The sequence below is a fragment of the Vicia villosa genome, unplaced genomic scaffold, assembly GCF_029867415.1.
Source record: "Vicia villosa cultivar HV-30 ecotype Madison, WI unplaced genomic scaffold, Vvil1.0 ctg.000434F_1_1, whole genome shotgun sequence".
NCBI classification, from domain to species: Eukaryota; Viridiplantae; Streptophyta; class Magnoliopsida; order Fabales; family Fabaceae; genus Vicia; species Vicia villosa.
Window position 1 is genome coordinate 76,179 of NW_026705206.1, and position 72,089 is coordinate 148,267.

The following is a 72,089-nucleotide window of genomic DNA, read 5'->3' on the forward strand; positions in this document are numbered from 1 at the left end:
AACAACAACAACAATTATCAACAACCACAATATAACAACGATTAGTAACAATTATCAACAACAGCATAACAACAACAGCAACGCACAACAATACAACACTGGCCATAAGCCTACAACTTTATTTTGCCAATAATCAAAGGCAATTCAACAAAATTCAACGTCACTTGAAATTTCACATTTTTCAGCAAGTATACAACACACTGAATCAACCAAAATATACGACAAACGTTTTGTACTTACACGGACAATTCAACTATACCGGCCAATCAATTATCGGTTACGAATTCTACTATTTCTACTTAGTACTAATATGTATTATTAAGTCACTGCTAATTAATTAAATCTAATACCTATATTGCTATTTAAAATTGATCATGTAAACCTGCTACTAATAGTTTCGCTAATCTTCTGCTAGACTGCTATGGTTACTCTTTTGTTACTGTTTGCTACTGTTGCTAAATATAATCACTAACCAATTTTTATTTTCAATTAATTGACCATCATGTTTATCAGTACTAATCAGCATAGTTACTAATTAACAGTAGGATTCCTTTAGGATTATTCTAATCCACATATTCCAACATTAAGTGAATAAAATAATACAAAATAATTGGTGGCCCCCACCTATTGGAGCTTGCGCCCCTACCTCCCCTCAGTATGGGAGCAGGCGCTCCCTCTTTCCTTACCAACATGGGCCGGACGCCTCCCCTGGCACAAGGTGGCAGTCGCTGTTAGAACAAGATTTGTTCTGATCAATATTCTTGTTTTGATGATAACAATGTATATGAATTTTGTATAAGACAATGTGGTACTCTAATCCTTTGCATTTTCCATTTCAGGAAATATGTAAAGAGTATGCACAATTCAGCGCTAAGAAGCACTGACTCAGAAGGTTCAGGATTGCAACATCAGAACATGCTCTCGCAAGACATCAGAAGATGGTCAAGCAGAATCATAACATGGTCTATGAAGCATCAGAAGAACATGAGATCAGAAGCAGAAGCACTGAAGTTCTTATGGTATCACGCTCAAGCTCTTCAAAGTCAGAAGACAAGAAGATGCTCTGCACCAAGCTGATTGACTCTGATTATTCAAATGTTGTATTCAAAAATCTGAGATCATAAGTTGGTACTAGATGACAGGCTATTAAGTCTAATTTCTGACTGACAAAAGGAACGTTAGAAGCTACAAAAGGCAAAGTCAGTAAAAGCAGGAAAAGCATGGCTCGAGGTAGTTGACAAAACAGTGAAAACATTAAATGCAAAGCTGTACTATTCACGCAATGCATTAAAAGCAATTCAATGGTCATCTTCTCAAACGCCTATAAATATGAAGTTCTGATCAGAAGAAGATACGAACAACTCTTGCAAAAATACTGAAACGGTGCAGAATTCAAATCTCACGAACTTCATCTTCAACCTCACAAACTATTGTAATATTTAGTGAGTGTTAAGCTTAGAACTTAAGAGAAATATCACAGTTATGATTATAGCTTTCTAAGAAGCAAATTCATACTCTTGTAAACATTAATTTTACATTGATTGTAAAAGGTTCCTAGAGTGATCAGTGAGATCAGTAGACTCTAGAAGACTTAGAAGTTTCTAAGTGGTGATTTCCTAGAGTGATCAAGTTGTGATCAGTATACTCTAGAAGACTTAGAGTGTTTCTAAGTGGATAACCATTGTAATCAAGATTGATTAGTGGATTAAATCCTCGGTTGAGGTAAATCACTCTAAGGGGGTGGACTGTAGTAGTTTCGTTAACAACGAACCAGGATAAAAATATTGTGTTCATTGTTTTTATCTTAAGAGTTTTTAAAGTCACACTTATTCAACCCCCCCCCCTTTCTAAGTGTTTTTCTATCCTTCAATTGGCATCAAAGCGCCGGTTCTAGGTGCAAGCACTTAACCGTGTTAGAAAGAGATTCAGGGAGAAAAACACTAAGTCAATATGGTTGATCCATCAACAACTACACCTGTTTCAAATGATCAAAACAATAATGGAAATGGAAATGGATATTCTAGACCACCATTATTTGATCGTGAAAACTTTGAATACTGGAAAGATAGATTGGAAAGTTACTTTCTTGGTCTAGATGGTGACTTATGGGATTTACTTGTGGATGGTTACAAACATCCTGTAAATGCTAGTGGAGCAAAGATGTCAAGACAAGAAATGAGTGAAGATCAAAAGAAACAATTCAAAAATAATCACAAGTCAAGGATAATTCTACTGAATGTTATTTCTCATGCTGAATATGAGAAGATATCAAACAGAGAAACTGCCCATGACATCTTTGAATCTTTGAAGATGACTCACGAAGGAAATGCGCAAGTCAAGGAGACAAAAGCTCTTGCTTTAATCCAGAAGTATGAAGCCTTCAAGATGGAGGATGATGAAAACACTGAAACAATGTTCTCAAGATTTCAAACTCTAACTGCTGGATTAAGAGTGCTTGACAAGGGATATACAAAGTCTGATCACGTCAAGAAGATCATCAGAAGCTTGCCCAGAAGATGGGGCCCAATGGTGACTGCATTCAAGATAGCAAAGAATCTGAATGAAGTCTCTTTGGAAGAGCTGATCAGCGCCTTGAGGAGTCATGAAATAGAGCTGGATGCTAATGAACCTCAAAAGAAAGGTAAGTCTATTGCTTTAAAATATTTGAATGAAAAATGCACTAACTCTTTTCAGGCGGAAGAAGAAGATTCTAAAGAGTCAGAATCAGAAGAAGAAGAAGAAGAAGAAGAAGAAGAAGAAGATGATGATGATGAAATGTCCATGATCTCCAAAAGGGTAAACCAACTCTGGAAGAGTAAACAAAGGAAGTTCAAGAACTTCAGAAGTTCTAAAAAGCTTGAAAGAGGAGAATCTTCTGGACTTAGAAAATCTGACAAAAAGAAGGTCATGTGCTTTGAGTGCAAGGAGCCAGGACATTACAAGAGTGAGTGTCCAAAGCTTCAGAGGGAAAATCCCAAGAAGAAGTTTCAGAAGAAGAAAGGTCTTATAGAAACTTGGGACGATTCAGATTCATCAGAATCGGACTCTGAAGATGAGCAGGCAAACATTACGCTCATGGCCACTGTTGATGATGGATCAGAATCTACATCAGAATCAGACTCAGACTCTGAAGAGGTGTTTTCTGAACTGTCTATAGATGAGCTAGTTTCCAGTTTAACTGAAATTTTGGAAATCAAGGCTAAGCTTAGTATCAAATACAAAAAGTTGAGAAAGCTCTTTGCATCTGAAACTTAGAAGCTTGAATTAGAAAATTCTGAACTCAAAGAAAAAGTTTTAAATCTATCCAAAGATGTTGAGTCATCTTCTAGTTCAGAAAAGTCTATTCCAAGCATGAACAATATTATTAAGGAATATGACTTGAGTTTCAGGAAATTTCTATCTAGAGGTATTGGAAGAAGTCAACTTGCCTCTATGATATATGCAATTAGTGGAAACAAGAGAGTTGGCATAGGCTATGAGGGTGAAACCCCATACAAACTTGAACCTGTATATGATATGAAAATCACATACAAACCCTTGTATGATCAGTTCAAGTATGGCCACTCCCATGATATTAGGCTCACATCACATGCCAAAAGCTTTCACATTACACACACTAAGAAGCATGTGACACAAAATAGAAAAAATCATGTTGCTCAAACTAAGGAATATCATGTTGTACCTCCTGTTAATTATCATGCAAAACCCAAGTTCAATCAGAACTTGAGGAGAACTAACAAAAAAGGACCCAAGAAAATGTGGGTACCTAAGGAGAAGATAAATTTTGTTGCAGATATTCTTGGCAGCAAAGAAGACAAAGCAAAACATGTCATGGTACCTGGACTCAGGGTGCTTGCGGCACATGACGGGAAAAGGTCTATGTTACAAGACCTGGTGCTTAAATCTGTTGGAGAAGTTAAGTTTAGAGGGAACCAGAAGGGCAAGATCATTGGCTCTGGAACCATAAGTATTGGTAACTCTCCTTCCATAACTAATGTACTTCTTGTAGATGGATTAGCTCATAACTTATTATCCATAAGTCAATTAAGTGACAATGGTTATGACATAATCTTCAATTAAAAGTCTTGCAAAGCTATAAGTCAGAAGGATGGCTCAATCTTATTTACAGGCAAGAGAAAGAACAACATTTACAAGATTGATCTTCAAGATCTTAAGAATCGGAAGGTAACTTGTCTTATGTCTGTTAGTGAAGAGCAGTGGGTCTGGCACAGAAGATTAGGCCATGCTAGTTTGAGAAAGATTTCTTAGATTAACAAACTTAATCTGGTCAGAGGACTCCCTAATCTGAAATATAAATCAGATGCTCTTTGCGAAGCATGTCAGAAAGGGAAGTTTTCCAAACCTGCATTCAAGTCTAAGAATGTTGTTTCTTCCTCTAGGCCGCTAGAACTTCTGCACATTGATCTGTTTGGCCCAGTCAAAACAGCATCTGTCAGAGGGAAGAAATATGGATTAGTCATTGTAGATGATTATAGCAGATGGACATGGGTAAAGTTCTTGAAACACAAGGATGAGTCTCATACAGTGTTCTTTGACTTCTGCACTCAGATCCAATTTGAGAAAGAGTGTAAAATCATAAAGGTCAGAATTGATCATGGTGGCGAATTTGAGAACAGATTCTTTGAGATTTATTTCAAAGAAAATGGTATTGCCCATGATTTCTCTTGCCCTAGAACTCCACAGAAAATGGAGTTGTGGAGCGAAAGAATAGGACTCTATAAGAAATGGCCAGAACCATGATCAATGAAACCAATATGGCTAAGCATTTCTAGGCAGAAGCAATAAATACTTCATGTTATATTCAGAATAGAATCTCTATAAGACCTATTCTTAATAAGACTCCTTATGAATTATGGAAGAACAGAAAGCCCAACATTTCTTATTTCCATCAATTTGGATGTGTATGTTATATTCTAAACACTAAAGATCATCTACATAAGTTTGATTCTAAGGCACAGAAGTGCTTCCTTCTTGGATATTCTGAACGCTCAAAAGGCTACAGAGTATACAATACTAAAACATTGATTGTTGAAGAATCAATCAATATCAGATTTGATGATAAGCTTGGTCTTGAAAAGCCAAACCAGTTTGAGAATTTTGCAGATATTGAAATCTCTAACTCAGAAGCTGAAGAACCCAGAAGCAAAGTATCAGAAGATCAAGTTGCTGCTTCATTAGAGAATCTCAGAATTTCTGAAGAGTCAACTATCAGAAGATCCTCTAGACTTAACTCTGCTCACTCAGAAGATGTTATCATTGGGAAGAAAGAAGATCCTATCAGAACAAGAGCATTCCTTAAGAACAATGCAGAATGTCAATTTGGTCTAGTATCTCTTATTGAGCCAACTTCTGCTGATCAAGCTCTGGAGGATGCTGACTGGATAATTTCCATGCAAGAAGAACTCAACCAGTTTACAAGGAATGATGTATGGGATCTTGTTCCAAGACCAAAAGGATTCGACATCATTAGAACCAAGTGGGTCTTCAGAAACAAGCTAAGCGAAAAAGGAGAAGTTGTAAGAAACAAAACTAGACTGTTTGCTCAAGGCTATAGTCAGCAAGAAGGTATTGACTATATTGAAACCTTTGCACCAGTGGACATGTTAGAATTTATTCGCTTATTAATTTCTTTTGCCACTCAACATAACATCACTCTATATCAGATAGATGTTAAGAGTGCCTTCTTAAATGGTTATATAGATGAGGAAGTCTATGTTCACCAACCTCCTGGTTTTGAAGACTCTAAGTCTCCAGAACATGTTTTCAAATTAAAGAAATCATTATATGGCCTGAAGCAAGCTCCTAGAGCTTGGTATGAAAGATTAAGTTCTTTCCTTCTGGATAATGGTTTCACTAGAGGAAAAGTGGATACTACTCTCTTTTGTAAAACCTTTAAAAAGGATATTTTAATTTTCCAAATTTATGTTGATGATATTATCTTTGGAACCTCTAATGCTACACTTGGAAAGGAGTTTGCTAAGTCTATGCAGGCTGAGTTTGAAATGAGCATGATGGGAGAACTCAAGTACTTCCCTGGGATCCAGATCAATCAAACTTCTGAAGGAACTTATGTTCATTAGACCAAGTATGTGAAAGAACTTCTGAAAAAGTTTAATCTTTCAGAAAGCAAAGAAGCGAAAACTCCTATGCATCCAACGTGTGTTCTAGGTAAGGATGAGGTAAGTAAGAAGGTAGATCAGAAGCTCTACAGAGGTATGATTGGATCTCTTCTATATCTTACTGCTTCTAGACCTGATATTTTATTCAATGTTTGTCTGTGTGCAAGATTCCAATCAGATCCTAGAGAATCTCACTTAACAGCTGTTAAGAGAATTCTGAGGTATCTGAAAGGTACTACTAATGTTGGTTTAGTCTACAGAAGATCTGAAGAATACAACTTAGTAGGATTTTGTGATGTTGATTACGCTGGAGATAGAGTTGAAAGGAAAAGTACTTCTGGAAGTTGTCAATTTCTTGGAAGTCACCTGATCTCCTGGTACAGCAAGAAGCAAGCTACAATTGCCCTCTCTACAACAGAAGCAGAATATGTTGTTGCTGCTGGATGTAGTACACAGATTCTCTAGATGAAGAGTTAGCTAGAAGATTATCAGATATATGAGAGTAACATTCCTATCTTCTGTGATAATACTTCTGCTATCTGTTTATCTAAGAATCCTATCTTACATTCCAAAGCTAAACATATTGAGATTAAACATCATTTCATTAGGGACTATGTTCAGAAGGGTGTTCTATCTTTAAACTTTGTTGATACAGACCGTCAATGGGCTGATATCTTTACAAAACCCCTTGCTGAAGATAGGTTTAAGTTCATTCTGAAGAATATCAGTATGGATTTATGCCCAGAATGAAAGGATGAGAAGTTCTGATATATGGATTAGATTTGAAATGATCAGTTTTATTTTGTTATAAGAAGTTCTAAATGTTAATCAGTTAGATATCCTGATTCTGTTATTGCTAACGTTTCATATGTCTAAGTTGATTCAGAATCTCTTTTAAAGCAAAACAGCTGTCACCAGCTATTCCAGAAGATGAACACGTGTTCACTCTAATTGGACAAGCATGCATGCAGTTGATGAGACGCCGCCCTAGGTAAATGTGCAAATCATTTCAAATATCACATTTTATCCTAACGTCACTCATCATTAAATGTTTACTGATTCAATCTCTGTAATCTTGTTCATTCAGAATCATATTGTATTTCATTTCAAATTCCTTCCTATATAAACTCATCTCCATAACATTTCATCTCTTTCCATTCTCTCCCTCTCTTTGTTCGTTGTCCATAATTGTTCATCTCTCTCGTTTTGCATAAACCCTAATCTCAGTGTGTATCCATGGCTTCATCTTCGAATGTACAACGCAAGGCATCATCGTCACATCAAGTTCAACAAAGGAAACCTGCAAATCTTCCTTTGAATTCTTGTTCGATTCATTATGATGAACTGGAGGTTCTCTGCGAAACAATGGTGGATTTTGAAAATCTTATGTCACATGATTTCAAAACCAAAAATGCAATGCTAGTACCGGAATGGTGAAACTTCTTTGAAAGGTTGATTGGACCAGTTTATCCTTTATTGGTTAAGGAATTTCGGACACATACTACGGTTACTACAACGGCCATCAACTCCTTCGTGCTAGGGCATGAAGTTGTTGTGATTGAGAAGCTGATAAGGAAACTGTATGGTCTTGATGGTATAGATGGAATCACTGGTGCTCTTCATGGAAGAACTAATTGGGATAATGTTGATCGAGAGTTGTTTTCTTCTGGTATTGCCTCTCCCTTCACTACTGCCTTGAAGCCTTCCTACAGAGTATGGGCTGAGATCATTCTGGGATCTCTCTATCATAGAAAACCATCAAACTCTGCTACCTATGTCAATCAGGATCAAAAGTATATATTATTCTGCATTAAAAAAGCCATGAGAGTCAATCTACCACACATTCTTTTTCAACATCTGAAGATAAATATTGAAGAATCAAGAGATGAAGAATGTCAGAAGAATCCCAAACTCAAGAAGAATACTATCCCTCTTGGAAGGATAATTTCAGATATTCTGATTGAGAGTGGCTTGATAGATGTTCTGAGAACAGCTCGCTCATCTCAGAACTTGACTGTTATCCAAGGGGTTATTCTGAATGCTCAGACTCTAAAAAGGATGCAGCTGATTGAAAAGGTGACCACTCCTTCAAAAATGTTTCCATATATTTTGACAAGAAAAACTCCTGTTGTGAGTTTCTCTCACATGTTCAAAGAGGAGCTAGACAAATCTGTTAAATGCTATCTGAAGTCATGTGTTAAAGCTCAAACTTCAGTTGATCCTACTTGGATTCAGGAAGAACTCTTCCATCTCTAGATGAGTTAAGAAAGAAGGAAAAGAAGAAGAAAGAAAAGAAACTGAAGAGAAAGGTCACAAAAGAAGGACCTGACGCTAAGCAAGCAAAGAAGCAGAAGAAACCTACAGAGTCTCTCAAAGTAAAAAGAACTGATGAACAGCTTGAGAAGCTCATTCATAAAATTTATCATGCAGGTTCTTCTGACCATCCCCCTCAGAAAAAGCCTCCTCCTTCTGTAATTTCATCTTCTTCCACAACCACAAACAGAAACTAACCACTTCTTTCTACACCAGTTCTAAACCCTCAACCACTAAATGCTACCTTTCCCCAACTTCCTTCTGCAAATATTCTCTCAACCACCTCCACCACAGATTCTTCATCCTCCTTAACCTCTTCTATCACCCCTGCTTTGTTCTCAAGAGAATTTAAACCCTATAGCCTTCTTTACCCTGACTATCATTTCACTTTCAATCCTCCTGAACCCTCTGTTGATACTTGTTATGACTTTTTGATGTATAAGGTCAGAACAGGGTTGGATACTCTGAAAGCTACTCATGACTCCAAGATGGATCATGTTGCTACTGGCAAGTTGTGGAAAATCTTTGAGAAGGATATTCAGACTGATTTTCTGAACATCCAAAAGAGATGCTTGGCTGATGCATCTGGATCTTCTGGTTATTTTTTGGAGTTAGATGATGGTAGGTACTATCATCCCATCATAAGTTGGAAATTTCTTGAAGAGAAGGAATTTTCTGATGAGCTTGAAGAGGTGCATCCTCTTGCTATGGTTGTTTGGAAGCTTCAACTCCACGTTCTGACTGGAGATTTTCAGTTCATATTCAACTGGTTAAGGGAGAATCCCTCTGCTAAAGCACCAAGTATGGTATATCCAGAAGTTGAATATCCATCAGAACCTATTGCTCCTACACCTCCTCAGAACTTGGCTGACATTCTTCTGGCTCTTGAAAATCCAGATTCTAATATCCCTTCTCCTGTATATGTTGAAGTTGCTTCTGGAGCAGAAGCTGATTCTGAAACTCAAGACGCTGAGAATCATCCTGCTATGCAATCTCCTATTAAGGAAAATCAAGCTGATGTTCTCATGGTTGATGTTGCTGTTGAGAATCCTCTTATGGACAATAGCTTTGATGCTTCTTCTGCTGGACCTTCTGTGCTTGTAAACACCATGAAGGCTCTTCAACAGAATCAAGCTAATCTTGCTTCTCGTCTGGACAAGCATGAGGATACTCACAATGAGTTCAGATCTTTTATGAAGACACAGACAAAAAGCACTGATGAGATTAAAAACCTTCTGCCAAGTTAGCTTCTAAGCTAGGCTAGTCGTAGTGTGTCTTGGTCTTAGATGTTTTCTTGTTTTATGCATCTGTTTCTTGCATCTGCTTTTATCCCTCTTGTACTTCTGATATTTTGTTCATTAATGAAATCATTATCTTCTTCACTTTATGTGTCTTTTACCATCTGAATCTTTTAATGCTTTTTGATGTTATGACAAAAAGGGGGAGAAACATGATAATTGATTTGATTTATTATATCACTTGCTGGGATTAAGTCTGAACATTCCTAACATTATTTGCTAGTTCTATGTCTTTGAGATTTTTTGCAGGATTGAAGATATTCTGAAAAGGCTCAACATGAGAAGCAAATACATGATGAAAAGCAATTCTATAAAGAAGCATGTTCTTGGAAAATTGAAGCAAGCTTAGTGCTGTGAAGCTTCAAGATCAGAAGCAAGAAGAATGTTCTGATATTCTCGTGGCAGAATATGCTCTGATACATTTTCTTCTCTTAAATGCTCTGATACATGCTATTTATTAAGAATGCTCTGATACATTCATGATCTGATATTTTTGTCTAGTATGTTCTGAAACATTTCAGGATGTAAAGATGCTCTGATGATGCTCTGATACATTCAAGAATGTTCTGATTCAATCAAGCATGCTATGACAACAAAGAAGAAATTCAAAGCTCTGAAGTTGTACTATGGAAGCAAGAAGTAGATGCTCTGAATATTCTGAAGTTCTAGGCGAAGTGAAAGTCTCTGCTGAAACGAAAAATACTCAGGGAAGTTTTTTTATAAATTCTTCTAGTATTTATTTCAGGGGGAGAATGTTAATCTCAGGGGGAGACATATTCACACACTCTGATTATATGCTTTATGCTATATCTGTGTAATTGTCTTTTGTCATCTGATATTCTGATAGCAAATTCATAACAATTATATATGTTTTTGTCATCATCAAAAAGGGGGATATTGTTAGAACAAGATTTGTTCTGATCAATATTCTTGTTTTGATGATAACAATGTATATGAATTTTGTATAAGACAATGTGGTACTCTAATCCTTTGCATTTTCCATTTCAGGAAATATATAAAGAGTATGCACAATTCAGCGCTAAGAAGCACTGACTCAGAAGGTTCAGGATTGCAACATCAGAACATGCTCTCGCAAGAACATGGTCTATGAAGCATCAGAAGAACATGAGATCAGAAGCAGAAGCACTGAAGTTCTTATGGTATCACGCTTAAGCTCTTCAAAGTCAGAAGACAAGAAGATGCTCTGCACCAAGCTGAATGACTATGATTATTCAAACATTGTATTCACAAATCTGAGATCAGAAGTTGGTACTAGATGACAGGATATTAAGTCTAATCTCTGACTGACAAAAGGAACGTTAGAAGCTACAAAAGGCAAAGTCAGTAAAAGCAGGAAAAGCATGGCTTGAGGTAGTTGACAAAATAGTGAAAACATTAAATGCAAAGTTATACTATTCACGCAATGCATTAAATGCAATTCAACGGTCATCTTCTCAAACGCCTATAAATATGAAGTTCTGATCAGAAGCAGATACGAACAACTCTTGCAAAAATACTGAAACGCTGCAGAATTCAAATCTCACGAACTTCATCTTCAACCTCACAAACTATTGTAATATTTAGTGAGTGTTAAGCTTAGAACTTAAGAGAAATATCATAGTTGTGATTATAGCTTTCTAAGAAACAAATTCATACTCTTGTAAACATTAATTTTACATTGATTGTAAAAGGTTCCTAGAGTGATCAGTGAGATCAGTAGACTTTAGAAGACTTAGAAGTTTCTAAGTGGTGATTTCCTAGAGTGATCAAGTTGTGATCAGTATACTCTAGAAGACTTAGAGTGTTTCTAAGTGGATAACCATTGTAATCAAGATTGATTAGTGGATTAAATCCTCAGTTGAGGTAAATCACTCTAAGGGGGTGGACTGTAGTAGTTTCGTTAACAACGAAACAGGATAAAAATATTGTGTTCATTGTTTTTATCTTAAGAGTTTTTAAAGTCACACTTATTCAAACCCCCCCCCCCTTTCTAAGTGTTTTTCTATCCTTCAGTCGCCACCTTCCTTCACACACACACAGGGGCAGTCGCTCCTTCACAGTTCTTTTGTTTTCTTTCTTTTTCTTCTCAGTACTTCTTCGAGTCACCTTTTTCCTTCAAAATTACTCCTCAAGCTAACTCCCAGCAACAAGCAACAGAGCAACTACAATCTATTAAATTCATGATAGTCCAACAATTTTTAGAAACACAACAATTTCACAACACAATGGTAAACAAATGGGAACTCAGAGGTTCAGTACAAATTGGAAACATAATCAAACACACAACAATTTCACCAGTTTCAGATTATTCACCACCTCAACAGATACAATATTCAACAACTAATTCATCGACAATAATTAATTTTCAAGATCAACCACCACAATCAAACACAACCAGAAGCAATTTTAAAAACCCAATCCCACATACTATCCATCATATACCCTATTATAGAATTAGAACTCCACTCTTACCTTGGATTGGAGACCGCTCTATTCTACCGGTTGAACCTAGCTATTGCCTTAGCTTCCAACCTTTGCCTCTTCTCGCTTTTCCTCCTCTGCAACTTTCCACGGTCAAACTCTGGAAACCCTTTCTCTCTTCTCTTCTCCAAAACCCTTATTCCTCTTTTACTGATAATACCATATGGGCTTAATTTTCACACCTCACCTTTTCTACCACCAACCATTAAATAAGCCCATAATAATTCTTTCAACTATTCTCATAAATAATGGTCAATATTAATCAACCAATTAAATCAACTAACAACATGACAACTTAAATCAACATTTTCCAACAATTCACAACTTCGACAATTAATTCGAAAATATTTAATTAAATAATTAATTAAATACAGGGCATTACACCATAGGCCAGGTTCTAGCCTCTTAAGTTTATTGTAGGCCAGACTCAGACCTTCTAAAGCCTAGCCTAGCCTATTTCCACCCCTAACTGTGAATGAGAATAGAAATAAATAGAGGGGCAACTAAAGTCTGAAGTTTGAATCCAAAAGGTTTTTGGTGTATTTCCAAGGCGTTTTTGGTGTATTTCCAAGACAATATGCGTGCAAAAGTAAAAAATCAATACGTTGGAATATCAACTGAAAATGCTGCTACACGCTGCTTTAGGATTATTTTTGCGTATTGGGTAAACCATGTTCTTGCATTGGTAACAATGAAAAATTTTGAATTTATTTACACTATGAATTAGCCTGTCATTAATAATTATTATAGTAGATTTATTTTTTAATTAAGTAAATCTTTAATACGAAATGACATTTAGGAGTATATATTTGGGGTGTTAAATAAAATTAATTAGGGTAAGTAAATACTTTTGGTAGTAATTACTTTATTATATTAATTAATTAATAATAGTAATAATAATAATAATAATCTTATTAAATTATTTATAAATTTTATTAAAAATTATGAATAATTATCATATAGATTACGTCTAGAAATAATAATAGTATTGTAAATGTTAGGAAATAATAGGAAAAAAATTGAAGAATTTATTGGAATGACATGTCAACAATATTTAATTTCAAATTAATGAGCTTTAAGGAAAGCTTTCAATAGTCTATCTTATCTATAAAACTAGCGTGATACCCGTGCGTCCGCACGGGTACCCGTTGTGGCCGTGTTATTTTGTTCAATATATATATTATTCTAGAGGTAAATGTCATAAAACCAGATGTGTAAAATATAGAAATTTCTTTTTAATAGGTTGGGGCAAAGTTTGGGATATTTTCATGAATAAAAATTATTTTCCCGTTAATATTCAATATTTCGATCATTAACTTCATGTTCCCGTAAATATTTAATATGTTTATCAGTAATTCATGTTCTCGTTAATATTGAATATTTTATTCAGTAACTTCATGTTCATTCCCGTTAATGTTCCAAACTTGTTTCCGTTAATATTCAATATTTTTATCAGTAACTTCATGTTCCCGTTAATATTCTTTATTTTGATCAGTAACTCCGTGTTCCCGTTAATATTCATTATTTTGATCAATAACTTCGTGTTCCCGTTAATATTCCAAATTTGTTGCCGTTAATATTGAAAAAATTTATCAGTAACTTCATATTCCGTTTATATTTAAAACAATTATCACTAACTTCGTGTTCTTGTTAATATTCAATATTTTGTCAATAACTCCGTGTTCCCGTCAATATTTATTATGTTCTTGCTTATTTTGTTCAATATTATATTTTTTTAAAAGAAATTGTTGTAATTATTATTATGATACAATTTGTTCAGCAAAGATACATAATAAAATTAAAAATGAAATTGATAAAGAATAGAATAATGAAGTGTTATTTTATTAATATGCAATAAAAATTGGAAAGATCAATAAAGAATATACAATATCGATTGTCCAATGCAATATAAACTTAGTCACATTTACTTTCAACGTATTAACATTGCTTCCCATTAATATTTAATATTTTAATTGATAACTCCATGTTCCTGTTAATGTTCAATAGTTTGATCAATAACTTCATGTTTCCTTTAATATACAATATTTTTATCGATAACTTCATGTTTCTGCTAATATTTATATTTTGATCACTAACTTCATATTCCTGTTAATATTCAATATTTTTATCAGTAACTTCATGTTCTCGTTATTAGTAAATTCATGTTTTCGTTATTATTCAATATTTTGATCAGTAACTTCATGTTTCCGTTATTATTCTCATTATTTTTATAAGTAACGTTATGTTGTCCTTAATATTCAATGATTAATGATAATAAAATAATTAAAAATATTTCATATTATCATATAATTTTGATATTATTTAATTCATACATTATTTATGTATTTATTATAGATCACAATACTATACTTTATAATCATATCAAAAACTAAACGAAACAAAACAATACTATACTTTATACTCGTCACTAAACAACACTAATAAAAAAACATAAGGTAAGTTGTGTATGAGTTGAATAGTATTGTAGAGAAATAACTATTTACTAAAAATAAATATTTACTATAATTGTTTAAAATTAATTGAGTAATTTAATATTTTTGAAAATTGAAGATAATATTAATTCAATTTGTATATTTAGAAGATTAAAAATATATTTAATTCTATAATTTAATGTTATTAATTGATAAATGTTTCCTTAAAAAATTATGTCAATTATTTAATATGATTGATTAGAATTAATTATGTAAAACAACAATTGATTAAAATTAATATGATTGACTTTTCCTTTCCTCAAAATGAAATATTTATTAAAAATTATGAAGTATAACTTGATGACTTTTATACTTGATTTTCATTGCCAAAAAATTAAGTGGGGGTAAAAAGTAGGTGTTATGTCTAAAAAAGGGCGGGGAGAATCAAATAAATAAGTATTGATGATTCTTAATATATCATATTTATATAGTTTAAATAATATAATATAAATACATATTAAGAAATATAAAATAAAAATTAGAGTAATATTTATGATAATTAATTTAAATAATTGTAACTAATTTTTTTATAACTAATATGTTAATTTTTTATTTTATAACTAATATGGTTATTTTAAAAAAAAAATTAGAGTATATATAAATAAGCATTATATAGAAGTTGAAATGTTAGCTGAATAACAAAACACGTGCCTATAAGTTTTTTTTTGTATATAAATAATATCTGGATCACTATTTTTATAAAAACATTTGTTCCCCGTTTATAAAAATAACATTGTCTATATTTAGTTTGTTATATAAAATCATTTTTTATATAATGTTTTATAATTTATTTTTAATTGAATGTAACATTTAATATTTTTAAAATAGAAAAATGAAATATATCGTAAATATTAGAAAATATTAAAAAATAAAAAATTTATTAGCATGTAAAAATAAAAAAAAATAAAAAAGGAAACAAATCAAATGCATATTATATTATTGTTTCGTCGATTTTGTTGTCTAATAACACTATTACATTAACAAAATGCTAAATATAGACAAATTAATAGACCTATATGGATAATTATATTAAAAATAAATTATTTTTTAGTATAAAAATAAATCTTATAACTATTAAATAATACACATAAAAATTAAAATTTTATAATTAGTTGTTCATCAAAATATAACACATCATAGCAAGTTATTTGCAATCTTATCTCCATCCACTCGTAAAAATATGTTGTGTCTCCCCTTCATTGGTCCGTACAAGATTTCATTGTATCTTTGCTCTATCGGATATCCTCACCATGACAATTTTAATATTTTTATCGTATTTAGATAAGTAGTACATATTTATTAAATCATAATTCAATGACTTAGATTTCAATAGTAACATTTTTTTCATATTTAGATCAATAATAAACATTACATTCTATTTTTCTCTTATTTTAATCATTATTATATTTTTTTATTATATTTTTTCCTTAAGTTATTGTAATATATATTTACTTAATTTATAAATATTTATCCATTTTAGACTTTAATGTAGCAATAATAATTATTTTACAAATAGAATTCTCAACTGAACAGAAACAAAAAATTATATTTTATGTCTATCTTCTTTATAATTTAAATGACTTGAATAATAACATAAAAGCAATACCTCTTTTTCCGTTTATTTTTCTTATTTTCACTTTTCTTATTTTTGATTTGGATTTTGTAGAGAATATTTTTTATTTTATTTATTTAAATTCCAATATAATTTATTTAGGTTAAAAATTTTATAAATAAATATTTTGAAATTAATTAAATATATAGTTTCTTAATGATCAAATCGTGATTATGCTCTCTTTTTGATCTTTAACATATATAGAAAATAAAACAAATCAAAAAAACAAATCAAAATTCATTAGATATAATGGATTAAATTTTATTTATTCTTTTACTCTTAGTTTTTTTCTTCTTCTTTAAATTCTATTAAAAAAATATATCAACAAAAACTGAGACCCATAATCACCGCAATTCAAGAAGAACGGGAAGTACCGTTCAACAGTAAAGTTGAAAAGACGGATTTATAATTTCAGAAGAACCGTTCAACAGTAAAGTTGGAAAGATGAGACTTATAATTCCAGAATAACTGGAAGAACTGTTCAAAAGTAAAGTTGAAAAGACCAGATTTATAAAAGTGGAATCATTTCTAAGATAGAAAACCAACGGAACCGTTCAACAATAAGATCAAAACAACATAAAAAAATGAAAATGAAAGCTCATTAAAACCAAAACAGTAACAAACAAACCACCTGAAACACATACAATCATCACATTTATCACTGTATAATTTATCTATTCTCTTTTCAACCTATTACAAAAATTAATTGCACTCTCATTACAAAAATTAGTTGCACTCTGATTACAAAAATTGTACTTACATTTGTATTAACTTCTACTTCTTACGTACTCGTACTCTACAATTGTACTTACAAAAATGGCAGAAATCAAATAAAACTAATGATTTGAAAACACGGATGGCAGTTTTTCCCTTGTTCAGATGAGTTTTGATGAAAACCCTATCAAAGTACATAAATGTAAAAAATCAAACCAATATGTCCGTTGGTTTGTTCTGATGTTGCTTGATCTCATTTCACCCTCGTATCTAAATAACATAAGACCAAAATAATAGAATATAAGAAAAAAAACTCATCAAATCATCTCAAAATGCTCCCTCTTGTTCGAAACAACATTCCATTTGTGGTGCACTCGAACAGAAACTTTCCAAAGTTCTTTGCTATCGTTGATGTCATAGATTTTCGCCAATGGTCTCGCCATATCTTACGGCCAGTTAGCACAAGCAGCAAAGTAAAAATGGTCTGATACTACAGAAAAGTGGAAGCCACAAATGCTATAAATAACACAATCATTATGTATAATGTAGCAGTTACAAACTCTTCATTACATAACTGATGCAGAAGGTGAATGGACAGAAGAAGATAAAGTCCTCATTATGTTAATTATGTAACACATAATTATGCAGAATGGAAGATGCATGGACAGAACCACACAAATGCTAATTATGTTACACATTCATAGTGGAAGATGGAAGAACATAACTTCATAAATGAACAGTACACGTGGCGCATCCATAAGCAACATTTCCTACTCTCAGAATAAGTCACTTGGCAGCATGAGAGGAACTCTTCAAAAAGATAGAGTTTTCTTATATTATAGATTAGAAAAAGTTACAAAGTAAAATCAGAAGGGTAAACGAGTTTTTTCTAAATACTTTACATTTTATATATTTATAATATATAATAGATTTTAAAGATTAATAAATTAATATGACTATCCATGTCACTTGAATAGCCAAATTTAAAATTAAAAAAATCAAGATTTTATTATTTTGTTGGTACATTGCATCAAAAGCAAATACCGTCCATAGCCAGTACATAGACTTTATGAAACTATAAAATGATTCATGAACTAAAATTAACTAAAATTATTTGTAAAGGTTCCGGTATTTTTGAATTTAATTAGGTACCACTATTCTCAACTAATCAAACATAATAATTCAATGTCACATCATTTTTTTTAATCAAAGACGTGGTGTGTAGTGGCTGGAATTTCGATGAGCAAGCTGAAGTGGAAAGGAAAATATTTTCGTGTGCAGAGAATCTTGAGAAGTGGAGTACAAATATAAGGCATAACAAAAAGGGTGATTTAGAAAGGCATCTAATTACTATGGATATGTACAGAGGAGGCCAAGACACTTACTCCACGGATCGGTACCTGGCAGCGTTCCATGAGTATAATAAAGCATTGTTAAGTGAAGATCTGTATTGGAGACAGAGAGCTAAGATGCATTGGTTAAAAGATGGTGATATGAATACGAGATTCTTTCATCTTTCGGCGACTGCTCGAAAGAACGCTAGGAAAATTATAAGCTTAACCAATGATGGAGGCAGCGTTGTAAAGGATCAGCAGGGGCTAGGTGATGTTGCCAAGAAATATTTTGAGGATATATTCACGTGTAGCACCAGTAGTGAGTATGATCCTGTATTGCAAGGGATTTCGTAGAGGGTTTCGGTGGAAGATAACAGCAGACAGATTTCTCCCATTTCCAAAGCTGAACTGTATGCAGCTTTAATGGACATGCATCCTGATAAATCACCGGGGCCTGACGGTTTCAATCCGGGTTTTTACCAGCACTTTTGGGAGGTATGTGGAGATGATATTTTTAGGCAGCATCGGAGTGGCTAGAAAGAGGCTACTTTCCTGATTCTATCAATGACACGAATATATGTTTGATCCCGAAGTGTGGACAACCAATTAGAATGCAAGATTATCGTCCCATATCACTCTGTAACGTTATTTACAAAGTGGTTTCTAAAGCGTTGGCAAATAGAATGAAGCCTCTCTTGGAAAAGTGTGTATCGGAGGAGCAATCAACTTTTATGGAGGGCCATTCTATATTGCATAATGCCATGATTGCAACCGAAATTATCTACACCCTTAAGAGAAAGACGAAAGGAAGGAGAGCTCATATGTCCCTTAAGATAGATATAAGTAAAGCGTATGACATGGTGGACTGGGGTTTTCTTAGAGGTGTGATGTTGAAGATGGGTTTTGATGAGATATGGACACATTGGATCATGATGTGTGTTACTTCGGTTCACTATTTTGTACTGGTCAACTCGGACATAGTAGGACCTATTATGCCAGGAAGAGGACTCAGGCAAGGAGACCCACTGTCGCCTTACCTTTTTATTCTTATTTTTGAAGGACTTTCGACCCTCATTAAGGGGACCGTTGCTAAGGGGGATATCCATGGAAGCCAAATATGCAGAGGGGCACCTAGTGTGTCGCATCTGCTTTTTGCTGACGACTGTTTTTTGTTTTGCAGGGCCAATGTAGCGGAGATAACACAACTTACGGAGGTTCTTAAAACTTATGCTAAAGCAACTGGTCAGGAGATCAATTTGAATAAATCGGAGGTCTTCTTTAGCCGCAATCTCAGTCTGCCAGCACAGGAGGATCTATCCAAGGTTATGGGAGTTCGACATGTGTTAGGTATGGGGAAGTATTTGGGTTTACCCTATATGATTGGAAGGAGTAAAAAGGCTACTTTTGCGTTCATAAAATATTGAATTTGGGAAAGAATTAATTCTTGGAAAGGACGATCCTTGTCTAAAGCGGGGAAAGAAGTCATGATCAAATCGGTTCTCCAAGCTATACTGTCGTATGTGATGAGCATCTACATTCTTCCTGAAGCGGTGATTAGTGATATTGAGAAGAGGTTGAATGCGTTCTGGTGGTGTGGGGGTTCTAATCGGAATGGTATTCGATGGATGGCATGGGATAAGTTAGCTTGCTCAAAGAGGGAGGGAGGTCTCGGTTTCAGAGATTTTAGAGCCTTTAACATGGCTATGGTTGCTAAACAGGGTTGGTTTATCATGAATAATTCGCAAGCGTTAGTGTCAAGGTTCTCTAAAGCAAGGTACTTCCCTAAAACTACCTTCTTTGATGCTAATCTTGGTTATAATCCTAGCTTTGTTTGGAGAAGTATTTGGAAAGCAAGGGAGGTTCTAACTATTGGTTGCAGGTGGAGTATAGGTGATGGTAGTCATATAAAAGTGATGAATGAACCTTGGATTCGAGGAAGATCAGAAGGTTGTATGCAGGGGCCGCAACAGTAAGGTATTTATAATTTGGTTGTTAAAGACTTGCTGCTTCCTACCATTAAATAGTGGAATATGAGAGTGATTCGTGATTTGTTTGATTATGTAGGGGCGGAGGAAATCCTTATGGTTCCGCTATTGGAGGATGTTATTGAAGATAGATTGGTTTGGAAAGAAGAGCAGGATGGCCAGTATAGTGTTCGTTCAGGTTGCCGAGTGTGGAAGAGTAGAAAGAAGTACTATCATCCGGAGCGTCATAAGGATAATTGGCAAGGTTTGTGGTCTATTCTTGCACCACCCCGTGTGAAACATCTTATTTGGAAAATTTGTTCAGGATGTTTGCCTTCCCAAGTTCGTCTTATTCAACACCATGTTCCTTGCCCATCTACTTGCCGGTTTTGTGATGTTGCTGAAGAGGATGAATGGCACGTCTTCATTGGGTGTCTTGAAACTAATTCTTGTTGGAGGACAGCAGGTTTGTTCGATACTGTTGCACCCTTTATCACTAGTTCTAATAACATTAAATCGATTCTTTTGAATGTGTGTAGCGAGGTGGATAGGAAGGTGGCAGGTCGTATTGCGGTTATGATTGAAACCTTATGGCATAATAGAAATAATTTTATTTGGAATAATGAGAAGGAGGAGGCGTCTAGACTTGGTTGGTTAGCTTTCCACAGGTGGCAGGATTGGTATATGGCACAAAATAGTCCTGATAGCGAGGCTGCCCCCGCCCTTTGGGTTGGCTTAAGTGTAATGTAGATGCGGGGTACAATAGTAGTCATCGAACCACAAATAGAGGTTGGTGTGTCCGAGATAATTTGGGGAATTTTATCCAGGCCGGAGTTGCTTGGGATGTTGGTTACTTATCTGTTGATGAAGCAGAGGCGTTGGCGCTGAAAGAAGCTATCCATGGAACCTAAACACATCATCTTGATCATGTCGTTTTCGAGAGCGATTCGCAAAAAGTGGTGCAGGCTATCCATTCCAATATTATCGGTGGCTCATAGTTTAATTTTATTATTCGATCTATTCAACTTTTATTACTTAATTTCCCAAACTTTGAGGTAGAGTTTGTTAAGCGTCAAGCGAATATGGTTGCTCATTGTTTAACAAAGGCGGTCAATTCCTGGTCTCAACATAGTTACGTTAATTGTATACCTCCTTGTATTGAATCCATTTTATTGAATGAAAGAAGTTAGTTTTGCTTTGGTCAAAAAAAAAATTCAGATTTTAAGATAATTTAAACTAAAGATACTGATATCCAATTTATATTCATGAATACCAAAGAATTTTCAAAATTATTTATAATTGAACTTTTCAATTTTTTAATTTGTGAAAAATATTTAATTAGTTTCCTTAATAAACGAGTTTTTGAACTCTTAAATTATTTATAATTAGATTATTTCTTAACTTTTGATTATTTGAATTAGACTTATGGGTAGAGGTGGCAAAACAGGTCCGACCGATCTGTTGGGTATACCCGTTTTGCCCGCACTTTAGTGCGGGGCAGACTAAGGTTTTAGACCCTCACCCTTTAATGTGATCGCTCCGTTCCATTTTTTATGTGGGCTTTTGCGGACACGTAAATTTACATAAATTTTGACATTTTTAGGCTTAAAAGGTGTAGTGCCTGCGGGCTTAACCCGCTACACCCTCACTTTTTTGCGGTACAGGATATGATTTTAGGCCCGCACCCTTAACTATGTCCGCTCCGTTTTTTTCGGGCTTTTGTGGGGCGGGCCTAAATGGGGCGGACATGCCCGTTTGCCACTCCTACCTTAGGGTGCGTTTGATTTGTAACAGAAAAACATATGACAGCACAAAACAGTACAAAAAAAAAGTTCGCATTATATTGTGTTTGATAATTTATGTACTGGACAACTTTTTTTAATCTATTTTATTTGATAAGTTTATATATTTAATACAATAATATAATTTTTTATATGATATTTATTATTGATTTATAAAATATGATATTTTAATAGTTTTTTTGATAATTTGTGTTTGAGACAAAAAGTTGTTTCATGATTTGTTAAAAGACAAAAATCCATATTTTTGTCCAGTCTCTTGAGACATGTTTTGTCCAGTCCTCTGATTAATTTATCCATCAAAAATTGTCATATCAAGTCTCTCATTTTTCAGCAAATCAAACAATTAATTTGAGTCCCTAATTTAAGTGACTAAGACCACCTCCAGCGGTGGATTTTCGCTTTGGTTTGCCAGCGTGGACATTTGCTTTTCCACTGTAGCCATTCAAAACCATTGCCAGCGTGGTCATCATGCTATAATAATGCAACGGTTCTTTTAATATTATAATGTCATAATATTAAAAAGAGCCGTTCAACAACGGCTATTTTTTTTTTAAGTTATTTTTTTTTTATAAATTTAGTTTTTTGAAAAAAATTACTAACACAAATTTTACCAACACTTTTATTTTCTCTTCAATTTCAAATTTCTCTCTCACAATTTCATCATTTTAACTCAAAATTTCATTTTTTTTACTTCAAATTACAATTGTTTAGGTCAAATGGATCCTAATCATTTTCATTATCAACAAGCTATGTTCAATTTCATGCAAAATTATCAAAATCCTAATCCTCAAAATTCTCAAATTCCACCGATGTCACCATTTTCTACTCAAGTTCCACCATTTTCTACTCACGTTCCATCATTTATTACTCAAGTTTCACCATTTCCTACTCAAGTTCCACCATTTTCTACTCAAGTTCCACCATTTTCTACTCAAGTTGGCATTGAAAAAGAAGAAAGGGTTGTTGTTAAAAAAAAATCTCGAGAGCACTTTACAAGGGATGAGGATATACTACTTATCCAACCATGGCTCAATGTTTCAAAGGATCCAATTGTGGGAGTTGATCAAAAGGCTGAGAGTTTTTGGGTAAGAGTCGCTGTCAATTATAACGAGTGTCGTGGGCAATCGCGGGAAAAGTTAAAGGGATAATTAAAGTGTCGATGGCATCGAATAAATAGCTTGGTTCAAAAATTTGTTGGGTGTTACAAACAAGCTGTTAATGGAAAGAAAAGTGGGACATCGGAGAACGATATCATGGCCTCTGCAAATGCATTTTTTGCTCAGGATCAAGGTACAACATTCAATCTTGAGTACGCATGGCGATTGTTAAAAGATGAACCTAAATGGATGGGAGAATCGATTGGAAGTTTACCTCATCCATTTAGGTTCATCTTCAAGTTATGAGTTTACCTCATCATCACCAATGGAGCGTCCAATGGGACAAAAAGCAACAAAAAGGAAGGGTAAGGCAAAGGAAATTCCAAATGCAACGCAAGATGCAAGGAATAAAAGATTAGTGTCAATGGAAAGACTAGCGCAAAGTAAGGAGGACGAGATAGAATTAAAGGTAGTGCAACTAATGATGAAAGACACTTCTACTATGAGCGATAGTCAACGAGATATTCATGAAAAATATTGTAATAAGATTAAAAAAAATATGGAATGTAGTTAGTATCACTTATGTAAAATGGTCATTAGTACCACTTTAATTTATCAACACCTATGTAACATGGTCATTAGTACCACTTTAATTTATCAACACCTATGTAACATGGTCATTAGTACCACTTTAATTTATAATAAATATTATGTCATTCAAACTAGCCGTTATTCAAACTAGCCGTTATTCAAACTAGCCGTTATTCAAACTAGCCGTTATTCAAACTAGCCGTTATTCAAACCATTATATACACTACCACTTATGTCATTGTTTTCTCATTCTCATCTTATTCTTCTCTCATTATTTACTAAAATGGATTCAGACGATTCAGATAATTACGATCAAGAATTTTGGGAGTTGGTTGAAGAAGAATTTATGGACGACAGTGATGAAGAACAAGAGGTTCAAAATGAACATCAATCTGGAAGTTCCTCTAGGCCAAAGAGAAGAACAACGATAGACCGAGGTCGTGAAGAAGGGCATAATCGATTGTTCAATGACTACTTCTCAGAAAATCCAGTATACACAGATGTTCAATTCCGAAGAAGGTTCAGAATGCATAGGCATGTATTTCTTCGAATTGTATATGCCCTTGGAAATCATGATGAATATTTCTAAATGAGGGTTGATGCAACTAGTAAAATGGGTCTTTCACCATTGTAGAAATGTACATCTGTTATTCGTATGTTGGCGTATGGATCTGCTGCTGACATTGTAGACGGATATGTTCGAATCGGTGAAAGCACTTCAATTGAGTGCTTACAAAGATTCGTTCAGGGCGTGAATGTTGTATTTGGGGCTGAGTATTTGAGAAAGCCTAACAACACTGATGTTGAACATCTTTTACAAATGGGAGAGTCACGTGGCTTTCCAGGTATATTGGGTTCCATTGATTGTATGCATTGGGAATGGAAAAATTGTCCTGTTGCATGGAAAGGACAGTTTTGTCGAGGTGATCATGGTAAGCCCACAATCATGCTTGAAGCAGTGGCATCACAAGACTTATGGATTTGGCATGCTTTTTTTGGTATTGCAGGTTCAAACAATGACATTAATGTGCTAAACCAATCCAACGTGTTTAACGATATTTTGGAAAGACATGCTCTCAATGTGCAATATACAATCAATGGGACACCATATAACATGGGGTATTATTTAGTAGATGGTATATATCCCGAGTGGGCTACATTTGTCAAGACCATTTCAATGCCACAGGGAGAAAAGAAAAATTTATTTGCTCAACATCAAGAATCAGCTAGAAAAGATGTGGAGCGGGCATTTGGAGTGCTTCAATCTCGATTTGCAATTATACGTGGCCCAACACGTGCCTGGCACATGGACACCCTCAAGCATACCATATATGCATGCATAATATTACACAACATGATTGTTGAAGACGAACGACATACATATGGAGGTAATTTTGATTACTCTTATGATAATGTGGATGACAACAACTCAACAACCGAAACATTTAGCGGTCCTCATCTGAATCTTGCAACAAGACTACAAAGAAGAGCAAGTATTCGAGAAAAACAAGTTCATCGTCAACTTCAAGGAGATTTAGTCGAGTATATTTGGGAACGTTTTGGACATGTAGATGATGAAATTTAAGTTTAATTTATTATGTGATGTTATTTATTTTTATTATTTTTAATTATATGTCATGTATTTGAGATTAATATTAATTATCATTTTAAATTATAAGTTTAATTTGAATTTTATTTATTTTATATCAATTTTAATTTAAATAATTAAAATTATTATTTTAATTGCTATAAAATTTAATATGAATAAAATATTAATAAGAAAAGTAAAATTGTGGGACCCAATATGGATTCTTAAGAGTTACATCATTGGAGCGAAAAATTAGTTGAGTTGTTTCAAGCTGACGTAGCTTAATAGGTCCCACAAGGAACCCAAAAATGGGTTCACCATTGGAGATGCTCTAATTGAATTTATTTTAACTATAATTGGGATCTAATTTATAAACTTTAGTTTGAAAATCTAATCACAAATTACTAACAAAATTAAGAATCAAATTACAAACTGTTTAAGTTGATAATCTGATTTAAAAATCTCAAAAAATAATTCACGGACATAAAGAGTAAATAAAACAAAAACAAAAAAGAAATGATACTTTTTCAAGAAAAGGACAAATGATTGTTCAAAGAAGAAAAGGACAAATGCATACAAGAGTTGCATTTGTCAAAGACTCCATGTGATGCTGAAGAGAAGTTCCATATCATTTCGAATTCTTAATAGATTAACATTGACTTATAGTAGATAAATTTATTGTTGATAATAGATGGTTTATAGCAAATAAATTAGCAGATTAAATTTTTAGTGTTTGATAAGATTAATAGTTAAATTAACTTAAAAATACTCCTTCTATGAATATCATTAACTATTTTAGACATTTACAAAATTTGGAAAAAAAAATTTCTGTATAGTTTGTTTATTTCCGTATCCTGAAATTTGGAAGGGACAAAAAATATGGTAAATGTGGCCTTAGACTTTTGTAGTTTGTATATTGTTTCTTCTCTTCTGTTAATGCCGATTTTGATTATGATTCTGATTCTGATCTGGATACTGTTTCATTAGAAGCTCGGCGTAGAGAATCTCATTCCATGTGTCAGGAACACCAGGCAGACACCAATGGCTGCAATCTTGATACATCAACGGCGATTTTCTTTCGTCCGATGATAGGTTTTGCTTTCTGTATATAGAAGGATGACCATCTTTTCGAAAATCTGTCATTTTCGTGACGTTTAAGTACGTGACTCGAGTCTTCATATTCTTTAGTACCTTTTCCAAAACTCTCATCTTAGGAGGGTATTGTCTCAAGTAATTTTCATTTTTGATTGGCGCGATTTCACTGTCGCATTGTCCACCTGAATTCCATTGCCCGCCACTACAATATGACAGAATCAGAAAAGATGCGTATGTGTTAGCATTCTTGATACATTGTCTCTATGATCATGGTTATCAAATTGAGATTCAAATCACGAACCAAAAGACCTTTTTTCGAATCTTCTTACCTAAAATGCGAAGACGAATAGCCTCTAAAGAAAACCATAGACTTGGTTGCATTTATGTTGGCATCAACCCATCTGCTCCAAGTTGTTATTGCCTTTCGAAATGCCTCCAAAACATTCAATTCATTATACACATGACTACCTTCTTGGTAATAGTCCTTACTGAAAAAAATATCAATATGTTTACCCTTAAATCGTACTGCAATATTAGAATACAAAATCAGAATAACCAAGTGATTAATAAATAAGCTTTAGAAAAGATCGAATCGATCATGTTTATTTACCCTTTAGAAGTTTTATCATGAGTCCACCAATGGCCAGTGTTGAAGATGATTATATCTGCATCTTTATATTGATCAGATGATTTACCAACCAAATCGAGCCGAAGCGTTTCCTTTTTCGTTCCATTCTTGATGAGATATTCCCACTCTTGAACTAAGAAGGGCGATACGAAAAGCTCGATTGAGAAGTTGTAATCCTACTACCAGACAAAGGAATCAATACTAAACATTGATACATCATGAATATGAAATTTCACAAAACAAAAAAGGAAAAAATTGAAACTTACTTTGAATATGAATGAATAAGAGGTTTCTCCTTTAAAATGGACTCTTCCATTTGCTTCAAAAACTTTACTTTTGTCTTTCACAGAGTTTCTGAGAATGCAAATAAGTGACTCCCACATGTTTCTATTGATGGAATCACCAACAAAAACAAGTCTCTTGCCTCTCAACAAATCCAACATTTTGTGTCCATCCAACCTATTAGCAATTTTGCACAAATATTAATGACAGTGTAAAAATCATTTGCATTTTGTTGCATATCTACAAATTGGATTCCTAAGAAACATTCACAAAGCAATTTGAACATCATCGAAATTAATCTCAAACATGAAGTCCACAAAAACACCTACACCTCCGAAAACTGCGTTTACGTGTGAAGGTGTCTAATGTCGGTGTCAGAAACCGATGTCTGACACACGTGATTAGCAGATAAATTTATTCATTCTTTCACATTATTATCGGTTTCAACATGTCAATGTCGGTGTCGTACTTCATAGAACAAAACAAATTAATTGCAGAATTTGAGCAAAAGTCTCTAACCTTGGGAGACTACATCCTTTAGGTTTCCACTTGAATTTCTGAAAATCTTGATCAGGTCTTCCATTGCTGATACAATTAAACTGTTGATCAATCAAGTTGCAAGAACCAGGTTGATAGAGAGGATAAGAGTCATTATCCTTAACCCATTTACCATCAAAAAAATCACACTTTCTTAAAGACTTCATCATATGAATCTCTTGTTCCCTATTTGCAGTTTGATTAATCATCTTCTGAGGTTTAGCTTCATCAGAAACATGAGAAGTGTTATTGGTAGATCTAGAAGTGTTGCTAAAAGGGGAAGATGGCAATGAAGAAGTGGTTGTTGTGTTGTGGTAAAAGAATGAGAAAATGGAAGAAGATGATGATGAAGTTTTGGTTGTGAAAAAGTTGGTGAACCAAGGAGAAGAAGGATTTGGAGAAGGAGAAAAGGCTAAGAAAAGAGTGAGAGAAAGAAAAGCAAGCATGAAAGCATAAGCAAAAGCAATGGTTTTTGTGGTTTTGAAGATGGAAAAGAGGGTTTTGATGTCTGAGTTAGGAACATGTTTGGTGGATTCAGCCATTGAAGATGTTTGAGACAGAAAAAGAAACAATGAAGTTAAGACAGGTTTGTGTGAAAATGTTGTGTCGGTTTTCTTGGTTGAGTGGAAAAAGATGATTGACTGTTGGTGTGAATATGGATTATATGATATTCGATTTATAGATTGATTAGGATTTGATTGATTTAGAATAATGATGACTAATGAGAGTTTGACATGTTTTGTTTTCTGTTGAGCATCAAACATTTGAAATTGTTATTGTATGACACTGTTGGCTCCAAAGTCTTGTATAAGTGTAAGTGTGTAACAATTGAAATGATTATTGTATTGAAAATTGACCTAACACTGTTAATCTGTTCTTTATAATAATCCTAAGTTTTATCATATGGTCGTTTGGAAACACGTTTATCCCACTTATACATGTGTTTGGGAAAATTCCCGGTAATTTGCTGAAAAATGGGTCTGTTTGGAACACTTTTGGATTTTAGTTCTTAAAATTTGTTTTTCAAATTTATTTTAAATAATTGTTTTACAAAAGGGAATTAACAAAAGAAATTGTTTGATAAACTAATTTTTAAAAATTGTTTTAGAAATTAGTTAGAGACCCGTGTTGTCGCACGGGTCTCTGACTAATTTCTAAAAATATGAAATAAAGAAATTTGACCAAATTGGATTTATAAAATGGAAATTAATCATTTAAAAATTTATTTTACTAATAAGATATTAGTAATATGTAAATAAGGTTCTAATTAAAATAATGATAAAAAAATAGGTTTTAAGTTAAAATAATAGACATTTGAAAATAAAAATTTTATTTTTAAATAAATGCAATAATTTGAAAGTGACCTGTGGAATAAAAAATTAATTGTTTGAATAATTATTTAGTATTATTCAATATGATAAAGTGAAAATTGTAAAAGTCACTGTACCATTGCAATAGCTTTATTATATTCCTTCATAAAGGACTGTCCAACATGGATAAATGGTTGTCCAAACAAACTGCATTTAATGTTGATTTGACAATAGAAATGATAAACTACAAACATCCATAGTCGTGTCAACTTAGATTTCTAATCTGTAGCAGGAAAGAAGAGTTGTTAACCATAAATCCAGTTCCCAATATTAAGCATGTTATTTAATTGTCTCGATAATAGCATGTTATCTATAACCTAAAGCAGCTAAATATTGTTTAAATGATCAAAGCTATTGATAAATGTTACATCTTAAAAGGAGGTAATAATGATGTAGTACCTTTATTTTATAATTTACCTGTTTGATTTTTCAATTGGCCATTACTTGATAGCATTCCTCAACCTGAAGAATAAGGCATTTTATTTTAATTCTAAGAAGAATAAAATTCAAAACCAAAAATCAAAAGCATGACTGCTATAAACATATGCATATGCATATAAAAATACTAAGTAGTACATTTTCTCAATAGTAGAGACAAGTAATGTGTTTGAAACAGACATCATATAAGTCGCAAATGCCACTTCGTATTTGAATTTGAAACACTTGCAATAGATATCATATAAGTCCCAAATGCGAATGCGTATTTGAATTTGAAACATGTTGAAGAAATGTTAGATGAATTAATATATTTTGTATGTTAATGTTAAGGCAGTGATCCTCATGCAAAATGTTACATTATTAATCATATATTATAAAATATTAATTGTGAACTAAAAATATAATATTACTAACATATAATATATTTTGAATTATATATACTAACATATAATATATTTTTTACATTTTATGTTAATCATATAATATTAATATATATTTTAAATTATATATTTTATAAAATGTTAATCGTGAACTAAAAATATATATGCTTTTGATATGTTACAAGACATTATTATCCATAGAACCAACAAAATGAAAATAAACATTGGTGTAAATTGTAAGCCCATTATTGTTCTTTCAATGAATAGGCCCAACTCCATTAAATAGAAACTCAAACCCTAAGACCATCTTCAATGGTGTAACCCATTTTTGAGTTTTTATGGGTCCCACCAGCTATATCATCTCAAAATAATTTATTTAATTTTTATTTTATTGGTGTAATTCTAATGGGTCCCACAACTTTAGCTCATAAATTAATTTGATTGGGTACCACAATTTTTTACTAGTTGCATTGCAATGCAACTCTACTATGACATGGCAAATTGTTTCAATATTTAATTAATATATTGATGTCCACTTGGAGAACTCAAAGAAAAATACTACCATTGGAGATGCTCTAACAGGGAAGTTCTTCCTAGCCGCCACACTCATCATCTTCTCTTCATCCACTGATAACTCTCTTTATTTTTTTTTGTCTTGAAGGACACAATCACTCTTGCTATATTTCTTCCTTTTCTTTTCTCTTTACATTCATATCTATGCAAATGAATTTTAATTTTTTGCTAAATACAATTACTCCTCTCTCTCCTCTTTGACAGACTCTTTCTTCTTCTTTATCTAACTTTCATTATTTTTGACAGACTCTTTGCTAAATACCATATCTTTCTTAGAAAAGAAACAAATTACAGTCAAAGTCACACATCTTTTCTTCCATTTTTTTGTTTGAGCGGTTATCAGACATCAATGGATCAAATTCAACAACTTAAGAAAAAGACCATTAGTATTCCTGCAAATATTTGATTCTACATAACAAAAAGAGAAAAAAGACCATTAGTAAACCTGCAAAATGAAGAAAGGTTAGGATTTTTCTGAAGAATATTTTAGGAATACGCTATTTGATTCTACATAATCAACAAAAGCCTTCATAAAACAGTTGTTAGGACAAAACTAATGAAAACGATAAAGCTGTCAGAGTTTGACTAAAACATTCAAAAACCTTAGCTTGCTTCTGTTGAAAAGCCTAATGAAAAGACTAATCAAAAGCCTCAACTTTGACAAATCAAAATTTATACAAAGTGTTTGAATCTGGTTGAAAAGCCAAAGATTTAAATTATTGAGCAGAGTGTTTGAAAGTAGTGAAAGTAGATTTCTACAAAGTGGTATGAAGCAACAAAACAACAACTTTAATAAATTTAACAAAACCCAGGTCGGGAAGTTGAAAGGGTGCAGCCCGAAAAACATGAAAAGCATAAAATGTCTACAAAGTTGTATCAAGCAAAAAAACAACAACTTTAATAACATTAACATAAGGCAGGCCGGGAAGTTGAAAGATTACATCAGAAAAAATATTAAAATCAGAAGATGTTTCAAGCATAAAACTACAACTTTAACAAAATTGGTGGTGGAAGATGAAAGTATAACAGCAAGTTACCTGGTTGTCGGATGAAAATTGTTGTGTTGAGAAGATGTCTGGAATAGAAAGAGTTCATAAAGGGAGAGAAAGAGTATGGGAGAGAGACTGTTACACGTTTGGCCTCTTAGATATGTGTTTCATGTATTGGAATGTGTAAGGGTAATGTGGAGAAATTTATTTTGGTCCAATAAGAGTTAAACAGGTGTCATGTGCATAGAGCTAAGTGTTGTATTTGATGGGTGAATTTGTTAATTACGTAAATATCCAAATTCAAGTGCAAATTTATTTGGATGAAAGGGTATTTTAGAGAGTTTGGTCAATTGATTAGTAAATGATAGATAGTTGAGTTGATGTGAAAATGAAAAAAATTGTTATATAGTTTCAATACTATTTTTAAAAAGAGAATAAAAAACTACTTTAAAAACTATTTGGTTATTTAATTTTTAAAATCTATTTTATTATATTAAATTTTACAAATTAAAGAACACCAATTGATATTTGTTTACATACAAATAATTATTTTTAATTAATAATTAAACATTTTTTATTATGTATAAATGTTGTTCTGGTCTGAGACGAGCAGGCCCAATAGCAAGCGAGCATGATTCAGGGTCAAGCCCAATCGAGGACGCGCTCTCCAGTGACCGTTGGAGCTTCAGCCCCACGTGCTCCACGAAGAGCACGTGGTCACCCAGTAGCGGGAAATCCAGTCAACCTCCTCTGCGAACTCTACGGGCGGTTGAACCAGGACGTGAGTCACTTACGACGTGGCATCCTGGCAATTTCCCTCCGCGCTAGGGGATATAAATATCCTCTTTCATTAGAGGGTCATGTAACTCACACTCTCACCTAAGCTATGTACTTGCTCTCCTTTGCTCTCTTTTTCACTCTGTCATCGGAGTACCTTACAGGTACAACCTCCTATTCACTCGAAGTCCAGCAGTTAAAGGTCATCGACGATCCAATTTGATCCGATACGATTAAATGTAAATACATTCTAGTCACTATTTTTTTAACATATGATCTAAGCATATATGTCAAGTATAATTGAGTGTCGATGAAACAAATGTGATTTAGTTTAATTTAAGACATTAATTATTATGATTTAGTTTAATTTAAGAGATTAATTATTATTCACGATCGGTGTAATAAATTTTACAATAGCAATTCATCACTATCATTCATTTATAGACAATTAAAATTGAAGTTAAATTTCTTTCAACATTCAAGTGTAACATTCTTTTACACTGTTAATATATTTTAATTAAATTTTTAATTTAATATTAATTTATATTATTAATGAGATGTTATTTAGTTATAAGAGATTGACACGAAATTTCAAACGAAAAAATTTAAATCAATTTGATAATATTGGTAAAATAGTTATCAATACTATTTTTTTTATAAATAATAATTTTCTCTTTTTCAATTTTTTAAAAAAAATATAAACTATATTAAATATGGTTGAAAACTTTAATTATTTGTAGTAGTGGTTTAACCTCGAATTTTTACACTTCAGAACTTATCTTAAAATGTGGATAACTCCAAAAAAAAATCTTTTGGTAATTGTTGATTGTCGTTGTCTTCCGAAGAACAATGTCTCTACAACGACAACAAAGTTTTCAACGAAGATTAGAGCTACTATAAACTTGCAAATCATTACTTTGAATACTTTTGCTTTTCGTTGACGATGATGAAAGACACCCAGAATTTATGATTATGGAACCAAAATATTCGATTTAGGTTTCGTTTTAGAGATCTTTTTCCCACTTTTTGAATTAAAGTTTGTTTAAGGGTAAAGAATAAGAGAAGACGCAGTGAAGAAGAAAATGTTAAAGAAGCAATTCCAACTCAAATGCCATGTGTGCTATATTTGATGTCGTTTCAAATTTAACAAAAATGACTTGTGTAACTTTATTTGAGAAAATAAAGAATTAAATTGATTATTTTAAAAGAAAAAAAAATCAAAATAGATCAAAAGTAGAGGTAAGGGAAAAAAATTTAACCTATTAATAATTAACTATATCAATTTATATTTAATTAATTGAATAGTTAATCTAAGTGTCTGCACATTTAATTATTTTGTTTGTTATGCATGTAGATTTAATTATTTTATTTGTGCGACTATCCCTTTTAATTATATGTATGCATCAATGTTTTAAAAATTAGATCAAATTGGTCGGTTTAATCTGTTAGACTGTGAACCGGAGATGAATTTGGTTAGGTCAACCTTTTAAAATTGCTAATGTGTCAAAACTGAATCGAAAAAACCGGATTGAACCGTCCAAATCCTTTCGAACCATAGAACCATAGTCGGTTTTATAAAATCGTCCGATTCAAAAAAATGCATCAAATCGACCATTTTTAAAAAAAAAAAATCTAATTTGTAAATATCAAAACTTAACTCACATTTTTCAATCACAAAAAAGAATTATGTGTTTTTATTACAAACATACAAATTTCTAAGTATCATTCCATTATAATTTTTCTTTCAACCACACTACATCATATGTTTGTCATAGTTCAACTCAAATTTATTTGTTATTGTTTAATTAAGTGTATTGTATAATTTATTTTTTGTATTCTATCTTTTAATTTAGGTATTCTATATTATTTGAACTTTATTTTAATTATTATGTTATATTATTTTAATTTTGGTTTGAATTAGTTTAATTTATTTTATTGTAATTGTTTAATTTGTTTAAATTATTCTTAAATGAAGGTTGAAATGAATTGTACAACTATGTTGTGTTATTATATGTAATATCAATATTATTGTATTAAGTTTATAATTGATTTTTTAAAATATTTATTTTTTTAAGTTGTAAATATATGATTATGTGTGACATATCTATCAAAAATTAGTTTCATATTATTAGTTTATTTAATAAACGGTTCGACCATAGATTTAACCGATTGAATGAATTAAACTTTAAATCAGAAACTTCACCCATTTGACTTCCAGTCTAATTTTTAAAACATTAATAAGCGTGTATATATATATATATATATATATATATATATATATATATATATATATATATATATATATATATTTATATATATATATATATATATATATATATATATATAATTTTAAAAAAATTATATGTATACATACTAATAATCTTATATTTATCCTTATAAGGACTCGGTTGAAAACATGTCGCTCTCGTCATTTTTTTAATAAGAAAAAAGACGTAGTTTTATTTTGCTAAAAGAATATAAAATGAAAATAGCTAGAATCCAAATTTTGACCATTTAGTTTATATTTTATTTTTCTTTGGACCTAAACTCCTCCTCCCACTTTCAAATTTCAATAGACTAAACATCAATCGGATTATTTTTATTTTTTTTCAAGATTTCTCACTAGATTTCATGGGTCTCTCACGCACCATTGAATTGACAAAAATGTTTTCGTGCTTCTGTAGATGTATCTTCGGAATCACTCATTTTTTTTGTTTAACTTTGTTTTGTTCCGTACAAAAGCGTTAAAACATGGAATTTTCTCAATTAATTAGTTGGAATTTTTTTTAATTAATTAACTAGATGGGTTAAAAGTTATAATATTGAATTTTTTAAATTAATTGGGAAAATCTCAAATTAATTTCTTAATTAATTAGAAAAATCCCAAATAAATTAACTAGATGCAATATGACACGGAAGCATTAAAACATAGTGAAACTTGGATTTTTCCAATTAATGGGAAAAATCCCAAATTAATTTCTCAATTAATAGGGAAAATTCCAAATTAATTAACTAGATGCAACGGAAGCGTTAAAACATACTGAAACTTTGGATTTTCCCAATTAATTGGTAAAATCCCAAATTAATTTCCTAATTAATTGAGAAAATCCATAAGATAACAAAATATTCCGTAGGTACATCTACGAAATACTCTATTTTCAAACTCAACTTTCACTATGTTTTTAACGCTTCTGTAGATGCATCTACAGAAAGGAGACAATTTTTTTGCAAAATAAGAATGATTTTGGATGTGCATCTACGGAAGTAGGGATAAAATTGGAAATTTGCGCGGTGGCTAAGAGATCCATGGGGTGCATTGAGAAATTGTCTATTTTTTTAGTACGCAAAGTCAGTGGCTGTAATTTATATTAAAAAATCATTGTTTATTTTATTACTATTGAATAAGTTCAACTAAATAACGATATGTTTTGTAACTGATCCGTATTCAATTTTTAATTTGGCTAAATTACAGTTTTTGTCCCCTTATTTTGTCTGATTCACGAAATTAGTCCTCCTATTTTAAATTCAAACAGTTATAGTCCTCCTATTTTAAATTTAAACAATTTTAGTCCCTCTTTCATGTTTTTTCAAAGAAAATCGATGAAATTTTTTATTTTTTAAGTTATATTTTAATCTGCATAGTTTAATAATAGGTTTATATACGCTGATTTGTCATGTTTTACAAGTAATTTATCTTTTAAAAAGTGAAAATATCATTAATTTTAAGTGCAAAATTATGAAATGGGGACTAAAACTGTTTAAATCTAAAATAGAATGACTAAAACTGTTTAAATTTAAAATAGGGGAACCAAATACGTGAATTAGGGAAAATAAGGGTGTAATTAAGCTTTTTAATTTTGCACTAGAGATAATAACAATTATGGTGTGTCATCGGTTCCATGTGACTCGGTACAGTCTGTTTTTCAAGGAAACATAATTTTAATATGTCATCGGTCGGGATTTTAGACACAGTTACCTTGGCAGCGCATTTAGACGGGCAGGATGAGATTTCCAGCTCCTTTGTTTTGGACAGTGCTAGCACACCTATGGTTCTGAGGGAGGATTTTGGTCACACGGCTGGTAGTTTGGATGATAAGGGGAAAGTGCAGTGAGGAGAGGTAATGCTGGCAGCGACAGAGTCAAATCCAAAGCAAGCATTCACGGTTCCTTCGACAAAGTTGTCACGGTTCTAAAGGAAAGGAAGAAACGCCGAAACAAGAAGATTATTTTCAAGAATCTGACGAAGTTTGCTGGATCGCTTCACAACACAGCTATACGGAAGGCTAACATAATTAAAGGGAGATGCATGTTGGTTGGAGGGAATAGGATTTCTTATCAAAGGCATGCGATATCCTTGAATGGCCATGGAGTTCCGTCATCTAAGGGCGGCACAAGTAGAATTTCTTCATTGAGGTCTGAACATGAACACTATTTTATCGACAGAGGTATTACTCACGGCAACAACAGTGACTGTAGCGAGATTGGGAGAAACAACCGTTGGCAATGGAATAACTTACATGGTGAAGAAAGTTCTGAGTTGTGGAAGGCGGTGGAGTCTTTGGGGATGAAGCATAAGGGGGGGATACGAAGGTCGTTGAAAAGATTTAGGCAATGGAAATTCAAGCTTTATTGAGAAAGGGTTGTTTGAAGGGGTCTAAATCTAGTGTTCCATGATTATCGGTACCATGAATATTAGAGGGGGAGGCAATGCTTTGAAAAGGAGGAGAATTAATTCTTTGATTTTAAAGAGCAACGCGGACGTTTTCATGATTCAAGAAACCAAAATATGTAATTTACAAGATTTTGTGGCGAAGAGATTTTGGAGTAGCAACGGTATCGGATATTCTTTTTCTAATTCTTCGGGAAGGTCGGGGGGGCATTTTGACATTATGGAAGGAGCAAGTTTTGGAAGTTATTACTAGTTTCAAATGAGAGGGGTATCTTGGTGTTAAGTTTTGCAAGAATAATAATTTCTTTTATTTGTTAAATGTTTATTCGTCTTGTGAGATCTCGAAAAAAAAGAACTCTTTGGCGGAAGATTTTGGAGTTGAAAGAGGCTTTTGATGATGGAGAGTGGATTATTGGCGGAGATTTCAATGCTATTAAGGTGAGGAGTAAGAGGAAGGGAAGATGGGCTGCATCCAATAACCAAGATATTATTGGCTTCGCGGAATTTATAGAGGAGACAAGATTGGTGTATGTGCCTTGTAAAGGTAAAAAAGTTTACTTGGTATAGCGGTGATGGTAGATCGATGAGTAGAATCGATAGGTTTCTTGTGTCGGAAAAAGTGGTGAATGATTGGGGAGTGGTAGGTCAAACGGTTGGGGAGAGAGATGTTTCGGATCATTGTCCCATTTGGTTGGAAGTGGATAAAAATAATTGGGGTCCTAAACCGTTTAAATTCAACAACGAATGGTTTTCGTGCAATTCTTTTTATGCGTTTGTGGAAAAGGAATGGAAAAGTATAAGGGTAGAAGGTAGAGGGGATTATGTTTTGAAACGAAAACTTAATTTACTCAAAGGGAGACTTAAATGGTGGAATAAAGAAGTTTTCGGTAGGATGAATTTGGAGATTCAAGAGGAAGTTAGAGACATTAATTATGGTGACGATTTGTTGGAAGTGGAAGAGGAGGAAATTCATCAGGAAACTTTGTTCAATAGAAAGGAAGCTACAAGCCGTTTTTGGACGAAATTGAGGATTAAAGAAAATATGTTAGTTCAAAAAGCTAATTTGAAGTGGATGAACGAAGGTGACTCTAATAGTGGTTTTTTCCACAAAGTTATGAAGGAGAAGAGAAGATATAATCACATTGGATCGATAAGCATTTCGGAAGGTATGGTAGAAACGGTTAAGGATATCAAAGATCTTGTTGTTCATCATTTTTCAAAGAAATTTGAAAAGGAGGAAGGAGTGGTACCAACGTTAGATGGGATACTTTTTTATAGAATTAACGAAGAGGATAAAATATGGCTAGAAAGACCTTTTCAAGAGGAAGAGATAAATGAGGCGTTAAAGTGTTGTGGAGGAGCTAAAAGTCCGGGGCCGGATAGATTTTCTTTTCATTAGAAGATGTTGGTCTTTTTTAAGAGAAGACTTTATGAGGTACTTTGAGCATTTTTTGTGGGTGGGAAATTATGTAAGGCGGTAACCTCATTTTTTTTTGGCTTTGATTCCGAAGTCTCCTAACCTATTATGCTTGGACGATTATAGACCGATTTGTTTGGTGGGTTGTATGTACAAAATAATGGCTAAGATTTTGGCGGGAAGATTGAAACAAGTGTTGAACTCCATTGTTTCCCATTGCAAAAGTGTTTTCGTTCCGGGCAGACAGTTGCTTGATGGTGTTTTGGTGGCTAATGAGGTGGTTGATTTTGCTAGGAAGGAAGGTATGCCTTGTTTCCTTTTTAAAGTTGATTTTGAAAAGGCTTACAACAAAGTTTCTTGGGAGTTCTTGCGTGGAATGTTGATCAAGATGGGGTTTGGAGATAAATGGAGAAAATGGATGGAATTATTGGTTTTTAAAAGTAACATGTCGGTTGTGGTTAACGGGAGTCCTACCAACGAGTTCTTTGTTAAAAGAGGTTTAAGACAAGGAGATCCATTATCTCCTTTTCTTTTTGTTCTAGTGGCGGAGGCTCTTTCTAGGTTGTTAAGGAAATCAATTGAAATTGGAGAATATGAGAGTTTAGTGATAAAGTGGAGTTGTAGTGTTGACATTCTCCAATTTGCGGATGATACATTAATGGTAGGACAAGGGTCCTGGAAGCATATAAAGGCTTTAAAATTGTGTTGAGAGCTTTTGAGCTAGTCTCGGGTCTTGGCATTAATTTTCACAAAAGCAAGTTGATAGGGATTAATATTCCGCCTCAATTCTTTGAGGCCGCCTCTTTGTACCTCTCTTGCAAGATTGAAGATAACAACTTTATGTTTCTTGGTGTTCCCATTGGTTCCAATCCTAGGAAGGAAGCCACTTGGCTCCCTCTTTTGGAAAAGATGAGAAAGCGCTTAAATGGGTGGAAACACCGTTTCCTTAATCTTGGCGGTAGGATAACTCTTTTGAAGTCTATATTGAGTTCATTAACTATTTTTACCATGTCTTTTTATAAGATGCCGGTTAAAGTGGTTAAAGAATTTACCAAGTTACAAGCCAATTTTTTATGGGGGGGAGTGGTCGAAAAAAGGAACATTCATTGGGTTAGTTGGAAAGATGTGACCTTTCCATATTCTAAAGGAAGATTAGCCATCAAAGAAATTAAAGATTTCAATTCCGCTCTTTTGAACAAGTGGAGATGGAGGATAGCTTACAGAGGCGGATCATTGTGGCATGAGGTTTTGAAGGCTCATTATGGTGATGTGAGTATGCTTGTTTTTACCGGTGGAGATTCCTTCAAACTTTCTTCTTCATCTCTTTGGTGGCGGGATTTATTAAAGGTTGGTTTTTCTACTCCGTTGATTAAAGATCCTTTTATTTCGAATTGTTGTTTTAAAATGGGCAATGGTTTTATTACACCATTTTGGGAAGTTTGTTTGTTAAATAATTCAATTTTGACGGAGGATTTTCTGGAGCTTTTTGAGATTTCTTCTTTAAAAAAAGTGTCTGTTGCGGCTATGGGAGGATGGAGAGAGGAGGAATGGTTATGGGGAGATTTGGGAATTTCGGAGGTGGAGGTTGAGCAAGCGGGTTTGGTTTCTAAATTGGCGGTTTTACGGTCTCTTTTAGAGAATTTTAGGGGATTGAAGGAAGAAAAATATTCCGTGTGTTGGTTATTTGATTCGGAAAAGGCTTTTACGGTTGCTTCGTGTTATCACCGGTATGCTTCTTTGCGTACGCCTTTTGGTCCCATTAAAAGGAATGAGGAGGCTTTGGAAATTGTTTGGAAAATGGAGGTTCCATTTAAGATTAAAGCTTTTGCTTGGAGACTTTTTGTGAATAGGCTTCCCACTAAAGATCTTTTAGTGTATAGAGGTATTAACTTTCATACTTCTAACTTAAATTATGTTTTTTGTAATATGCATTTGGAGGAAAAAGACCATACTTTCTTTAAATGTGATATTATCAAGGTTGTTTGGAGGGAAATTGGTGCGTGGCTGGATTATCCGAGTCGGAAAGAGGAGGAATGCATGCCATCTTTTATGGAATGGTATTTAATTGGTCGGGTAAAAGGTATAAAATTTGGAAAATTGTGGGTGTTTTGGTTAGCCACTTTTTGGATTGTTTGGTTGACAAGAAACGACTATTGTTTTAGGAATGACATTTGGAATATTAACAATATTGTTTGGAACATCAAGATATTGATTTGGAGGTGGTATTCCTTTGGCGACATTGCTTATTCCAATTGCAACTTTTACGATTTTTGCAAAGACCTTTTGTCTTTTATGTCGTAATAGGAATTGGTTTGTAATATCGTTTTTTTGTCGGACTCGTTCCGCTCTTGTGTAACGAGGTTAGAGAAGCCTTAGTTCTCCCATATATGAAATTCTTGCTTACACAAAAAAAATATAGTGTGTTTGTTTCAAGGTTAGAAAAAATATTCGTAGGAATAGGACTATGGGAATTCAAGATTCCTATGTTTGATTCAAGTTTAAAAAAATTATTCCAAGGAACTTTTTATTCCAAGGAATCTTATCTACACATGATTCTTTTATTTTCAAAGGCTTAAAGGATGAGAATATAACATTCTCATGGGAATAATTTCAACCACTTATAACTTCCCACTACTAATCACATTTATTTTTATTTTTAATTTTTTTTTGTAATTTTAAATTAAACAAATTTACAATTATTCCTAGGAAACCTTAATTTCTACCAAACACGTAAGTGGGAATAATAATCCTATGAATAATAATCCTGGGAATACTATTCCAACAAATATAATTTGAAACCTTGAAACAAACACACTCTTAGACTCTGCGTGGGTATTTTACAAAAATATCCATTATAATTGAAATAAAAATTCGTAAAATTGACATGAATATAGATAATTATTTACTAAAACAAATAGATATGGATATAAGGACGAATACTTTATTACTCATCTCATATCCGTATAATATATATTCACATATTTTAATTTATAGTGTTGGAGGATGATTTAGTCTTTGGTAAATTGCCTACTGATGATAAGCTCACAAATAGAGAAGTTCACATGTCCTCTAGACATTATACTATTAGGGGGTGTGTTTGATTTGCTAAAAAATGAGGTACTGGACAGGAAAACTTTTTTTGTACTCTGTTTGATGCAGAAACTAATCATGGCACTCGACAAAAAATATAGCAAGGTACTGGACAAAACGATAATTTATTGTCCCCCACTAAACCATGGGACAACTTTTTGTCCCAAGCACGAATTATCAAAAAATTATTTTTTTACTCTCTTTCTTATTATTTCACATTTTAATTCATAAATATAATATTAATATTTTATATATCAAAAAAATGTTATAATAAATATTATACTGTTTTTATTCGGTTCATTGACATATCAAATAAAGTAGAGAAAAAATCTCAATTTCTTATTTTTCTTCTCTTCTCATTATTTAATATTTTGATTCAAAAATATTAATAAAAAATATTATATAAAAAATTATATTATTTTGTCTGCTGCATAAACATATTAAACAAAATAGAGTACAAAAACTATTTCTTCATCTTTTTTCCTCCTTATCATTTAATATTTTGATTCATAAATATTATATTTATATATCAATAAATAATATTATATTAGAAATTATATTATTTTGTCTGGTGCATAGACATATCAAGCAAAACCGAGAAAACACTTGTCCAGTCCAGTAACCATCAAACACAGTACAATACAAAAAGTTGTCTTGTACTGTTCTGTCCAGTACTTTATATTTTGCAAATCAAACGCACCCTTAGATCAAGATAAATTAAATACTGGTGGCACCTCTCAGAGAATTCGCTAGAATTCAGCGTGTGGAGGCATTTTTGTTAGACGCTGGCCTGAGGATCTAGAGGGGGGGTGAATAGATCTCACAGAGTTTTTTGGAATTATTTCGAACTAAAGCGAAAGCGGTTCTGAATCGACTTGCGTCTATTCCGGACCGTTATTGCAAGGGTCGTATATGTGACAAAACCACAAGATAATTGAGATTAACGATGAAGTGATATGTTATCGAATCAATACGTTTCACAGCTGAAAATCAATTAACTTCTAAATTGACAAACTTTGGTTTGCAATGCAGTAATAATGGAATAAGCAAAAAGACAAACACTTGGTGATAATGTTCAAATTGATGATGATTCAAGATGTGGTGAATTGTGATGTTTATGCAGAACCTTAATTCACAATTTTAACCCTTGAATCGTTAATCAATTTAGCAATTATGACCAAATATGAATAGAACGTAAATGAAAAGATAAAAGCGACAAGAACACGATATTTGTTCAGGCAGTTCGTCGATCGTCCTCGCTACGACTACGTCTGCCCCCAATTCCAAATTGAAATTGGGAAATCTTCCATTAATGTTGAAAGTAGTATATACAAAGAAGAAAACAAAGCGATAAACAATAAACCGAATTTGTCGATCCTTTGAATCTTCTTCCCCCTTAATCTTGAGTCAGATCAAGGTGATCCAAGAGCTTCACTTGATCCCTTTTCTGCAGTGTCTTGAATTGCCTTGAACCCTTGTTCTTCAATCTTCACACTCAGATGGATCCTCGATGAAGCCTCTTGATAAAAACCCCCAAGAAACACCTATCTTGGAGGACAAAACCCTCGGATTTTATTCACCAAAAACCCCACAAATCTTCACCCACTAGGAATCTTCAATTCCGTTCCATGGACGTTATCGAACTCGATCATTAACCCTCAACGCAAGAATGATTATGTGTAATTGTGTTGGAGATGACGAAGAACGAAGATGAGAAGCCTTTGTGTATCTTTCAGTCTTTGGTGTTGTATGCAATAATTGAACCTTGGATAATATATATGAGAGCTTTTCAGTTGATGCAGAGAAAACCATAAATTTTGACAGTTTTGATCAGATAGGTCGACCTAATTTAGGGCTGGGTCGACCTAACAGAGCTGCATATCCTTTGGATGTCAGTTTTGATCAGATAGGTCGACCTAATTTAGGGTTGGGTCGACCTAACAGAGCTGCATATTCTTTGGATGTCATTTGTTCCCAGTTAGGTCGACCTGTCAAAGAAGTAGGTCGACCAGAATCCACTCAGATACGTTTTAGGGATATTTTCTCAAATTAGGTCGACCTAGTTGTTGTGTAGGTCGACCTAGCAGAATGATATGTAAATTTCTTCATTTTAGGTCGACCTGTGTTGGGAGTAGGTCGACCTAACTGCTGATTTTCTGAGTTCCTCTTATTTTGCTTGTGTTGAGTCGACCTGTATGCATAGTAGGTCGACCTGCTCTGTTATGAGTGACCAAAGCTTGCTTTTCTTTGAGTTCTTCTGCTTGTACCTTGTTGCTTGTATGCTTGTTGAGTTTGCCATGAATCAAAAACATCTTTGTGAGTGTGATCTTGTATTCACATACTCCCCCTTTTTGATGATGGCAAACCGGTAGTAGAAGCTTTGGCAATAAGTGGTAAAAGCTCCCCCGTACACTCAACATCTATTTACTCAGCTGAGCTCCCCCGTACACTCAGCATCTATCTCCCCCTTTGACAACATCAAAAGAGATACAAGAAAAACAAAAGAGGAGAGTAACGAGAGAAACATAGATAAAACGCTAGCATTCATAGTATAGTAGATAAAAGGTAGATAGTGATAGCATGAGAGCCAAATATGTTTAAAGGTGTATTAAAGATGAGACACATATATGAGCAAGAGAGATATATGTATGAAGTCACTATAAGCATGTTAATTGATAGCATATTATAGTATCAATAATATTTTTGGAAGTGAACAACAATTACGTTACCGCTTTCTCAATATGTAGGTGTCAACTTTAGTGGCAGCCTTTAGTCAATGTGGAATGACGCCTGCTTTATGATGAACTACCTTTACGCTAAGAGAAATGTTAGCAGAAAAATATATATATAAAGTAAAGGAATAATATTAAGAGAGAACAAACGTAATTAGCCCAAATTAGAGATATCGAGTATCCCTAATTCCCTACGAATGTTGAAGTATTGCTCCGTTGCTAGAGGTTTGGTGAAGATGTCGGCTAGTTGCTTCTTGCTTTCTACATGTTCAAATGTAACGTCTCCTTTCTCTACATGATCTCGTAGGAAGTGATGTCTTATTTCAATATGCTTGGTACGTGAGTGTAAGACAGGATTTTTACTCAAGTTTATGGCACTTGTGTTGTCGCACATGATAGGTATGCGATCAAGCTTAATACCAAAGTCAAGAAGTTGTTGCTTGAGCCATAATATTTGTGCACAGCAGCTTCCAGCAGCTACATATTCTGCCTCAGCAGTAGATAATGCAACCGATACTTGTTTCTTGCTATGCCAACTTATCAATGAATTTGAGAATAGATGACATGTTCCACTGGTGCTTTTTCTATCGGATTTGCAGCCAGCAAAATCTGAATCGGAGAATCCTACCAAATGGCACTCATTTCCCTTTGGATACCATAGGCCATATGTAGTAGTTCCACGTAAGTATCGCAGAATTCTTTTGACAGCTTTTAAGTGAGATTCTTTTGGACAAGATTGATATCTTGCACACATACACACACTAAACATAATGTCTGGTCTTGAGGCAGTAAGATACAATAGTGAACCTATCATACCTCGGTACAATTTCACGTCAACCTCTTTACCTTTCTCATCTTTGTCTAGATTAGTATTTGTTGCCATAGGTGTGTCAATTTCCTTCGCTTCACTCATTCCAAATCTTTTGAGCAGCTCCGTACAGTATTTAGTTTGATTCACAAATGTTCCATGACTGAGTTGCTTGATTTGTAGGCCAAGGAAGAAATTTAGCTCACCCATGAGACTCATCTCAAATTCACTCTGCATAAGCTTAGAAATTTTTTGACAAGTTTTGCATTAGTCGACCCAAATATAATATCATCTACATAAACTTGGACTAAGAGAACATCTTTATCTTTTCTTTTAATAAAGAGAGTAGTGTCAACTTTACCCCTAAAGTACCCTTGACTAAGAAGAAATTTGCTCAAACGTTCGTACCAAGCCCGAGGGGCTTGTTTAAGACCGTATAGAGCACGTTTCAGCTTATAAACATGAGTTGGGTACATGTAATTTTCAAAGCCGGGAGGCTGAGCAACATAGACTTCTTCATTTATATAGCCATTTAGAAAAGCACTTTTAACATCCATTTGGAATAGTTTAAAGTCTTTAGAACACGCATAAGCAAGTAAGAGACGAATAGCTTCGAGACGTGCTACAGGAGTGTATGTCTCTTCATAATCAATACCTTCCTCTTGATTATAACCTTGGGCAACTAATCTAGCTTTGTTTCTAGTAATAACGCCGTTTTCATCAAGTTTGTTACGAAAAACCCATCTAGTGCCTATTACTTGATGATCTCCCGGATGAGGGACTAAGTCCCAAACATCATTCCGTTTAAATTGGTTTAATTCTTCTTGCATGGCCATTAGCCAATGCTCATCAAGTAATGCATCCTTAGCGTTTTTCGGCTCAACTTGTGAAACAAAAGCAAAATGATGACAGAAGTTACTTATCTTTGAGCGTGTTGTAACGCCCCTTGAGATGTCTCCTATTATATTGTCAATTGGATGGTCTTTCACATTTGTCCAGGCCTTAGGAAGTTCTTCATTGTTTGAGATGCTTTCTTTTTCATTTTCATCATGAGACTCATCTTTCTCTCTCTCAGCATCTTTCTTTACAATACTTTCATTCTCGTCTTCCTTATCCTTGACAATGTCTTCAGTGGATGGACACTTCCCTTACCAAGTATGGCTCCCCGATTGTTATCTCCATAGGTGACATACCCCTTTTTCTTTGCTTGAAACTCAACGAAAAGAGATAGGTCTCCCGTCACGTGTCTTGAACATCCGCTATCAAGGAACCACAACCTTTCGGCAATGTCAAGACACTTTTCCTGCAAGATTAATTTAGAGAGGGAGGTCCCCAATTTTCATTGGGTCCTTGGTAGTGAGTACACATTTTGTTGCACTTAGGCAACCATTGAAATACTCCTTTAGGAACTAAAATTCTCCTAAATTTGCATTTTTCAATGGTATGTCCCTTTTTGCAACAATAATGACAGGTAATATGATGAGAATATGCTGTTTTGCTAGTTGATACTTTTGGTACAAAAGTGTATTTACTATATAAAGGAGTATACGATCTTTTGAACTTATTTGGATCAACCGCAAAAGTCACTTTTGGTTGTAGAGCCTTGTCTAACTTGGCTTTTAGATCTCTTACTTCTTTTTGCCAAATGTGACATGTCTCACAACCAAACCATGATGTAGGATCTATTTCAACTTTATCCTTTTGAATGTCTAGCATAGATTGTTTTAAAGCTTCCATATCCTTTTCGGTTTTCTCAACTTTTGATTCAAGATATGAAAAGATTTTCTTATTTGAGGCCAAAAGTTTGAAAGCTTCAATTGCATCTCTATGTAATTCTTCAAAAGCAAGTTTTAGTTGAGAATGAGATACCTTATCTATGAGTTCAGGTTTAAGATGACTTACAACTTTCTTTTTCTTGTGTTGATGAGCCATAAGGCATAAGTTTGCTGATTCTTCTTCATCGCTTGATGAGCTTTCACTAGATGAATCACTTTCCCATGCTATGTAGGCTCTCTTAGATTTGTTATGACCTTTGCTTTGGTTCTTCTCTTTTTCTTTCTTAAGGTATGGACAATCCGGTTTATAGTGACCGGCTTTCCCACAATTAAAGCAAGGGCCTTTGATTTTTCCTTTGTTGTCGTCATCTTGTTTGAACTTGTTTGATTGCTTTCTATAGTTGATCAATCCTTTGTCAGAATGTTTTGCTTCATTTTTCTTTAGATATTTGTTGTATCTTCGCACAAACAGTCCCATTTCCTCATCATCGGAGTCTTCGTCATCACTTGTATCACTATCCTCTAGCTCTTGTCTTGAGGTCTTGGAGCTTGAAGCTTTTAGAGCTATTGACTTCTTCTCTACCTCTTTCTCCATGTTCTTTTCTTTCTTTGCCCTTTTCTCATGCATGTCAAGGCATTTAAGGTGTTGTTCATGTTCCTCTAGTTTACCAAAGAGAGTGGTAATGTCTAAGGTGTTTAGATCATTTGCTTCCTTTATTGCTGTAACCTTGGGTTGCCATTCCCTGTTCAAGCATCTTAAGATTTTGTTAGTAGCAACTGCATTGGAAACAGGTCTATAAAGAGAATTTAACCGATTTTTCAGGTGAACGAATCTCTTCTGCATGTTTTCGATGGATTCACCATCTTCCATGTGGAAGAGTTCGAACTCTTGAGTTAACGTATTGATCCTAGCTAGTTTGACATCATCCGTTCCCTCGTGGGCAACTTGCAATGTGTCCCACATAGCTTTAGCGGATCTACAATGGGAAACGCGATAGTATTCATCAACTCCTAGAGCTGAGATTAGAATGTTTCTCGCTTTCCAATCGTATGCATATCTCTTTTCATCTTCAGCATCCCAAGTATTTTCTGGTTTTGGAACAACTGCACCAGCTGCATTTGTCATGGTAATCTGAAAGGGACCATTGACAATAGCTGTCCAGATGTTCCTATCAATTGCATTGATGTGGACACACATACAATCCTTCCAATAGCCATAGTTTTCACCGTTGAAAACTGGAGCTCTATTGTGAGCCCCTTTAGGTCCGGAAGCCATCTTTCCAATAAGTGTTTCACGTAGCACGGAATAAACCAGAGCTCTTGATGCCACTTGTTAGACGCTGGCCTGAGGATCTAGAGGGGGGGTGAATAGATCTCACAGAGTTTTTTGGAATTATTTCGAACTAAAGCGAAAGCGGTTCTGAATCGACTTGCGTCTATTCCGGACCGTTATTGCAAGGGTCGTATATGTGACAAAACCACAAGATAATTGAGATTAACGATGAAGTGATATGTTATCGAATTAATACGTTTCACAGCTGAAAATCAATTAACTTCTAAATTGACAAACTTTGGTTTGCAATGCAGTAATAATGGAATAAGCAAAAAGACAAACACTTGGTGATAATGTTCAAATTGATGATGATTCAAGATGTGGTGAATTGTGATGTTTATGCAGAACCTTAATTCACAATTTTAACCCTTGAATCGTTAATCAATTTAGCAATTATGACCAAATATGAACAGAACGTAAATGAAAAGATAAAAGCGACAAGAACACGGTATTTGTTCAGGCAGTTCGTCGATCGTCCTCGCTACGACTACGTCTGCCCCCAATTCCAAATTGAAATTGGGAAATCTTCCATTAATGTTGAAAGTAGTATATACAAAGAAGAAAACAAAGCGATAAACAATAAACCGAATTTGTCGATCCTTTGAATCTTCTTCCCCCTTAATCTTGAGTCAGATCAAGGTGATCCAAGAGCTTCACTTGATCCCTTTTCTGCAGTGTCTTGAATTGCCTTGAACCCTTGTTCTTCAATCTTCACACTCAGATGGATCCTCGATGAAGCCTCTTGATAAAAACCCCCAAGAAACACCTATCTTGGAGGACAAAACCCTCGGATTTTATTCACCAAAAACCCCACAAATCTTCACCCACTAGGAATCTTCAATTCCGTTCCATGGACGTTATCGAACTCGATCACTAACCCTCAACGCAAGAATGATTATGTGTAATTGTGTTGGAGATGACGAAGAACGAAGATGAGAAGCCTTTGTGTATCTTTCAGTCTTTGGTGTTGTATGCAATAATTGAACCTTGGATAATATATATGAGAGCTTTTCAGTTGATGCAGAGAAAACCAGAAATTTTGACAGTTTTGATCAGATAGGTCGACCTAATTTAGGGCTGGGTCGACCTAACAGAGCTGCATATCCTTTGGATGTCAGTTTTGATCAGATAGGTCGACCTAATTTAGGGCTGGGTCGACCTAACAGAGCTGCATATTCTTTGGATGTCATTTGTTCCCAGTTAGGTCGACCTGTCAAAGAAGTAGGTCGACCAGAATCCACTTCAGATGCGTTTTGGGGATATTTTCTCAGATTAGGTCGACCTAATTGTTGTGTAGGTCGACCTAGCAGAATGATATGTAAATTTCTTCATTTTAGGTCGACCTGTGTTGGGAGTAGGTCGACCTAACTGCTGATTTTCTGAGTTCCTCTTATTTTGCTTGTGTTGAGTCGACCTGTATGCATAGTAGGTCGACCTGCTCTGTTATGAGTAACCAAAGCTTGCTTTTCTTTGAGTTCTTCTGCTTGTACCTTGTTGCTTGTATGCTTGTTGAGTTTGCCATGAATCAAAAACATCTTTGTGAGTGTGATCTTGTATTCACAATTTTTAGGGACCGTAATGTTATTCACTTATGTAGTTTTTCATGTAACGAGGGACCAAGTGATTTTTTTTAGCAAAATTAATGGGAGCAATTTTAGAAACGGAGCATGCCATAACAATGAAGCGTGTGTTTGACATTTTACAGTATCGCGTTTATACCGCACGTTACAACAAAGCTAACACTTAGAGATTCCAAAAATTGCGGTGAAATATCGTTTAAACGTGGGGTAGCGGTGTGCTACCGTATAACTAAACACACAAGAAATGGCCTAAATTTTGGCTGAAAACTGATTCCAGTTTAGTGGTGTAGGGTTGTGAAAATCATTTTAATGTCATGTGACATATAAGAAATAGATGTGAAAATTGTTGAGTAGATGTGGAAATTCCTTATTACTTTTATCCATCATATTAAAAAGAATAAGAATTAATGGTCAAAATATGGATAAGTTATAATAATTTATATATATATATATATATATATATATATATATATATATATATATATATATATATATATATATATATATATATATATATATATATATATAAAGGTCATGATCAAATGACATTAAGGTGTCAAACTTAATAACATGACACCTTAAATAACTTTTTACCGCATATTCGTATAACAACGAAGCGTGTGTTTGACATTTTACAGTATCGCGTTTACACTGCACGTTACCATGAAACTAACACTTGGAGCTTTCAAAAATTACGGTGGAATAGCGTTTACACGCGAGGTAGCGGCGTGCTACCGTATAACCAAACACACAAGAAATGACCTAAATTCTGGCTAAAAACTGATTCCAGTTTAGTGGTGTAGGGTTGTGAAAATCATTCTCATATCATGTGAGGTATAAGAAATAGATGCGAAAATTGTTGAATAGACATGAAAATTCCTTATTACTTTTATCCATCATATTGAAAAGAATGAATGGTCAAAATGTGGATAAGTTATAATAATTTATTTTTGGAGTAAGAATATCTCTTTTATATAACAACTTTGTAAACTGATCAACCAAACCAAACCAAACTCAACCAAACAGATAAGGTTGGTTCGGTTCCATTTTTAAAAAAGGTTAAAAATCGAACCAAACCAAACCAATGGAGATATCATCGGTTCAGACTTTTTTTTACCAAAAACCGGTCCAAACCGATCTGATTACACCCCTACTTGTTACAAAATAGTTTTTATGCGTGTTTGAGGTGTGAAACATGTTAATTTATGTGTGTTTTGTTGTGTTCTATTTTTTAAGCTTTGAAATCTCTTTCCAACATTCTGATGTCAAGTGTTAACTTCTATATTTGATAGTGGACTTATTTCATGATGCAATGTAAATCATGTCTCTCTTTTGTATGAATTAAGAGCAACTTCTAATTTGTTTGAAAAAATAGAGCATGAAATAAATGACATGAAATGTATTATTTTAAAAAATAATAGCATAAAATACACCAAAAAACCGATCATCCAAACCAAACCAAACCGGTTAGTTTGGTTTGGTTCCATTCTGGAAAAATGTTGAAAATCAAATCAAACCAAACCGATGGAAATATCATCGGTTCGAACTTTTTTTTTACCAAAAACCGGTCCAAATCGATTCGATTACACCTATACCCTGCTCCGTTTTTCATGCGGACTTTGACGGACACAAGAATTAACATAATTTTTTCATTTTTAGACTTAAAAGTGTAGTATTTTTTGCGGGACGGGTCAAAGTTTTAGGTCTGCATTCTCAACTATGACCGTCCCGTCCACCCCATTTTTTTTCTTCGAGATTTTACAGAGCAAGACAAAATAGGGCGGGCATGCCCGTTTGCCACCCCTACTCAATGCATAACCATTAAACTCTTGGTAGTAATTTTTTTTGCAAACAATTAAATTAATCAATCTCTTTTTAAGAGAATATTCAAAGTAGACACAAAACTAGTGGTGTGAGACGGTGAAAGAATTTGAAGTACTGTAGCACCAACATTTGAATTCTTCGTGGCCCTAATTCGCTGCATAGCGCGGGAAGTTTTTTAGCAAAGCAGACGCTGGACACATTCTTCGATTTTCCACCAACACTTGCTTAATCATCAGAGTCAAATCAAACAAACAAAAACCACTTTCTTCATTCTCTCACATTTTCATCTATCGTTTAACATCATCATGGATAGAATACACGTCACCGTCCGTGCAAGACCTCTCTCGCCGGAGGACGCCAAAACCAGTCTATGGAGAATCTCCGGCAACTCCATTTTCATTCCCAACCACTCCTCCATGTTCGAATTTGGTACTCACTGTTTTCCTCTTCATTTTCATCTCCATTTCCCTTTTATTTTTCATTAATTTCTTTTAATTTCAATTTATGCTTTGTAGATCAAGTATTCGATGAAAATAGTAAAACCTCTGAAGTCTATGAAACTCGTACCAAAGATATAGTTGCTGCCGCAGTCAGTGGATTCAACGGTGAGTATGGTTAACTTAGTGTTTTTGAATTGTTAATTTAGGGTTTTTGAACTTGAAATGATGAAAATGAAGGTACTGTTTTCGCTTATGGACAAACGAATAGTGGGAAGACTCACACGATGCGGGGATCTAAAGCCGAGCCTGGAGTCATTCCTCGCGCGGTGCAGGATTTATTTCACATTCTTCAACAAGTAATCACTATTGCTCAATTTTTCTGTTTTCTTATGATCCTATTATACACTTTAATTTAAGGTGTAAGCTTAATTAAAAATGGTTTTATATTGAACATTTCTCTTCACTCATCTCATGAGTACTTTGGATTGGTATTGATGTGTTGACAGTGCACATGATTGTCTTACATTGTGCTGCAATTCAACTCAGCTTTGGGGGATGGGTCATTTTGGCTCATTTTTCTAGTCCTCTATTTGGATGGATGTGACACTTTAAAATGTTAAGGGATTAACTTGATAAAAAAAATCTTTGAAGGGCTAATATGGCGACATTGTTATTATTGAAAGGCCAATTTAGAGGTTGTTTTTATCTAGAGCAAGTCTGGTATTATTCCTATACATGAGATTCCACATTTATCTACATTGGCCTGAGATAAGTAGATTATTGGTTCGCAACATGTATAGAATCTAGATTTCTCATCAAATGAATTGTTTGTCTCTGTTCTTCATTAACAGATTACCTGTTTGATAACCAATTGGTACAAATTAACTATTAAATCACCCATAATTAACTAGTGTACAGAAGATGAAAAAGGTATTGTGACTTACTATTGTCTGGTGTAGAATAAATATTTTCCTTTCCAAATCCTGTATAGCTAGATAGGGTAGATAAAAGATGATATTAATGATATTTTAGTTCAGCGTCGAAGGACTATTTTCCATAGAAAAAGCATTTCTCAACACCTGTTTAAATTTCATAATTAAATCCATTGTGTTTCATATCTTTTATTGGTGAGCTTAAACATGAAATGTGCCAAATTTTTTGATAATGTATAATCTCATGGACTTGGTGAATATCTCATATCAACTACATGTGCATTACTTGGAGATAACTGAGCGCTACTTTCATTCAAGATGAATGATTTAAGAACAACTTAAGTAAATTTTCATTTGATGAAGTGGTTACTTGTTCATTTGGTACTAGTAGCAACAACCTTTGTTGTTGCAATGTGAGAAATCCTAGGGGATGAGAAGGTGCAGAGTGATGGGTTTCATTGTTGCTTGGCAAAGCTTCACTTTGCCTTGTAATCACAATTTTTTTTTATTTGGCCCAATTAACTATCCCAATTTTTCATGACTACACTGTTTTTCAATGTTGAACAAGATTTTTTGAGAGCTTTATTACCGGAATAGATTTCAGTTGTTTGAATTAGAGTTGATCTAGAATCTTCCTCAACCAAATAGCCTGACTTGCATAAGAAGCTACTACATAGCTACTAGCTCTGCTTCTCTTGTTGGTAAAGTAACAATTGTTTTCTTCTTAGAAGACTATCAAATATTTAGAAGTGAGTTTTAATTTGGAAGGTTCAAGAAATAATTCTATAAATACTCTTATACTTGTCATTTTGAATCTAGTAAATAACAGGTTCTCTCATAGAAATACTTCCTCTAAGAAAGTGGTATTAGCATGGTTGTGTGTGAGAGTTGAGAGATGCCGTGACTACGCTATTTTCCATTTTCCTATTCTTAAAAAGCGAATAGTGTTGATGTGAATCTACCTTGACTTGCAACTACTAGTTGTTACTCTTGAGAACTACTGGCTGTGATAACTGTTTTGCTCAATGAGGTTTTATCCTTTGGGCATATAAAGGTGATCTTGAGGTTTGAAAATCTAGGCTATTCTATCATGATATCAACATGGCATTGTTAAAATTTTCCAAATTCTTAGTATCTCTATTCAATATTGACTCTCATGATGGATGATGTTTTTTATTTTATTTTTTATTTTAGGATGTTGATCGAGAGTTTCTTCTTAGAATGTCATACATGGAGATTTACAATGAAGAGATAAATGATTTATTGGTTCCTGAACATCGAAAACTGCAGATTCATGAAAATATAGAGGTTAATATTATTTTTCTTCTTTTTCAGGTTGATCTTTGCTTATTTTTGGAGTTATATTGTACTCTTTATTATTTTATATACTTTTTCTTTGAATTCTCAGCGAGGAATATATGTTGCGGGGCTACGAGAAGAAATTGTTACCTCTTCTGAGCAAGTTCTTAATCTCATGGAGTTTGGAGAATGTAATTTTAATTTTTGCATTTTTCTTCAGTGTTACTTTTTTCTCCTTTTATCCGTTTCTGTGTTGCTTAAATTTCCATTCATGTATGTTTGGTATATCTTATGCTACTGATTCCTGACAACTAATTTTTCTTTTCATTCTTTGAATTTGTATCAGCTCATAGACATATCGGAGAGACAAATATGAATTTGTACAGTAGTAGATCCCATACTATTTTTCGCATGGTAATCAATATTCTTTCAGATTTTACACTTTTCTCAAAAAATGTTTGTTGATGCTTTCCCCTCCAATAATTAAAATCTTGTGTTTAGTAGATAATTGAAAGCAGAGATAGAAATGAAGATGAAAGCACTAGTAGCTCTTGTGATGCTGTTCGTGTATCAGTGTTGGTATGTCAATGTTTTAATTAGAAATTTGTCTCTTATTGAAAAGTTTTTACTTATTGCGTGTAGGTATTTAACCATTCACCTATTGACACATGCATTTTTGCATAAATTTGCATTTCTTTAATCATTATCTTAATTTTTTGATAGAATTTGGTGGATCTTGCTGGTTCAGAGCGTGCTGCAAAAACTGGAGCAGAAGGTGTACGTCTCAAAGAGGGTTCACACATAAACAAAAGTTTAATGACTTTGGGAACTGTGATTAAAAAATTGAGTGAAGGTGTTGAGAGTCAAGGGTAAGCTTAACTCATTATATTTTAGCTTTTTGTATTTTGATGCGAAAAATTGAAAATATAAAAATTGATGCAGTGGTCATGTTCCATATCGAGATAGCAAGCTTACAAGAATTTTGCAACCTGCGTTAGGGGGAAATGCTAACACAGCTATAATTTGTAATATCACACTTGCTCAGGTGAGATATCCCTTCATTGTTTCTTACACTTCATTCACACCATTTTATCAGATATCTACAAGTTTAACTCTTTTTCTGTCCATTGTAAACCATTTCTTTTCCAAATGTCTTAACATAAAGCACCGTCAATATTTCTCTACTATGGGCTTTTATATCACTGCAATTACTAAAACATGTACATTTATGTTTGTCCTCCATAGATGACAGGTATTAAGTTTTGTTACAAATATCCTCTTTTTCTCCTCCCAAACAATTAGCTGTTTGCTACATGTCAAACTTTTCGAATTACAACTCATCTTTATTATATGTGGCAGATACATACAGATGAAACTAAAAGCAGTCTACAATTTGCAAGCCGAGCTTTGCGTGTTACAAATTGTGCTAAAATCAACGAGGTTTCTCCTAATCCATTCCCCTCATTTGAAGTGCCCTTTTATTTTGATCTTGTTCTCTTTATTTTGGTATCATACAACATTTTGTTGTACTTTTCTATTTGTTGTGTCTTATTATCCGTGGTTATGCTTTGTACTGAAGTGGTATAATGTTTTTCCTCTTTGTTTACGCTCCAGATTATGACAGATGCTGCTTTATTAAAGCGCCAAAAGAAGGAAATTGAAGAGCTTCGTGCCAAATTGACGGTTGATCTAATTTTATGTTACCATTTTTTTATTTAATCTTTTATAACCATTTATGTATGATTGTAAATATACACAATTTGGTTTTCTTAAATATTGCTAAAGTTATAATTGGTCTTTTCTTTAGGGTTTTCGTTCAGAACATTTGGAAGAGGAGATTTTGAGCCTTAGAAATACATTGTTACAGGTGCATGAATTTTCCTTCTTAGTTAATCATTACAAAATTCTTGTTTATTCATTATGTTATGAACTTGCAATATTTTTTTTTTCAGTCTGAACTAGAAAGGGAACGCATAGCTTTGGAATTAGAAGAGAAAAAGAAAACACAAGGTGAATGGGAAAAGAGAGTTCACGAGCAAGCCAAGAGAATTGAAAACTTGAGTTCAATGGTTTTGTTTTCAAATAGGGATGAGAGCGTCAAATATACTAAAAAGGTACTATTACTTATGCATGTGCAAATATATTTGGTATTGAAATAAATTTACAAATATATTAAAAAGGTATTACTAATGCATTTAGCTTGGTTTGTAATAGGCTCTTTGTACAGCATGTGCTTCATTTTGGGTATTAGGCTCTTAATGGAGTAGTTGAATAACTGCTTCTAAAGCAGTCTTCACTGACTAGCTACCTTGCACCAACAACTGGTTTTTTTGATTTCCTTTTGCATGTTTATTTTTCCAGTCCCCTTGATGCAATGATTGCCTACATAAGCATGTTTGTTAATTTTTCTTTTGGCTAGTACTAACTCCTTACAACTAATATGCTTTTTCCTGATCTTTTTGTATTTCTTGCATCCTCCTCTCTTTACTACCATTGGTTAATCGAGTTTTTTCGCACATGCTCTGCAGGAGAAGAGGCGGGAAACATGGTGTCCTGGAAATATTTCACAGACGCATCTAAATGATGTAAACATGTTACTTTCTAAAAATTCATTATTAGTTCTAATGGGTTTTATATGAATTACGATTTGGTGTTTGTTTGTGATACTAGTTAAGTTATTTTTATTATTGTAATCATATCATTTATTTTGTTTTTCTTCACTTCAGGTGCATTCTAGCATCCACACCGATGTTTCTACCACAGAACCTATTCGACCTAAGCTAGAAATGGGACCACTTGTTCCTTTCAACAAACTCCTAGATGCAGATTTCAATGTGGACGATTCCTGTAAGAAAGAAGAGGACGATAAAGGTGATGCAAATGTTAATCACAATCTACCAAACCCTCGTGCTTTATTGCTTGTAACAAACAGGAAAAGAGATTCATCACGGAAGAAAAGATTATCTATGGTTTGTCATATCATATGGCTTATTAGTATTTCCTATTCTTCAATTCTCAATATTTTGTATTCTAACATGTTACAATTATAGCAAGAAGACAACAAATATCTACAACAGCAAGCAGAATATGACAGTCTTAGAGAAACAGAGGCTATTCTTGTTATCAAGAGACTTCAAGAGCAGGTTTCTTTTATCATGCTTATTCTTTCTTAGTTCCAAAAGTTTATTTGTTTTTTATTTGTAATAACTGTTTTCTGCTTTGTGCTGCATGAAATGTGTTTAAGGAAAATGGGAATGAACAAAAGAATTAGAATTGTTATGGTTTAATGCAAAAAGATTACTTTTGTCGTCCTTGTTTAGCTTTTTAATCCATATGATATTTTTCTATAATGGAATTGATCCTTATAATATGTGTATTATATTGATCTTACTTCTTTGAAGAACTATATAGGGATTAGTACTAATATGAACAAATACTTTAGAAGCAAGATCTGTCATGTATTAAATTCGTCTTTCTCAAGTCTGAAATTTTTTCATTGTAGAACTTCTGTACAAATTATCTTGGGTAATTGACTTTGTTTTCTTCTCTTTTCTTTGGTAATTAAGCCAGCTTGAACCTGAAACTTTTCAGTAGTGTCCTTGAAATTTTGGGGATGTTACAATCAAGCCTAAAACATTCTTCAATATATTCTAATAAAATGCATTTTTGTGATTTCTAGACGCGTCTTGCTTATATTTTTTGTCCTTGTATCTTGAAGATTAACGTTTTGGAAATGGAAAAGCTATCAAGCCAACAGAACCTGGATACTGTTTATGATTTGGCAACCGAGCAGAATGTGAGTGCCAGGGAGAAAATTGAAGAGGTAGTCATTGTTGATCCATAATTGCACATTATTTTATGTATTTTTTTATTTAATTACTGGAAAATGCTCATTGTTTATCTAAATATGGCTCCCACAAATATTTATCTTGACTATACTTTTTGCAGACACAAATATGAAGCTGCTTGGTTGTGTAAAAAATGTCATTTTTTCCCTTATTCACATTTCTAATTCCTGAATTTTGTTTCATCTACATAGCTCAATAATGAGCTTATAAAAGCACAGGAGGCAGCTCGATTGGCTAATGAACAACTTATTTCCAGTAAAACTGTGAACAACATTGATGTATGTATTTTATGCTTTGTATGAACTTTTAGATTCTTGCTTAATTATGATTTCATGTTTATATAACATTTCCTATAAAATGTATTTTTGATGTTTCATGTAGGATGAGAATATTGACTTTATAGCCAGTGTTTCCATGGAAATCGAAGATGTAATGTCTGAAGTACAAAATTCGAAAGAAGCTGTTCAAAGTGTTATTTTGATGATTGATGATGCGACTAAAAGTTTCTCTACTCTCTGTCATATATTCCTTGTAAGTAATATTCCGACGCTATATTGGATCAGTGTAATAAAAATATAATTGCTTAGTGTTTATTTCATATAGTGTCTTGAGCAGCTATTTTCTATTTTCTAACTAATTATTGTATCTACGTAAATATTTAGACTCGTCAATTTTGATTTCATTTTATGATTTGATGCAGGATTTCAAAACCTCAATATCTCAGGATTCTGCAGGACAAAAATTAATCTTTAATAATTGTCAGAAGTTGAATTCTAGCTTAACTCAAACAATATCCGAGCTTGAGAATCAGAAGGTAAAAGTGCCTTTCTATTATGATATATTTCTAGTCATATCTGGGTTCTCTGGTAGGTCTAATATTTGGGTTGCAGATTCTTCTGGACAGCCAGTTATCGAATATTCAAAAGCTTCTTGAGGAATCAAAACTAGATGCTCAGAGCTCTCATTATTCTTTGCAGGTCGGCCTTTATTTGATGACATGTTATCTGTACTTTCTCTTGTTTTGCCTGATTGCATAATGCACCATCTCGGGCATGCTAACCTTTAGTTATTATTATAGGAACGGTTTGAACAACAAGAATTGGAAAATCAAGAGCTGATTTCTTATATCCAAACTCTTGAAAAAGAGATAGCGTGTTTAACATCATCTTCAGTAGCCAAGGAAAAGGAAACTCTAAGAAAAGATTTTGAGAAGGCAAAAACCAAGATGAAAGAAACTGAATCGAAGCTTAAGATCGCTATGCAAGAAAAAACAAAACTTGAGGTTTTTTTGCTATACTCAAGGGTTTTTTGGTTTCATTGTAACATATTGACTTGTTGAACGCATATAATTTTATTGCCCGCATATTTGTAGGGTGAGAAAGCCTATGCTGAACGAGAGATCAAACGGTTGCATGGTCAGAACTCACGTCTTGAACGTGATATCAGTAAACATGATTCACTTGCTGGAAAGAGTTCAAAGATGTTTGATACTCAAAGACCAAAGGATCTTGCATTTTCTCTGGTATAAGACCATGTGTTATTACTTACTCCCTCCGTCCGAAATTATAAGATGTTTTGGTCATTTCACGGGAAATAAGAAATACGATTATTACTTTATGGGGAAGTGAAGAGATGTATGACTTTACAAAAATGTCCGTCAATAATTACATTGGAAAGCGAAATTAAAAGAATTGAAAGAAGAAAGAGAAATAAATAAGAGAGGGTATATTAGGCATAAAGTCATTAATGATGTATTGAAATTGCAAAGTGACTTATAATTTGGGACAAATATTTTTGGCAAAGTGACTTATAATTTGGGAAGGAGGTAGTATTATTTAAGCAAGCCTTTAATTCCTTTTGTAGACAACTGATTGTAGCAAGAAATAAGAACTATGTTTTAATTGAGTTTCTGTTATCATTATTTGGTTTATCTTTGGTTTGCAAATTTGTAACAATGATAATTCGGCTAATGCAGTGCATTATTTTTAATACATGATCATTTGTCTTTATGTTTTTAAAAATTTCCAAGTAGGATAACTGATTTTTTAAATATCTATGTATCGGTGATCAGGAAGAGTACAAAGAGCTGGAAGTTTTTGCATTTGAATCGGAAACAAGAATCACTTCGTTGGAAGAAGAAATATCAGCCGTGCTTAAAGAGAAAGAAGAGGTGATTTCTATTAACGAAGCTTTGAAATCAGAATTGGAAGATTTGACTGACAAACTGGTGACATCAGCCTCTGAAATATATGATTTGAAGGAGGAGATTTCAGCTGTTGTAAGTTGTTCTGCAAAATTCTTCTTCGGTTTCTCCGTTCAACTTCAACTCTTATGTTAAACTTTCGATAAAATGATGCCAAAGAGCTGAGAAAAAATTTTAGTCATTGAAAGAAAATTTAGAGAGGGAAAGATTCTGAATTTGAATGCTGAAATTGACTATTGATATCTGTTAAGATCTTACATGCTCAAATCTGCCATCTTATTCATGTGCATCTAGAAACAAAGATTGGAAGAATCTGACCTCAATCAAGAAAAATTGAAAAGCTCGATCAAAGAATTGGTGGAAGAAAAGAAGGAGTTGTCAATGGTAGTGCAATTGCAACTATCTTTTTCTTTTGATTGTTATTCTTCCCTTTTTAAGGTAATTTCTTGTTATAAATGTAAAATTGTTTCAACGCGTCTCCTTGATCTTGCAGCAACTTACAAATGCCTTATTGGAAATAGAGGAGGAAAGGGCAATTTGGTCTGCCAAGGAGAAAGCTGCACTTCTAGCCATAGAAGAACAAGCAAGGTCAAACAATGAGAAAATTACATCATTATCAACAGAATTGTCAGAGGTAAGAATGAGTTAGTTTGGATAACATTTTCAGGAAACACTTGTAAAAGAAAAGTTGAAATGATTTTGCAATGATTATCAATCTTCTAAATAACAGCTTTTCATACATGGGATCCTTGAAGCTCTATTATTTGTTCAGTTTGCAAAAGTCCATTATGTAACTTGGAACTAAGGGATAAAGATGCATGTGCGATAATCTGCACTGTATTAGTTTTAGTAATCATCTCAGGTGTGACCTTGCAGAATCTCAAGATCAAACTTTCCACTGTCACAGAAGAAAGGGACAAATTGATGACCGAGATGGAAGATCAACAGAAACATGTTACGGAAGTGGAACTCCTACTAAAACATTGCCAAGATGAGGTAAACTAAGGATTGTCTTATGATCCTTATCTTATTGTGTTTCTAATCAAATTTTTTTTTTTTGCAGTTGTCAAGGGAAAAGGACCATATGAAGGAGCTCAGTGATAAAATTTCCAGCATGGAAGTCAAAATGCATGCTGTAAGTGAATCATATTTGTTATCTTGTTCAGATGTTTGTCTTTGTACAAACTCAGAAATGTTCCTCCATGTTAAGCTAAATACTAGTTTCATTAGTGAACATTTAAGGGTTCATCATATTTTCAGAAATATGCTGTTTTATTATGAACAGGATAAAGTTACAAACATCAATGAAACAGCTCAGTTTAGAATGATGCTCCGTGGAACACAAGCAAAGCTAGATGCTCATCGTTTGCGATATAAAGAAGCAATTGAAGAATCAGATGCATCAAAAATAAAGTACAGAGAAGCTTCAGAGAAGCTGAAGGACATGCTGCGTTCGCAGGGACTAGAGTTGATGGACCTAAAGAAACAGCTAGCTGCTGCCAAATGACAATAGGAACTGTGTATTATGTAACCTGACCTTTCATGTAGTAATATATGAAGCACTTCAACTCAGACACAACATACAATTAGGACTATACATAGATTCAGTTCCATCCATTTTTCTTGTATAGATTGGGCAGGTTACAGATCACACAGGACACGGGTTTGCAGATGGGTTCATGCTGTTTTGATAGGAATATGTTTATAGGTTCTTTGTAACGATGTCGTGCTTATTAGTGGTCACATAATTTTTTGTGCGTGTGCACATGCGTTGTTGTCAAAATTGCATGTTAACTTTTTAAAACCGTATGATTTTACGTGTTTTGGTGTGAAATTTGTGTTGCACTGACTGTAACATTGATAAAATGAAATTGGAATTTAACACGATTTTGAACGAGTTAATTCATCATAAAATCAGTGAAATCGCTTAAAATAGAGCCAACTATTGAAGCATTAACGGCTAGGATTAGTTTTAATCCATTTCAGTTCATGTGTCATTGATGTATAAATAGCTCATTGGTTATACTTTGTAGCTTATCCAAAATGAATAGAGTTCTGTTATGATCCTCAAAATTGTTATCCTTTTTCATTTTCTGTTACATACTTCTTCTCCATCTACTTCATTATGGTATCATTGAGCCTTTGACTCCATGGATCCTCCGCGCGCCACCACCGATCCTATGGCTGATCCGACAAGTCCCTATTATGTACATCCCATCAACGGTCCTTCATTTGTATCCATCACACAAGTTCTCATTGGTTCGAACTATCACAGCTGGGCGCGATCAATGCGTAGAGCTTTTGGCGGTAAGATGAAGTTTGATTTCGTCGACGACATAATTCCGGTTCCAACAGATACTTTTGATCCATCTTTCCATGCTTGGACTCGCTGCAACATGTTGGTTCATTCTTGGATTATGCGCTCTGTGTCAGATTCTATTGGTCAATCGATAGTTTTCATGGAAAATGCCATTGATGTTTGGAATGATTTGAGAGAGCGATTTGCACAAGGAGATTTGGTCCGCATCTCCGAATTACAACAAGAAATCTATTCTTTAAAGCAAAATAATCGAACGGTAACAAATTTTTTTCTCAACTCAAGATTCTTTGGGAAGAACTTGAAATGTACATGCCTATTCCTCATTGCAGTTGTAGAATTCGTTGTTCATGTGAAACTATGCGTAGTGCTAGGTCAAATCACAATTTGTTATATGTCATACGATTCTTGACTGGTTTGAATGAAGATTTCAATGTTGTCAAATCCCAAATTCTATTCCTTGATCCTTTACCAACACTGAACAAATTTTTTTCCATGGTGATTCAGCATGAGCGCCAGACCACACCCATTCCTGCTCCCGTTGATGAAGAATCGAAGGTTTTGATCAATACTGCTGATCAGAGAAAACCTCCTTTCAAGAAATATAGGCAGAAAGTTTGCACTTTTTATGGCAAATTAGGTCACACAGTTGACACTTGCTATCGCAAACATGGTGTACCTCCTCACTTGCAGCGCAATTCCAACTCCAATGCTCACAACGCTAGTACTGAGAATCCTGATAATCTCAGTCCTGACACACCTTGTGACCCTAATACACAACCTTTACCTCAACTTACTACAGAACAATACCAAACACTCATTTCTCTTCTTCAGAATTCCAATGTTAACAAACAGCCTAGTGCTTCGAATCAGGTGAGGACTTTCCATTCTGCAGCCAATACAGGTAACATATTCCCTTCTTTGTGTTTCCATAATTATTCTCTTAGTTCTTGGATCATAGATTCAGGAGCAAGTGACCATATTTGTGGCTCTGTTCATTGGTTGCGGTCTTTGCAAGATATACTCATGTTAATATTAGGTTACCTAATGGCAATTTTGTCATAGCTAAACAAATAGGAACTATTAATTTCACACCTGATTTTACTATTCATAATGTCTTGTATGTCCCACAATTATCCTTGAATTTAGTTTCAGTCTCTAAACTATGTTTTGAGTTGCCTTGTATAGTCCAATTCACCAATTCTCATTGTTTGATTCACGAACCTCAATTACTGAAGATGATTGGTTCAGCCGAATACATTGAAGGCTTGTACCATAGGAATCTGTCCAATATGAAGTTGGCTAATGCTATTGGTGTTCCTACTGCTAATGCTATCTGTCGCTACCGCGAAAATTAACAGAGTCGCCACTAACATATTTATCCTGAAAGGAAGGGAATGCCAGCAAACCACAAAACAAAACAACGGTCTCACGACTAGAGAAAAGGGTAAGGGAGTCGGTTACGCGAGGGGAAGGTGTTAGCACCCCTCGCGCCCATCGTACTCGATGGTATCCACGCTTGTGTCTAAAACTATGGGTGTGTAACAAAGCTACGCTAATCTGGACTAAAATGAATGCAGAATGTAGGGAAAAGAAAGGATTGCGCTCGCACGGGCCCTACCCCGCTGCCTACGTATCTGTTTTGCAGAATCAGAGCTACCGTAGTTCGGCTAACTAGTTTCTGTTTGTTTTGTGTTTTTTAGGTGAACGAGTTACATTCACACTCCGCTGCTCGACCTTTAGAGACTTATGCTTGGGAATGGAGCAGAGATAACAAGCTCTTAAGAAAAGAAAATCAAAGAGTGTGGTTTGTGTTTTAACGAATGCATGAGGAAAACCTAAACTAAGGGGGAAAGCTTGCTACCTAATGTTATCATACAAAGGGTACACGTCTAAGCTAAACTAGCAACCTACGAGGAAAAGGGAAGGCAAACAAATATATCACACAAACGAGCTCCGCTCGTAAAGCAAACAAACCAACGACACTGGCCGAATGGTGGAAAAGCGGTCCCGCCATAGCCAAGGGGAGCGAATCACCCGAGTCAACCAAGCATTAGACCTCGCGAAAATGATCGGGCCATAGACAAAAGGAGCGGATCCCTCTCAGCAACCAAGCCGTCACGGATCGTAAAGGAAAACGGTGCGTGCGTACACCGAGCATCAACGTCGAGCGACGCGAGCTATAGGAAATGCGGGGGTCCGGCTGCATGAACCCTTTTCCTGACATACTCGATAACAAGATCTTATGCAGGTTCAGAAGCGAGCCACGCGTAGCATGCGCATACTGAACAGACTCGATGAGACTAGGCGGGGGTTGATTGCTAACCCTTTCCGCATGCCTTTCATGAGGACTTAACGGAGTGCCATATAGGACTTATTACACCGTGACTCCCTGCCGCAAAGCACAAATGTAAACACACCAACAAAAACAGAGCCTCTTTCGAGGGCTTGACCAGATGCATGTCTAGGTCCTACTTCTCATGTTAAAGGATGATGCGGAAAGCGGTAAAAGGGACAAGGAGACAATACCGAACGGATAGCAAATCCGCAATGAGCTAGCAAGCGTAAGCAGAGAAGTCCGGAATACTTCGCGTAAGCCATCATCAAGCAAAGCGAGTCAGAAAGCGTCATCGTGAAAATAGATCACAAGCGACATGTGGCCAACCAATACATTGAAGTGGACGTGTGTTCTCACTCTTGAAGCTTTTAAGTAAAAGAGTTGAGTATTTTTCTTGATCAAAGCTTTTATGCAATATCAAGTATTGTTCTTAGTTAAGGTTCTTGACTAAGTATTGTTTATTTGAAAGTGTGATCTTTCTATTTGGTTCCTCTGGTCATGGGATGTGTGACTGTTTTATCATAGTGGTGATTGGAAGTGGGACATCGATTTATCATATCTAGATGTTGGTTTCTAGGTAGAAGTTGCAATGGGTAGGGATTAGGAGAAAGGTTTTAAACTGGGATTGTTTAGGCTTTGAACTGGTACTACTAATAATGGATTTTCTTTCTGGTTTGGTAGCCCCCAGATTAGATGTTGTTGCACTGAACTAGGTTAACAATTTACCGTGTTATTTATCATTCTGCATTTAGTTTTCAGTTTTGATAATTGTGTTGTAAGTCAACAAATGTTATAACATTTATTTTAACATTTTGTATTGTTAGGACATCTGTCGTGCAAGTGCCAAAATATCAGCATCCATTTTCCAAAATCAATGGTGAACTGTAAAACCAGATGAAATAAATATTAATGAACAGAGTAATGTTACAGTGTCTTAAGACTACATTCATTCCTATCTTATGTATATGAGTTGGCACTTCCACGATACATTTTGTCCCTCATTAAAGTTCGTATAGTTAAAAAAATGAGAAACTCTAATCCTACCCCTTAGATCTCTTATCCACCATGTGTGCTTCCAAAATTGCCCCTCTGCTTCCGTAGATGTAACTCCGGAAGCACCTTTTTTTTTACATTTGTGTAAAAATGTTCCGTAGATGCACATACGGACACTCTGTAGGTACATCTATGGAATAAACCCACAACCAGTAAACCAGAAAAACAACATTTGTAACGAGAAAAGCAACATTCATTGATTAAAATCGGTCGGCATTACATCGATAATTCCTACAAAAAAATTAAATATTACATATCAATAGTCCGATGGACGCTTGCACATCTCTAAGATTTGATCAACCGTTCTTTGGACCGTTGCTACGAACTCGAGTGGGATTTTCTTTTCGAAACCTTCATACGTTCGCCACATCTCCAAAACATCCACTCGATTCTTCAACTCAAAGTTGTTGTAAACGACGTTCCCTCCGTCGTCAAATGAAGGTGACCGATACTCGAGCTTCACAACCTTTCGTTTGACACCGTAAGGTAGGAGGTATTGGATTTCGTCGATGATATCTTCGAGCGAGGTGTATTCTTTCACTTTGATCGTACAACTGGGTGTTCTATTGTCGGAGTAGGATACACTTGTGACATGCCAACGGATGTTGTACTCATATTGAGACATTTATGTGTTTGTGTAAAATACAACATTAGAAACCCCAAATTTATAGAAGACCTAGGTGCATATGAATCACACAATCTCTGTCACAGAACATTCCGTAGGTATATTAACAAAATGATCTTAGATATGTTACTTCCGTAGATGTACCTACGGAAAAAACTCATAATTTTCAAAATTAGATCCTTCCGTAGATAAATCTACAGAACTTTCCCTGTTAGTTTTTTTAATAGAACAACATTTAATAGCAGTAGAAGTAGAAGGAAAATTGATTATAATTGACAAAAAAAGAGTTCAATGTTATAATTGACAAAAATTATCTCAATGTTAAAGAGTGCATATATTTGATCCGCTACCGCACACGAATAAAAAACGAGTATTTTGTAAAACGGTAGTTTAGCGGTAACGACAACTCGAATATCATTCTCACAAGGATTCTTGTATTATATTAACTAATCAAAATCTATTTAGGGGGTTGATTGGTTTAGAATCGAATTAACAAAAGTCGAAAAAAGTGATTATCAAAATAAGCTGTTATGAAATAAGTGATTATAGCAAACAGATTCACTGACTCGGTTCTTTCTTATCATCGAATGCTAATATTATAATCAATTTCCTAAGCGAATTTTCTATCCTATTTGATTACAATATCAGTCAACAAACGTGATGACACTATGAGATACATGTTCCTATTGCCAGATTAAGTATACGGTTAAATATATCACAAATTAACAATTAAGCAGAGTCAATCAACGATTAAAATTGGGAACACATATCAATCAAATTAAATCAACAATGTTGTATGATAATCGAATTAAGCAAACAAAAATCTTATAAAATAGTTGAAAGGAATCGAAATTAAATTGTAAATACTATAACAATCTCAAAGTTTTGAACTTGAGTATAGTAAATCCGTCCGGCAACGTATTAGTTTTCCATGAGTTTTCAGAGCGTACAACTTTTCTTGTGAATAGAAGGTGAAAACGTGATAGATGCGGCTACCTAAGGTATAGAGAAAATAACATAACAGTTTACAACCCAACTGGGTCAAAAACATAATACAGGCCCAAAACTAACGACCCAAAACTAAAATAAAACTAATGCTGCAACTTCAAACGAAATTCTGGAAAAGATGAACTCCGAATCCGCCCTTGACTCCAACACGAAAGTTATAGATCTTTCTCTTAGCTTTCTGGAGATTATTAGAACGTGTCAATCGGGTTCCTGTAGCTTTAGTTATGATCCTTTTAGTGCAGACTGCTAAAGCTGAAAAATAAAGTGCGAAAATCAAATAACAATAAAAAATAAACTGAATTACAAAAACATGATAAAATAGAAAAATAAACAAACCAAACCATAGAAATGCCTAAGTGCAAACATAAATGAACGTGCATGAAAATGCACTGATCAATATTACACTTTGAAACTAGAAAATACATCAAACAAATTATCACCGACTAAATCTATTTGGGGTTCCAATTTAGACTTTTCCTTATTCGATTCTTTTTCGATGTTGTTTAATCTTTCAAATTGGTGAATCCTATCAACAAAAACATTTGGCCATCTTGGCATCTACGGTATGAGGAAGCATCTATTCCAGTGATGTAGGTGGTATGGGGCATCCCGGTTTCAAGTAAACATGCACAAAGTGACTCACTTTTGAAAGTCATCCAATACACATGATGCAATCATTTGAATTTGTAGGCGATGCGGTGCGGAGTGGGAAAAAGGTTTCCGAAAAACCATAACGCGTTAAGTCAGTGCACATCATATTATATGCGCATGCAATAAGATGTCCTATTTCAGCGAATCACATCCATGTGCGTAAGCACCCATCCTAGGAACAAGAGCTTCGTTAACCACTTCAAATTTAGCTTCCTCTCCATATAACCGCATGTACGTTTCTTTATGCCTCTTCAAATCTTGGATGAGTTGATGACAGACAAGCGTATGGTTATCCTCTCCGTTACCAAGCAACGCCAAGACGGCTCGATAACCGCAATTGCTGTCCCCCACAACATCTACGATCCGCTCGATGTAAGGATGCATAAAAACCGACATCTCTTCGATGAATAGTATTTTCGATGGAACAGGCATCTCTTCGATGAATGGAATTTTTAGTGGAATAGGTGTCGGAGGCGGTTTGCTTATGCAAGCTCCTTTGTTTGAACTTATTTGAGATTTTTGAGATTTAGGAGTTGGTGAGTCGGGAAATTTTTTATCGACATGCTCACAATAAAAAGGAGACCGTGAAGTCGAGTTGTCATTCAGTGTAGGCTTCAATTTCTTCAGAGCACTCTTTATCTTAACCGGTTGAGAAGGAGGTTTCATGTCGGTTGTTTCGGGATATCCAATCTTCCGCAATTATTCTTTGATGTAGAGTTTCATGTTGTCATCGACCTTCAATAACCTCTCTTGTATCACTTCCAATTCTGAAGTAATTGAGATATTCAAATTTTCTCCTTCGATGCTACCATCATCAATAAAAACCAAGTCTTTTTCAATGAAGGATAACTTCGTCCATTCTTATTGGCTCACCTAGTCTCACTTTTTTAGCAATAACACAAGCACACGGGAGACCACACGTTCTAGTAATAGTGCAACCACACTTTACACTATCGGAACCGACAGTTTTACTTCGTGAAAAATATAGTTTAACCCGGCCCAAGACACATTGCCGATCAATTGAGAATAAAGAATGTTGTCCCTAAATTGATGTTCCAACACTGTAATGCTCCGACCAAATGTGGTTTGTATCTCATTATGTTGGTTTTTGATCATGAGATTTATGGTGTCCCAATCTCGACACAAGTCACCCTTGCTGTTAGCCAACCAATTTTTCAAACTAGCATGTGCCGATTGAACTCTATTGGTGGTTGTATTCCTAAGATGTCAGACATTATCAATCCACGCACACACAAACTTCTCCTTCACCTTATCAAGAATGGATCTTTCAACATATTTCAATAAATTATGATACTTTTCACACACTTACCGAAATTGAATGACGGAATCGACGTATAATTCTTTTGTCGAAGAATTTGCAATACGAGTCCATGCATCCATTATTTGTTCAACAATCACACTGGACTTCACTGATTTTCCACCTTCGGTCTCTACTTGTTTCGTTCCCATCGCGGGTTTACCCTTACTTCTCACATTACATGTTATGTGATATCAACAAAGTAATGCATTAGAAAAAGGAAATACCTTTGCCACCGCATTCATCAAAGCGGTACCGCGGCCTGTAACAATCGCCTTTGGCATCTCGACTTGTTTCTTCAAAAGTGACCGACACACCTCTAATGCCTACCTAAAATTATCCTCTTTTTCACACTCCAAAAAAGAAAAATGAACGACGTATGTCTTCTCGGTGGATGTAACACCGACGATCTCAAATAATGAAAGTCGATACTTGTTGGTCTTGTAGGTAAAATCGAGAAGGAGCACTGTCGGGAAAGTGTTGAACAACTTTATCGAATCCGGATGAGTCCAAAAAATATCTCGAACCGTAACCCCATCGTCGCAAGTTCTGTACCGCGACACGTATTTGTTATCATCCAACATCTTCAACAGTTGTTGCATCTCACTTCTATCTCCCTTAATCACCTTATTATTGCGGTATCGGATGTTATACACTTGACTTATATTTAAAACGTTGTTGGGCTCCTTCCGTTTCAATATGGCAAGTATATTTTACGGAACAATCTCTGAACTGAATTTATGTGTATTTTTTTCCAACATACACTAGTTTAAAATGCTTCCGTAGATACACCTACGGAAAAAACCAAATTTAAAAAAAAAAAGTGTTTTTTGATGTGCATCTACGGAAGCAGGGGGCATAATTGAAATTTCGCCAGGTGCCTAAGAAATCCAAGGGTGTAATGAAATATTCTAAAAACAAAAAAAATTAACTTCTCCTCATTTTAGAAAACAAATTATACTTTTCTTCTTATATTATATATTTATTTAATTTTTCAAATATATTTTTAATTTTTAAATAATATTCCGACATAAATATATTTTTCATTTGTATAAAATTATATTCTTCTAAATTTTGGCTAAATTGTTTATAATTTTCTTATTTTGCTCTCATCAATTTTTTGTTTTATTTTAGTAAATTAACTTGTCTTTTGCTTTTTTTTTATAATTTTATTTGGATTTCTTAATTTATAAATATTAAATTATTTAATACCTAATGTTTCCAATTTAAGAGTCTAAAATGTCAAAAATCACTTAAGGATAAAATGTTTGTAAATTAAAAAGTATAAAGAAAATATCTAAAAAAAATTAAATACTTTTTTAAGAGGCCAAATTAAAAATTAAACATAAGTTACAAAACCAAATCAATTGTCTGAATACTATTATTAGGATGGAGCAAAGTCAATAGCTTAAAAACGACATTTAACTTTTATAATTTCGGTTATTCCTTACTTAATTTATAAAAAAAATACATTAAAATGTGAAAATTAAAAAATTTGATAAAATTCTTACAAAACAGTTACGACTGAAACCCGGTTTGAATGGATTTTAAACTGAATTGAAACCATTTTACATTTACATACCAATTTTTATAAATAAAAAAAGGCTTTGATTTTGAATTTAAACAATAAAATGGATTAGTTATTGTAATTTGGTAACCATACGAGTTTTAAAAATCGGACCGGACATCAAACTGGTAAGGGTATTGAGTCACTGGTTTATTGGTCGAACCACTGAGTCACTGGTCGAACCGCATGACTAAACCGGGTTAAACCGAATAACTCGGTTAAATAGACCGTTCGTTATAATAAAATTATATAGGTATAAAATCTGTCGAACCGGATGATTCAGTCTCTACAAAATATAACTAGCACTTAAATTTTTTAAAAATATCTTATTATAAATAAATTCACAAGTTTATAATTTAAATTTTACACATAGGTATCACACACAATAAAATAGTACATAATTATAAAATATAGAGTTAAATAAGTTTTTGGTCCTTCTAAATATAGCGATTTTCAACTTTAGTCCCTCTAAATATTTTCTTCAAAGAATGGTCCTCCTAAAAATTTTAATTTTAACTTTTTGTCCCTCATGGCAAAACTGTAGCTAAAATGGTCTCTAATTCCGTCGCTAAATAAAAAATCGTCGCTAAGAACGTCACTAAAACTGTCGCTAAATTGTCAAAATCATCGCTAAATTGCAGGAGGAACCAAAAATTAAAATTAAAATTTTTAGAAGGACCATTCTTTGAAGAAAATATTTAGAGGGACTAAAGTTGAAAACCGCTATATTTAGAGGGACCAAGAGCTTATTTAACCCTAAAATATAA

At 34.0% G+C, this 72,089-nt stretch overlaps 6 protein-coding genes across 6 annotated transcripts; 4 read left to right on the top strand and 2 right to left on the bottom strand.

Annotated features, from left to right (window-relative positions):
* Positions 1-18,807: 18,807 nt before the first annotated feature.
* Positions 18,808-21,098, top strand: LOC131628221 (uncharacterized). The gene is made up of 5 exons (XM_058899085.1): positions 18,808-18,879; positions 18,978-19,396; positions 19,565-19,731; positions 19,837-20,331; positions 20,449-21,098. The coding sequence occupies exons 1-5, from the start codon at positions 18,808-18,810 to the stop codon at positions 21,096-21,098; spliced, it is 1,803 nt and encodes a 600-aa protein (XP_058755068.1).
* Positions 21,099-23,482: 2,384 nt separating this feature from the next.
* On the top strand, positions 23,483-25,423 carry LOC131628222 (uncharacterized). The gene is made up of 3 exons (XM_058899086.1): positions 23,483-23,786; positions 24,132-24,376; positions 24,473-25,423. The coding sequence occupies exons 1-3, from the start codon at positions 23,483-23,485 to the stop codon at positions 25,421-25,423; spliced, it is 1,500 nt and encodes a 499-aa protein (XP_058755069.1).
* A 752-nt stretch (positions 25,424-26,175) lies between these two features.
* On the bottom strand, positions 26,176-29,082 carry LOC131628209 (protein trichome birefringence-like 1). The gene is made up of 5 exons (XM_058899068.1): positions 27,951-29,082; positions 27,416-27,608; positions 27,132-27,325; positions 26,851-27,009; positions 26,176-26,723 (listed from the first exon to the last, which is right to left on the bottom strand). The coding sequence occupies exons 1-5, from the start codon at positions 28,730-28,732 to the stop codon at positions 26,360-26,362; spliced, it is 1,692 nt and encodes a 563-aa protein (XP_058755051.1). The 5' UTR covers positions 28,733-29,082; the 3' UTR covers positions 26,176-26,359.
* A 22,741-nt stretch (positions 29,083-51,823) lies between these two features.
* Positions 51,824-62,341, top strand: LOC131628211 (kinesin-like protein KIN-7O). The gene is made up of 29 exons (XM_058899069.1): positions 51,824-52,152; positions 52,239-52,328; positions 52,401-52,519; positions 54,290-54,403; positions 54,504-54,585; positions 54,741-54,808; positions 54,899-54,973; positions 55,118-55,263; positions 55,337-55,439; positions 55,754-55,834; positions 56,009-56,077; positions 56,202-56,261; positions 56,347-56,508; positions 56,923-56,979; positions 57,121-57,363; positions 57,445-57,537; positions 58,113-58,217; positions 58,434-58,520; positions 58,624-58,773; positions 58,943-59,056; positions 59,133-59,219; positions 59,321-59,524; positions 59,615-59,764; positions 60,314-60,520; positions 60,740-60,829; positions 60,939-61,079; positions 61,322-61,441; positions 61,509-61,580; positions 61,731-62,341. Exons 1-29 carry the CDS (start codon positions 52,029-52,031, stop codon positions 61,950-61,952), a joined length of 3,435 nt encoding a protein of 1,144 aa, XP_058755052.1. The 5' UTR covers positions 51,824-52,028; the 3' UTR covers positions 61,953-62,341.
* Positions 62,342-62,595: 254 nt separating this feature from the next.
* Positions 62,596-64,120, top strand: LOC131628223 (uncharacterized). Its single transcript, XM_058899087.1, has 3 exons — positions 62,596-63,070; positions 63,190-63,666; positions 63,951-64,120. Exons 1-3 carry the CDS (start codon positions 62,596-62,598, stop codon positions 64,118-64,120), a joined length of 1,122 nt encoding a protein of 373 aa, XP_058755070.1.
* Positions 64,121-68,569: 4,449 nt separating this feature from the next.
* On the bottom strand, positions 68,570-69,103 carry LOC131628225 (uncharacterized). The gene has a single exon (XM_058899088.1). The coding sequence runs from the start codon at positions 69,101-69,103 to the stop codon at positions 68,570-68,572; it is 534 nt and encodes a 177-aa protein (XP_058755071.1).
* Between the last annotated feature and the right edge of the window lie 2,986 nt (positions 69,104-72,089).

Coding starts and splice junctions, on each gene's coding strand:
- LOC131628221 (XM_058899085.1), top strand. CDS start 18,808: ATGGACATGCATCCTGATAAATCACCGGGGCCTGACGGTTTCAATCCG. Junction 19,397..19,564: donor ATGCCAGGAAGAGGACTCAG/GCAAGGAGACCC, acceptor TTTGTTTTGCAG/GGCCAATGTAGCGGAGATAA. Junction 20,332..20,448: donor GATTCGAGGAAGATCAGAAG/GTTGTATGCAGG, acceptor TTGATTATGTAG/GGGCGGAGGAAATCCTTATG.
- LOC131628222 (XM_058899086.1), top strand. CDS start 23,483: ATGAACCTAAATGGATGGGAGAATCGATTGGAAGTTTACCTCATCCAT. Junction 23,787..24,131: donor AGATATTCATGAAAAATATT/GTAATAAGATTA, acceptor AAATGGATTCAG/ACGATTCAGATAATTACGAT. Junction 24,377..24,472: donor GGTTCAGAATGCATAGGCAT/GTATTTCTTCGA, acceptor TCACCATTGTAG/AAATGTACATCTGTTATTCG.
- LOC131628209 (XM_058899068.1), bottom strand. CDS start 28,732: ATGTTTGATGCTCAACAGAAAACAAAACATGTCAAACTCTCATTAGTC. Junction 27,609..27,950: donor AAAGGATGTAGTCTCCCAAG/GTTAGAGACTTT, acceptor AATTGCTAATAG/GTTGGATGGACACAAAATGT. Junction 27,326..27,415: donor CTTATTCATTCATATTCAAA/GTAAGTTTCAAT, acceptor GTCTGGTAGTAG/GATTACAACTTCTCAATCGA.
- LOC131628211 (XM_058899069.1), top strand. CDS start 52,029: ATGGATAGAATACACGTCACCGTCCGTGCAAGACCTCTCTCGCCGGAG. Junction 56,078..56,201: donor AGCTTCGTGCCAAATTGACG/GTTGATCTAATT, acceptor TCTTTTCTTTAG/GGTTTTCGTTCAGAACATTT. Junction 60,830..60,938: donor AAAAGAAGGAGTTGTCAATG/GTAGTGCAATTG, acceptor TTGATCTTGCAG/CAACTTACAAATGCCTTATT.
- LOC131628223 (XM_058899087.1), top strand. CDS start 62,596: ATGGATCCTCCGCGCGCCACCACCGATCCTATGGCTGATCCGACAAGT. Junction 63,071..63,189: donor CTTTGGGAAGAACTTGAAAT/GTACATGCCTAT, acceptor GTTTGAATGAAG/ATTTCAATGTTGTCAAATCC. Junction 63,667..63,950: donor CCATTCTGCAGCCAATACAG/GTAACATATTCC, acceptor TGCCTTGTATAG/TCCAATTCACCAATTCTCAT.
- LOC131628225 (XM_058899088.1), bottom strand. CDS start 69,103: ATGAAACCTCCTTCTCAACCGGTTAAGATAAAGAGTGCTCTGAAGAAA.